Raw genomic sequence first — 72089 nt, forward strand, 5'->3', positions numbered from 1 at the left:
TAAATGTATGAACTAGTCTTTCAGCATCACTCTGAGACAGGAAACCATATCTGTGAAAAATTTAACTCAATCTCGATTTCTTCTGTTTTCCTGAATATATAAGCAGTTCATCTCTCTGCCAAGACATCCCTGCTTTTATTTTGGTAACACCTTTCTTTGTGCAATGTGAACAGATTAGTTTCATCTCTTTCTTGCCTGCTTATTACACTTTTTCTAAATTGCTAAAACACTAAACTCCATTCTCTAAACTAATTTGTTAGTGGCCTAAACTTAGTTGTCAAATTTAACACTCTTTTGGCTTAAACCTTAAACAATGTTCAGGTACTTAGACATAAAGTTCAAAACTCATCCATTCTTTTTTCAAAACCTTAAACACATTCTCAGTCACTAAACACACTTCAAACATGTATTTCAAAACTGCAAACACTGGCAGCAAAATGTGAACACAACTCCAGAACAGCTGTCATCTTTTACACACAGCAACTCACAACTGAACACAGGTTCACAGGTGATCAAACCCTTTGAGTGAAACTCTTCAAGAGTTAAAGATCTACGATATCAGTATGTGCAAGTGTAACCTACACACACTTTCAGCAGCGACTCTTCGAGTACAATGTCCCATAGGCCCATATGACTCCTGTTAATGTAGGCTAGGTTGTTGCAGATGGTACTCTTGCAGTACCGTAGACTGTATTGTAATGTACATAAATCTGGAGTGTATATACTATAAATACACTATTTCATAAGTCCTTCTTTCTTTGTCACTTACAATACACTACTTATCTATTTTTATAGAATGTTTGAACTGGATTTCATGAAAAGGCCCCATGAAAATATTGTTTTCAAAGATGAAGCAGGCTTCAATCTGGCAAAAAGGAGGTGGACAGGCAGAAACATAATTGGTCAATGTGCCGTTGTTGAAGTTCCTGGCCAGCGTGGTGGGAACATCTCAACTTGTGCAGCAATTACCAACCATGGTGTCATCCATCACCATATTACCCTTGGCCCCTACAGCACTGCCCATCTGATCACATACCTGGAAATCCTACACAACAGACTCATTTCACCAGATCAGATGAGATAAATGGCCCAGAGCAGCTCAGGTATGTTGTCATTTGGGACAATGTAAGTTTCCCCTGGGCTGCTCTGGTTCATAACTGGTTCGCAGCCTAACCACACTTTTTAGTTGTTTATCTCCCTCCATATTCTCCATTCCTCAATCCTATTGAGCAATTTTTTTCTGCCTGGAGATGGAAAGTGTATGACCAAAATCGACGCACACATATACCGCGTCTCCAAGCTATGGAAGATGCATGTGGAGATGTAGCAGTTTATGCTTTTCATGGCTGGATTCGCCATTCTAGGTGATATTTCCCCCAATGCTTGGCCAGGGAAAACATAGCTTGTGATGTGGATGAGGTGCTGTGGCCAGACCGAAACAGAAGAGAGGATGCAGCATAGTTGTTGTTGTTGTTGTTGTTGTTGTTTTAAACTGTAACTGTATTCAGTAAATTCTTCTGTTGGTTCTATGTGTTTATGGGAAAATTTCAGTAAAATATATTTTCCACCATGTGTTTGTTTTTTTTATTGTGTTGTATACAAACAATATTCTAAAATCTTTTACAATGCACTTATGTAGGCCTGTACTGTCTGTAGTAAGTGTAACACTGAACAAAAAAGGCTTACAGTCATTATGATGACTGGAGAAGAAGTGGTCATAGTGTTTTACATTAAGCACATCAGTGTTCAACTGGTTCTTATAAATGTCTATTCATGTGATGGTTTGTGTGTCATTTGAAAACAAAATGCCATTTTGACAAGAAATTACATGAATGTAAGGTTTGAATGTAGAATTTCATTTTCAGGAGAATTGAAGGGTTTTGCCTGTTGTGTGTGTGTTTTTTAATTTGTATGTAGAGTTCTGACAATATGAGGCATGCTTTCAGGAAATGTGTGTAAACAATTGGGAAAAACAGTAGTTCTTCTAGTAGTTATGGTCCTGCCTGTTGCCTTGTCAGTTGTAAGTCTGTGTTCCCTGCTTTAACTTTACTCCGGTGATCTCTTTAGTTTTTGCTTAGGACCCCACCCCACATCCCACATATCAGTTAAATCTTCATTGTTTCAGCTGGTATTTCCACTGATCTGCATTTCTTTGCATCTGGATCTTCTCAGACATCAAAGCATCTCTTAAAGTTTTTCTGAATTGCTAAAACACATTTCCTAAAATCTCATCTCTTTGTCTCAAAACACTAAACACAAACTGTAAAATTCAAGCTACACTCACAAAACCATTGACTTGTCTTGCAAAACCAAACATTTGACCCCAAACTATTTTAACTTTACTCAAAATAAAGCACTACTATCAAAAACCACACAAAACCAGCTAATGTGCAAACACAATTTAGCAACGATTGCACACTACAGAAATAAATACAATATAATTACTTTTTATACCATCTAAAATTATTAGATATTTCTATATAACATATATTTTACAGCATATTCAGATAATTTATTCTGCCTCAGCATCACGGCTCTGTGCTGGGTCAGGCCACAGGACTTCATCCACATCACATGCTATGGTCTCCCATGCAAGGCAACGAGGAAAGAATCCTTTAGCATGTGGCAAGATTCCACTCCTATCTCACCACATGCTCCATTCATTGCTTGAAGCAGATTTTCCTGTGTGTAAGGATTTGGTCGTATACTTTCCATCTCCATGCCAAAAAAAACTCAATAGGGTTCAAAAAGGGAGAGTATGGTGGAAGAAATACATTCATAAAATGCTGCTCATTGTGAAACCAATCTCATGTTCTTGGACCTCGGTGAAAGCTCAAATTGTCCCAAATGACAACATACATGGGATGTTCTGCCTGCTTGCGATCTCTCTGCTCAAGCAAAGCATCCCATAGACGATCCAGGAATGTTACTAGAAATTGAGTGTTGTTTGGCCCGACTGTGGAGACTGTGGACTGTGGAACACCATTGCTGCTGATGGCAGCACAGATAGTTACATTTCCACCACACTGGTCAGGTAGTTCAATTATGTATCTGTATATATGTGCAAGTAAGTAAACTTTTACAGTAAACTCAGTACTAGAACATATACTGTATTGTCTGGGATGCGGCAAATGTATACATCATATTGTGTCATTTACAGAACTAAATGTAGTTTGTTGTCACTGTGTACAGAGAATCTTTGAGCTTGGCTCAATGGTTAGGGCTCATGAATACATCTTCGTGGATGAAGCTGGATTCAGTCTAGTAAAAAGGAGAAACAGAGGTTGAAACATGGTTTTTCAATTTTGTGTGGTAGTGTGTAAATGGTGAAAACAGTGTGTTAGTTGTGTTTGACTTCTGTAGCCTGTGTGCACCATTCTCGGTACAAATGCACCACACTGCTAAATGTGTTTTGTGTTTGAGAATGTGTTTAGAGTTTTGGTAAATGGGCAATTCAGATTTGCAAATTGTGTTCTAAAAAGATGAATAGTGTTTATCAAATCAAATCACTTTTATTGTCACGTCACATGTGCAGGTACACTGGTACAGTACATGTGAGTGAAATTCTTGTGTGCGAGCTTCACAAGCAACAGAGGTGTGCAAAGTACAATACTATGAGAACAAGCAAAATATAAGAATGGCTAAATCTGAGACTTATATGAATAAATATATGTACAGTATAAGAGTGTATGCATATTACTGAATGTGTATACTAAATATGTATATCTACGTGTGTGTGTATATATATGTGTGTGTGTGTGTATACATATTTTACAAATTAAATAGAGTAAACAATAAAATAGATATATAAAATATACAGAGGTTGGTAGTTGGATATTGTGCAAAACAAGTGGCATTTATATACAGTGTGGAGTGCATAATGTTGTTGAATGTGGGTGAGGTGTCTATGAAGTGTTCAGCAGTCTGATGGCCTGATGGAAAAAGCTGTCTCTCAGTCTGCTGGTACGGGACCGGATACTGCAGAACCTCCTTCCTGATGGAAGTAGTCTGAACAGTTTATGGCTGGGGTGACTGGGGTCCTTGATGGGGTCCCCCCCGCTTTCCTCAGGCACCGCTTCCTGTAGATGTCCTGGAGGGAGGGAAGCTCACCTCCAATTACCCGTTCAGAACACCGCACCACTCTCTGGAGAGCTTTGCAGTTGTAGGCGGTGCTGATTTTGACAACTGTGCGATTGATTTGATGAAAGAGTTCTGGTAGTTGACAGTTTAGTTTTTACAATGGGATTTAGAGTTTTAGCAATTCAGAAAAACTGTAATTTTTCCAGGCACATGTAGTTGGTTAAAACCCAGCCCTTTCTAATGCTCAGGGATTACACAAAGGTATGTGTAGGATAGTAGAAACTTGCCCGAAGCATTCCTCAAAGGGCACTGCAGTGACTCAGCCAGGATATTTTGAAAGACACAAGTAAACTATGCACGCCACTCTCACGTCAGTGCCACAGTGCTTATGATGAGGATGTCAGATATTTTCATTGTTTAAAGTCTGACCTGATTGGAGACCTGTGGAATGTGTGGTCCTAACCTCCACACACTCCCACCCTGCCACTAAGGCTACAGCTCCCATTTCAAGCCTAAACTTGATAAATAGTCAAGAAAATGAATGGAGGAATCTGATGAATTTACCAAAGATGAAATACTTTTCTTGCTTATATTTTCTGTATACCTGGTTAAGAGTTCACGACATTACTGATTTATATATTGATATTACCCCTTTTAAAATTTAAGTGTTTGAAAATTGAGTGTTTATTGTACCTTTAAAAGCCATAAAAAGCACATTTGCATATGTAAGTTTTCATTTGTTTAACCATAATAACTGAGTCTCACATTCCCAAAAACCCTGAAACCGAGACTTAACCCTCAAATAGACCTTTAAGGGAATGGAAAATCACTCGAATGATGTCAAGTTAGTTCTCACAGGGATAGGGATTTTTTTCATAGGTTCTTTCTGAATTTCTATTTATTTTCTTCATTTCCAGTAAAATCCTTGTAATCACTTCCTTGTGTTGTTTGACTGCACTGTTCTGGAAAAAGCAACCGTCAACACACACACACACACACACACCATCTGTTTATCACTGTCCTGATGTCTTCCGGGGAAACCTGTAAATTACAAAAATAAAACCTTACCAGAATGATTGATGATTTAGATGGAAAGTGAGGAGTAGAACTCTTTGTATTCATTCTGTTTTCTCTGGGATTCACTCAGCTCTTTCATAGGTTTCCCTCAGAAGTCAAGACTGAAGGACAGGTGTACGAACCTCTTTACAGGACAAACTCATCTGTACGCCTGTGCTTAATACTAGTAAAACAGAACAAAAAAGAATTCATAAGACTGTTACTAATCATGAATGTAGTTGTATATCATTGTTTCTCAGATGGTGTAGTGTTCAATGCCAATTACAATTTTTCCCAATTGTCTATACACATTTCCTGAAAGCATGCCTCATTTTGTTAGAACTACATTCAAACCAATGCAGTTTCTTGTCACAATGGTATTTCGTTTTCAAATGATACACACAAACCATGACATGAATAGACATTTATAAGAACCAGTTGAACACTGATGTGCTTAATGTAAAACACTATGACCACTTCTTCTCCAGTAATCAGAATGACTGTAAGCCTTTTTTTCTTTAGTGTTACACTTACTAAAGACAGTACATAGGCCCACAGGGCCCTTTTCTGGGCCCTGTCTTATTCTCCCTATACATGCTCCCATTAGACTCTATTTTTCAGAAACACTGGATTTCCTATTACTCTTATGCAGATGATACACAGTTCTATCTCTCTCTAAAACCAGGTGCTGATAGTACGCTGCAGAAAGTTTCAGATTGTCTTAGTGACATACATTGCTGGATCTCTCTGAACTTTCTCAAATTAAATCATGACAAAACCGACATTGTAATTTTCGATAAGCAAGACTCTGTTAGACTTGGGCTCACTATCAGCTAATTTACACCCCTGTGTAAAAAGCCTTGGTTTCATTTATTTATTCTACCCTCAAGCTGGACAAACAAATAAATTCAGTAGTTTGTGGCAGTTTTTTCCAACTCAGGAGCATTTCTAAACTCAAAAATATCCTGTCATCTAAAGATTTGCAAATCATTATCCATGCCTTCATATCCTCATGACTTGACTACTGTAACTCTCTCTATTTAGGCGTCTGTCACTCAAGGCTGTCCCGCCTGCAACTTGTTCAAAATGCAGCCGCAAGGCTCCTGATGGGTACCAGAAAGAGAGAGATTATTACTCCGATGCTTGTATCTTTACATTGGCTGCCAGTTAAATATAGAATTGATTTCAAGGTTTTATTATTTGTTTTTAAAGCTCTCCATGGCTTGGCTCCAGGTTATATTTCAGATCTCCTTAGCCTGCACCTACCCACTCAAACTCTGCGCTCCTCCAGTCAGATGCTTTTACTGGTTCCATGCTCCCAGTTAAAATCTAGAGGTGACAGGGCTCTCTCCATTGCCGCCCCAAGACTCTGGAACAGTCTTCCCTCTTTTATAAAATCCTTTTCCTCCTTGGAAATCTTCAAATCAAATTTGAAAACCTGCCTATTTTCCAATTCTTTCGGATCTCTTTGACACCGCTTTTATTCTGTTTTAGCTATTTGGTCTTTTAACTCATTGGATGATGTATGCATTTGTATACATATACACGTATTTTATGTGTGGATGTTGGTCATACACTTTCCATCTCCAGGCAGAAAAAAATCCCTTATAATGGGATTGAGGAATGGAGAATATGGTGGGAGATAAACAACTAAAAAGCGTGGGTGGACAGTGAACCAGTTACAGACTCTGAAACACACATGATACACAATACGGACTTGGAGAGGTCACTATTGTGAAGCATAATCAGAGTATGATTACTGCACGGTGCTGTAATTTATACAGTGTTGAGAGTATGCATCAATTGTGGGATTGTATGGGACTTACTTGCACATAGTTGTATTCCAATTCTTTGACTCTTTCTGAATTGCATTGAAATGGCAATAGAGCTGGTTATATCATATATATTATATAACCATATTATGACTATCTTCTTCTGGGAAACGACACGGTTGGTCCTGCCGTCTCCCGACTGGATCTTCTCCTTCACTCCATCCACGTCTGACCAAGTCTCGCTTGTGCTCCTTTTCCTAGAGAAAAACAGAAAGAAAAAAACCTCCCTAGTCTAACCTTGTTGTATTAGTATTAGCTAGCAGTTTTTAGCCTATTGATTCTATTTAATTTCCAAGTCTGGGACATTCTCTTCAGACTCTCTGGACCCAGAGAAATGTCCCCCTTACTTTAATTAGTTATGTGTTAGCATGTTTGATCCTCTGCAGCTCAACATGTCAGTCTCAATAATTCAATTCAGTCATAGTGCTGTACTGATGCTTTTTTATTATTTTGATTTTTTTTTCTGAATTTTGCTTTTTTTGAATACTAAAATCCACCAAATCGTCCACACGTCATCACAGCACCACTCTGAAAAAAAAAAAAAACCCTCATCCGGCCCCACTCCTCGCAGCAGGATTGGCAACTGAACAATATAATATATATTATGTAGAAATAATCTGGTTCATCCCCAGATTATTTGTGTGCAAGGCACAGTCCAGTGTTCATACACTGACCCTATTTCGAAATATGTTGTTGTCTTCTATTATTTTTCTTTGTATTTCCCGTACTGTGATGGCATTATTTTCTAGACCCATCTTTATCAGTTCATTCTCCTTTTCAGGAGACAAAAGACATCCTTCCTCATTGTTAGACCATGGTTGACCACATGGTCAGCCAAAGTGGCTCTGATCTCATCAGAGATTACATTCCTTCACCTTCGTCCTCTGTGTCCTCCTCCTCTTACTCTCACTCCTCTGCCCCGGTTTACAATGTTGGCATCCATTGCTCCAAAACAGAAGAACTCACCTGTTGCCCTTTTATAAAGCTTTGATTTCTTAATTGCAGTTATGCGTGATAGGTGTTTGCCCACGTGATGAGTTAGTATGCAAAGTAGGGCAACTGAGTTTACAATTTTGAAAGACAGTGTGTTTCTTGTGCAAACAAGAGATTTTCTTCATGAAGATCGTGCCAAATGCAGAGAAGTGTGTTTTGAAAAAAAGTGTGTTTTAAAACTGAAATTTGAGTGTAAAGCAGGAATTGTGCCTGTAGTTTTACAGAATTGGTTCAGGGGTGTGGTGCATTCAATTCAATTCAATTCAATTTTATTTATATAGCGCCAAATCACAACAAAAGTCGCCTCAAGGCGCTTTATATTGTACAGTAGATAGCACAATAATAAATACAGAGAAAAACCCAACAATCATATGACCCCCTATGAGCATCAGTAACATGTTGTAGTCATTGTGTCTGAAGTACAACTAATTGTGTGTAAACAGTTGGGAAAAACTGTTAAATGTTTAACTGATTATATAAATATGTATTTACAGTAAATTATATTAAACCCACAGATTAACTACTTAACGTTATGTGGAAGATGTTTACTATACCGAATAAACGCTAATATTAATGTGAGATGAAAAAACAAACAAACTAGGAGACAGTGTAGCTACTCCAGTTTAATGGTTTACTATCGCATTTACTACTACTATAGTTTCAGACGGGTAAGGGCTAATCCTAACATAAACATTACTGTACAAACATTAACATAAACATAGTATCCATGGGACACACTAACTGAACTCCCTAAAATTGACCCATTCAGAGCTGACATCACAGCACCAGGGTGTAGGTATTTTAAATGCTCGTGCACTGCGGTCATACTTTCGTAGAAGGAAAGCAAGTCTGCATTAAAGTTCATTTTCTGTGGAGTGCCTTACATTTTTTAAAATCTCCACTTGCATTTTCTTCCACCCTCCAACAAATCGTTACAGCCCTGGTAGGCAGCTGTGAACCATCCTCATCTCTTTCAAGAGCACGTATTCTTTTTCTTCATTGCACTTTCTGCTGCCACAAGTCGATGTTGCTGACTTGTTTCTGGCCACCTGACTGAGAGGACCGGGAACACTTTGCCCATTGCTGCTTTGGTAGTTAGATTAGATTAGATTAGATAAAACTTTATTAATCCCTCGGGTGGGTTCCTCCGGGAAATTCGGTTTCCAATAGCACAGCACCGACAGAAGTTACAGAATGTGAGCAGAAATATACCATATATACACATATATAGTTCTCACATATAAATATATATATATATGTAGTTCTATACACATATATATAGTTCTCCATGTATGTAGCAACACTGAGTTCTGAGGTCATCCTGCTGAAAGATCAAGAGAGTGTAAGATGGGGTATAAGCTGAGGTCTCTTTGTTTGGCAGCTTTTTCAGGTGGCATTCTTTCCAGTCTGCTGGGATCTTTTCTTCTTCCCTTCTTCTGAGCCGTCCGTGTTCCCAGGTGACTTTAAAGGGGGCAGTGTAGCTCCCATTTTGTGCTGGATTTGCTCCTTTATGTCAGCACAACATGAGCTTGCTGTAATGTCACCACAGTTCACCCAGTTCACCCCTAGAAAAACATGCTGCCCACGCCACCCCTCAGCACTGAAACACTGTAGTTTTACTGTGATTAGCTTTCAATCGCTTGAAAACCATACTGCTTCTCTCCCCACTCACTCTAGGGAACAGTCACACAGGACTATGAAGTGGTTCTGGTCACTAGGTGAAATCAGTCACAGAGAAAAACCTTGCATCATCAGCACAAGCCGCTGCCTGCTCTTGGAGAGTGTAATTCATAATTTTTTATAGCTACAATTTGCAGGTGTCTTCTAAATGCAGGCAATCAGTTCCCGAACATGGCAGCTACGAGAATACACTTACTGAGTGTGTGTGTGATTCCACCCCTTTAAAGTGTTTCTTTGCATAACAAGGAAATTGTGTTTTAGCTTTCATGCAAACTGCTCATTTAAGTATGAGTGAGTCATTTGTCAGGAAACACAAAAAGTAAACAAAATTAACTTCTTGACATCCTCTTGGTCATCAGCTACCCATCTGCTATTAGGTTTTTAGTAAAAGCTAAAATCTCCTAGAAGAGATGCAGGGTTTACAACAGTAAATGTGATGTCTAATTCGAACCAGTGCCAGTAATCTGGTGGATGTCGGGAGTTAAATAAGCATTCATGTCTGTTGCCGTGAGAACCAGTTTCCCTTTTACACCATCAAAATGATGACAATTTGTAAAAGGGACAAAACTATGTCCAGCCCAAATGTTTTACATTTTACATAATTCAAAAGCCTGCTCAAGATTAAAAGTGGCGTTTAGGTTTGTGATAGCTAAATTTAAAGACTTAGGAAATTACAGGAAAATGATTATGACGTAAATTAAGCACCACTCTCTAACATTAAAGCTATATAATACTCTTTTTGTTAAGCTGAAAGAATGCACCTCTTCCTCTTTGTCCTTCTAATCTGTTTTTTTCTCAGGCCTTGTTGTGGCTCCTCTGCTGTCTGTTATCCAAAATCATAGTTAGAATCATGCACTTGTATATCATGGAGCTAGCATACATATCTGTTCCCCGGATAATGTTGAAAGAAGTGTATAAATGAAACTTGCAGGATTGTCCCGGTGAGCGCTTGCATAAACTTTCACTGTATATGCTTTTGCTTCCTTGCAAGTAAAATAAATGTTTTGGAACTCGCAACTCTGTGTCTCACTACATTAGGGAATTATTTTAACAGCTTTGTCTTCTGAGGTGGATTTACACATCTCTTCATCTGTTCATTTCTCTCAACAATGACCGATAACATGTAAGGGGGAGTCTGGAACTCCTGATAAGGCCTGTGCCGGAAACACGAGGCTGGCAGCTGGAGAGGAAGTCCATAGTTTGTTCATGGGGACACAGGAAAGCGAGAGAAACAGTCTGGGACTGACGCAAAATCCTATGCTATACAGGTAGGTTAAAATCTCAGTTTACGGGTCAAGGACCCATAGGAGTAATGGGCAGAAGCCATTAAAAAACTGCGATCTGGGATTGCTGAGATGTGCATATTAAAATAGCATAATAAAAATATTCGAATAAAAGCTAGAGCAGGTTGCAGGTTGATTGTCATTGTCTGCAGTGTCGCTGTTCTGTCAAACCTGGCGGTGCTAACTGAGTTGACATTTTGTCATATCAACTGGTTGGCTGACTGAATTCTAAAAACTTGAATAAATAATACATAAATAAATAAATAAATAAAATAAGTAAATGAGTAAAATAAATATAATACACAGAAGCCGAAATAGAGAGTCGATTCTAAAATTTAAACAGTATATATATATATATATATACAGCACATATGTAATTGGTAGGCTTGTGATGACCATTGCCAATGACCTGATTAGGTGGTAAGAGATTCCTAGGACTTCTAAGGAATCTGAAGAAAGCGGAAGAGTAACATCGACTCAAGTGAGTGTGCTATGAAGTAGTGACTGTATTCCTGCGTAAAAATGTAGTGGGATGAAAGATATGAAGGTTGCCAGGTCCTCAGCCACTCATCCCTCCTTTGCTAAAGTCCTCACAACCTCGACAGCAGGTTGCCGATTCGAGTCAGCTCCTTTCTACAACACTTCAGCCAACATTCCTGCAACCAGGGATCCAACTATACATCCCTCTAACCCAGCAGTTTCTCCTCCTCCCATCAGTGAAGCTTTAAGCAGCAAATGACCAAGCTTTGTAGCCCAGGCCCCTTTACTTCAAACTGACACTGCTCAGTGTTCGCTGGCCTCAGCAATTCCTCCTCCCAACCCACTGGCCCCCAAACCTCCTCCTGTATCCGTTAACATTCGCCAACAAATCATTGCTGGCAAATACACAGCAAATCTCTGGAGTTGAATGTTCTGGAGTTAGGCATAAAAGTATGCAACAGTTACATTATTTTTCACCTTATACTACAGTCAGTGTTGGGGAGTACTCTAAAGCAGTGTAATATTTAAGTGTTCATTTACTGGGTGCTGAGGAGTCTAATTCAACACGTTGCTGGTGTTGGTAGCCGTTAACGCGCCTACCTGTGTTTCTCTCTTGGACTCCGACGTGTAGGAGGGTAAAACACTTTATTTACTTTGGGATTTTCTGTGAGTGTAGTAGGTTATTTGTATATATTTGGTTACACGGATGCGTGAGTAAAATATAAAGTTAACTGACTAGTGCTACATGTGTTTCTGCATGTTACGCTGATTCTGTGATAACAGCTAGGCTAACATTAGTCAAAACATAGCTAACTTACTTATCTTACTATATTTTAAAAAACACATTTCACATTGTCAATGAAAATGTTTATTTTTATTTCTTTTTTTTAACAGTAACGTTTCATTACATGTTAGCTAACTACTGTAATATTCTGTTTAGACTCATGGTAATGGCTATATTTGACCAAAGAGAGGCGTAGCCTGCATTGAAAGAGGCGTTGACAAGGTACCATTAACATCACATTAGTTAGTCCTGCTTCACACTGAGATATGCATGAAACCCTGTCTCCAGAACTGAAAAGACAATTTTACAAGAACACGACAAACACATGGTCACATTGTCTGCTAAATCTAGCCTAGCTAAATGGATTTTAAGCAATGTCTAGTGTGGACAGGCTAACTCAATATATGAAAGTGTTTATGGATTAAGTTATAAACAGTTTACATAAAGTTACCATAAACAGCTTCTTCTCCCACATGTTGTTTCATATTAGTAAACATGTTTTTTTTTCTGTAGGTGGCCAAGATGTTGATAAAAGTAAAACACAGAGAGACAAAGAAATATGTAAAATTGGAAGAGGTCTGTTTCACAGACGAGTGCAGGTAAGTTATGCATGGTTTGTACTATGTCATTAAAGAGGAAATGATAATGTTGTTATTAACTGAGTCATGATTTTTCTTCAGTGCAGCAGAAGTTTCTCATACCAGAAAATGCAGCACTGAAAGTGAGCAGGATATAGAGGTGGATGAGGATGTCTTTCCTGAACTTGCAACAGTCAAATAAGTTTGTTTTGTCATCTATACAGCTGAAGGTAAGTAAATATATGCTCTGATAGATTTTGTAGGATTTGATTTGTACAGTTACTCTTAAATAAAAATTTTTAATTTGTCTAATATCCTGTGGTAGCAATCACAAAATGCTGTATTCATGGCTCAACAGTAAGTTGGATATATCACATGCATTTCAGACATCCTGGAAATGGTAAATGGCCTGTATTTGTATAGCGCTTTACTAATCCCTAAGGACCCCAAAGCGCTTCACACATTCAGTCGTGAAAACTGCCCAGCACATCGCCGGAGCAGCACTTCCTGCCATAAAAGACATCTACAGGAAGCGGTGTCTGAAAAGGGCTGGGAAAATCATCAGAGACCCCAGTCTCCCATCACATGGACTCTTCACCCTCCTGCCCTCTGGGAGGCGCTACAGGAGCCTCCGGACTAAGACCACCAGGTACCGGAACAGCTTCTTCCCCACAGCTGTCAGACTCCTGAACTCTGCCTCCTGACATCTGACAGCCTCTGTAGAAATTATCCACACCCTCACTTATCTTAACTGCACTACTGTATAGCTCTGTGTAAATAATCATTCTGTACATACAATAATTTTTAACCTTACAACTGTTTACAACTTGCATAGTTCCCATTTCTGTATAACTGTATATCTCATATTTCTGTAAAGTTATTTATTTCATACTCTGTATAGTTTTTCATATTTATATCCTGTTCATATTCAATTCAATTCAATTCAATTCAATTTTATTTATATAGCGCCAAATCACAACAAAAGTCGCCTCAAGGCGCTTTATATTGTACAGTAGATAGCACAATAATAAATACAGAGAAAAACCCAACAATCATATGACCCCCTATGAGCAAGCACTTTGGCGACAGTGGGAAGGAAAAACTCCCTTTTAACAGGAAGAAACCTCCGGCAGAACCAGGCTCAGGGAGGGGCAGCCATCTGCTGAGACCGGTTGGGGTGAAAGAAGAAAAACAGGATGAAAGACATGCTGTGGAAGAGAGACAGAGATTAATAACAGATATGATTCGATGCAGAGAGGTCTATTAACACATAGTGAGTGAGAAAGGTGACTGGAAGGGAAAAACTCAATGTATCCATATCCTGTACATAGCTTGTACTCACTACAGCCTGTACATACCTATAGTTATAGAATATTCACAACATACTTCATACCGTGTACATTATAACATACCACAATAGACCCATTTCTGTAATATACTTGCATATCTATATTATTGCTAATATATATTGTAATATATCTATATCACTAAAGCACTTCTGGATGGATGCAAACTGCATTTCGTTGCCCTGTACCTGTGCATGTGCAATGACAATAAAGTTGAATTCTATTCTATTCTATTCTATTCTATTCTGTCCACCCATTCACACACACATTCACACACTGGAAACTACGTAACTGGTCAGATCTAACAGACTATGTAACACTCACACCTTGTAGTATGTAAATTGTATATTTCCAAAATGAAATACAAAATAACCATCTCTTCTCCTGGGAGAAAGTATAATCTAATCAAAGCATGCAGTTTACTGGCCCTATGTGCGTAAATGGTAGTGTTGTTGTGGTTGATTTTTGATTGTATATGCCTTATATTTTTATTTGTCACCCTCAGATTTTACTGTCCTGAAGCAACATGTGGAAGAGCCCTCATCTCCAAGTCTAACAGATACATCCCATGCGGTAAAAAAATACATTTTAAAATATATTTTGAAATATATTTCAAAATAAATATATATGTGCTAAAATACATTTCAAAATATATAAATATATTTTAAAATGTATTTTAGCGCATATATTTTTTGGCCATTTTTTGTATATTTTGAAATGTGTTTTAACGCATATATTTTTTGGCCATTTTTTGATATTTTGAAATATATTTCAAAATACAATTTAAACTTATTTAAAATCATCCAAAAATATATCAATTTAACCCTTCATATATTTCTAAGAAAACACATTCACATGTAACAGCTGAAAGAAATCTTTATTTGATGTCTAAAACATACATATAGCATATCAATCAAGCAAGGAATATTCATTTTACAATTTTATTGTCATTACATACTTAAACACTCTAAAAGAAACACACACACACACACACACATATACATACATATATATACATATATATGTATATATATACAGTGGAACCCCGACTTACGAAATTAATTCGTTCCCGAGGGTCTTTCGTAAGTCGAAAATTTTCATAGGTCGAAGCACCCATCGCGCCTGTTGAGTGAGGCGATGCTGAACGATAGGCTATAGGCTAATTGCTAACTAGAACAACAATACGTTGTTCAAGTGGAACAGCGAAGCGCAATCACGAAAGCCAAGGGGTTGTCACATGATTCGGAAGGCATTGTGGGCATTGTAGGCTCAGGCAATCAGAGCCAGCGGATTTCGTTACACGGGCACTTTGCCATAACAAGGGCAGAAATATTGCCGTTCAGTGCCTTTGTAACTTGAATTTTTCGTTAAACGGGGTATTCGTAAGTCGGGGTTCCACTGTATATATATATGTATGTGTATATGTGTGTGTGATTGTATGAACATAAGTCAACATACTTAAAATGTAATTTCTTTTCCTTTTCCAGCAGTCTCAGTTCCCCCAGCTTTCACTGCAATCTTCAAAGCCCTTCTGGACACATTGGGAAACCTCTTCCTTACTGCCACTGTAACAAACAACAGTCACAGTTCTATTACTTTTATCAGATTTAAAATAAAAATATGTTTTATGTTAGCTGGCTTCATTTAGCAAACAGATAATTCTGTTTATATAGATACAGATATTAATACAGATATATTTTACGCATAATTTTACCTCTTTTTTTTCCTAGATGGAAAGTCTATCCAGTTCACATTACAGTAATGCTAACACCCCTTTTGGTCATCTCTCCTTACCCTCCAGCATTCATAAATCTGTTGACCTTCTTTGTCTGAGACCACCCACTACAATGCATCATCACCTACTTGTGCAATTTTTTTAGTGGTTGCAAAGTAAGTTACTTGTGCTGTATGCAATTTTAGATACACAGAAAGTCTTCACTTACTATATATGGCTGTCATAGTGTCCTAGGGCAGTTCTTCACTCTGCGCCAATGTCCGTTTTGTTCTGTCCTCCTATAAAAAGCATGAACATTTGAGTGTCTGACTAGTTTTAGATTTCCAAAAATCTGATATTTGTACAACTAAACATTTAAACTACAATGATATGCTATTGAGAGATACTTTTATGGGTACTTTTTGGTAAAGAAACTGGTGACAGAGAAGTAAGCTTTTTAAAATACTATTAGCATTTGAACTGACTTTCAAAGCTGTTTACCTTTTAAATTGCTGTGGATCAAAACCTCCAGTGGGAAGGCGGCCATTAGAAGAACACGCACCACTGAACCTGAAAACAACAAAAACAAACAAAAAACAGAACAATATATAAGAATCCGGTAGGGTAATAAATCTCTTCTGAAGCAATATAGTTCATTTTGGGTGAAAAACAAAACATTCCTCTAAAATATATATACTGACATCAGCAATCAACATCATGATTGCAATTATTTCCCTTCTAGTCCATCTACTGCTCTGTGCATGTGTCAAGCACTACGACTGTATCTATGCATATAAATTCACCATAAATATCCTGCAAAAATGTCTTGTTATGGTCAAAAAAGGCCAACAAAAAAGGCATTCAAAATAAATAAATAATAATAAAAATAACATGATGTAATTAAAATGCACAACTTACATTAAGGACATCTGTATTTGTATCCACAGGCTAAAAGTAAAACAGTAAATGTGTTAGTAATAGTCCAGGTATTTGTAAAAAACAAACAAACAAAAAAAAAACGAGGCAGTAACTGTGACTCTTCTAGTGGGATGCTAAATGCAGAGATTTATATTTACAGTATAATACTGCATGTACAGGTAACTGTGTTGTGAACTGTAACTGAATATCAGAGAATCTCAAAGAAATTAAATGTATTTAGTTTTTTAATTTATCAATCATAAAACCGTCTGTTTTGTAGGCCTGTTACGATAACAACTTTTTGTTGGTCTGTATATTGCCCCATAAACAATTGCGACAAATTATGTCATTGTCATTTTAAGACCATTTTGTCTTTGAATGTATAATCATAATATAACACCATAATAATGCAAGATCTACACACTTTCAATTGACAAACCAACATCTAATTCTTAAAGTATTTAGATCATTGAAATTAGGTATCAAAATATTAGATACCTTAAAAACTTGTATAAATAGTAAATTTTCTAACAAATTGAAAACAATGTTAATTAATGTTATTGTTTTGTTATTATTATATTTTATTTTTGTAATTTTTTATGTAAATATAATGGCAGATATATTGCATCATCAACAATTATTGAGGTCATGTACATATATTGTGCATTAAGTCGATATATCGATTATTGTGACGGGCCTACTGTTTTGGTATCATAACAAGCTTGCCAAATATGCATGACCACTAAGCAATGTCTAAGCAGTAGTACTGGTCTGAATGACAACAAACATAGCTAGTGTTTGGGAAAATCTGTTAGAAAACAGTTATTATTTCAATAATTATGCTTAGTATGTGACACAGACACTGCATAAAAAACTACAACAACAAATACTTACTTTAGGAGAATGGGAGAGGGCAGCATGAGGTTGAGACTGTTCCCTGCTCAGATGCAGTGTACAAGGACAATCAGGGCTGTCACAACAATGGGGTGGGGCCAAGTGGCTGCAACCCTAGGTACAATGTACAAGTATATATAATTACATATAATATGTGATAATATAATATAATATGTGAATAAAGCAAGAATCTGTTTAGGTTAGTTACTGTGCTGACTGATGCTTGCTAGGTTTATATGATTGTAAACTGCACAAAAACAACAACAGCAACAACATTAATGATAACGACAAACAAAATTACTTAGATTCATGTAAATCTCACATCAGGAAGATCTGCATTCGATTTCATGGGCTGAAATAAATAGGCAGAAATATTACTGCTAAACAACCAAATAAAACCCTAAAAAAGCAAGGAAATGTGGAACATTGTAATTAGTGAATACTAATAAAGCATAACTGTGCTTTGTTTCTCACCTTGGTAAGTAAGTGCTCTGTAGCCAGAAGGAGAGGTGGGATTTCTGTAAAAGTCAAATTAAATGTCAATATTGTATATAACAAGTGTAAAAAGTTGTATTTGTAAATGGTAAATGGCCTGTATTTGTATAGCGCTTTACTAGTCCCTAAGGACCCCAAAGCGCTTTACACATCCAGTCATCCACCCATTCACACACACATTCACACACTGGTGATGGCAAGCTACGTTGTAGCCACAGCCACCCTGGGGCGCACTGACAGAGGCGAGGCTGCCGGACACTGGTGCCACCGGGCCCTCTGACCACCACCAGTAGGCAACGGGTGAAGTGTCTTGCCCAAGGACACAACGACCGAGACTGTCCAAGCCAGGGCTCAAACCGGCAATCTTCCGATTGCAAGGCGAGCTCCCAACTCTTGAGCCACGATCGCCCCATTTGTAATTTCTTTTCCCTTTCTGAGAAGGCAGAATAATAAGAAAAGGCAAAAGTACGTCACAATATAATGAATTAAGTTACATATTTTGATTACCAAATTATGGAAGCGTGGAGCTGCCACCCAGGCAAAAGAAAAATAGAGCTATATCACGTTATAACGTGAAAAGTTTATTGTTCTAACGTTATGCTTTTCATGTTTGTATAATATAATATCACGTTATTATAATACACATAATTATCACGTTCGCACAATATTGTACGAACGTGAAAATTATGTATATTGAAACAGGTTTACCTTTTAGGTGACATGAATGAGTTGAAGGGAAGTTATGAACTGTTTCTGAGAGACAAATAACACCAGCATCCTTTTCTAAGTAGCGGGCAGCTGGTAACTGTGCAGGGGCGGATCTAGCAAAGTGCTGCCAGGTGTCCAGGTAAGGCATTAACAGAGAAACACTCAAAAAAATGAAACGTTGACTTTAATTAAAATTATTTTGTCAACAGGTTCCACGAAATTGCATTGTGTTAGTTTAAAGCAAAAATCTTTAGTTCATCTAATTTTAAAAAACTACTTAAGATTAACAAGAGATATTTAAGACTACCTAAATCAAATTATGTTGTATGAACATAAATGATATATTTACAGGTTAGATAGTTTAGGTTAGTTACTTCAACACATTTCTTATTTGTGGCAGTAAAATGTTAAATTTAAGTTAGATTAATTCAAATATTATATTTTCAGCCACCTTGTGCTTTACTAATTAGTTTTACATAAATCTATTTTGTCAACAGGTTCCACACAAATGAATTAAGTACATCCAACTTATTTTTTTAAATTTCCTTTATTGCCAACACATTCAGTGAGCATTTGTGTAAACCCAGTCCAAAATAAAACACAACAGCTCATTAGGGTTAGTAACTAACAGTATGTAGACAGATGCAACATCAAGACTTTAAATTAAATGTCTGTATCTGCCAGAAATAGAAGAAAAAAACATTGAAGACCATATAACATGTTGATAAGATGACACTTGAGTTACGCACATGTGATGCTAGTAAGGTCTGTGGAGTGTTTTTTCTTTTAGTGTCTAAAATGGATAGCAAAGTTGCTATTTGCAATGATTGCTTAGGGTCAGTCCAGTAACACAACACCAATGAAGTGCTTTCCTTTAACAATGCAAAGTGAAGTGTCCACCTCAACAGCCACAATTAAAAAAAATTAATGTTGTAATAATAATAATAATAATAATAATAATAATAAATAGTCCACTGATATTAGCAATCAAAGAAAATTATATCACCATCCCAAATAAAACTTAAATAAAGCATGCCAGCATTATGGTCTAACAATAAAACAGCTTGTCAGCTTTCAGTTTTTTTGCAACAGCACAGCAGTAACCATTTAACACTTGCCACCCTCAACGTTTATTTTACCAGTGTTTGGGCAAAAAACTTGGGTTGTAAACATTTTAACATGGAAACAATTGTTCGTCTTTAAAAGTCCGCAAAATATACATTCATCCTGCATTCCTAACTTATCCTTATTCTCAGTATGTATTGCAATTACCTTTACAATGCACACAATGTAACACAAACAGAATATGAACATATTTCCACCTCATAACAATATACCTTGAACGCTAATATACACACCACCCTTCACCATTTCTGGTGCAGTATCATCTCTCAATTAAATCCTTTAAATCTCAATACTTTTGATTGTCTCTTACTAGCCCCCCCCTCCACCCACAAGAGTAAAATCTCTCAAATTGTAGTAGTTTACAAACTTTTCAAAATTTCTCTTAAATGTAATTTTCCCTTTATCTGTCATTTTCAACAAATTACCGTTTTATTCCCATTCAGCCTCTGAAAAACTGTCCATCTGACAGAACATTCATCATCCAAATTAAGGGTTGGCATATTCATTCAGTTTATTCTTGAGTATCTGTACCTTGGTCAAGAGTCTGCTGACATACAGATGAAGGAAGAGCTTCTGAAGTACTTCAAAGAAAGCTTTCAGTCTCGAGGTTAACTGAGATTCAGTGCATATATCCCACCCATTAAGAGTGCACATGCAGAGGCCATGTCTTCCAGGTCATGCAGAACACCCTAGATGGTTATACCCACATCGGCTGGAGGAGTGCTGACATCAGCTTTTTCGATGGTGAAGATAGCAAGGGTAATTTGTTCCAGCTCCCTCTGAACAGCTGTAGCTGTAGCTTAGACACAAAAACAAAGAAAAATGGTGTCCAGTTAAATTAAAAAAAAGAAAAGAAAAAAAAAAGGGCCAAAGCTACCCTTTAATGAAGTACACACAATATTAGGAACATGCAGCCCAGTGCGCTACTATTTTAGACTACAGATTCAACAATAAATATAAATAGTTTGAGTATACAAGAAGATTCCCCAAAACATTTAAACAGGTTCCATGCAAATTACAACAACAACAACACTACAACATGCAACAACATTAGTTATTCAAAATTTGGTTTAATACAGATAAAAAACTAAACTAAAATTACCAACCAATTATTCTTTGAAGAGGATGCTTGGGTCTTCATTCAGGTAAAAAGGTAGTGCCCTGAGGACACACTCCCTCCCCTTTTCAATAGTTTGCTTCTGTAGAGAGTGGCAGAGATACAGGAAGAGAAAACAGAAATACTTTAGGATGACACAAACTCACATTATACGCAAAATGAATGACAAATCCACTGCACAGATAGACATGTACACAAGACCAACTAATCATCACATGGACATGAATAGTTAACCTGTTGGGCAGGGTTTCCACCACATTATATATGTCCATAATGGAGGTATAGACAAACTAATACATCATCTTTTTTTGCATTCAAAAACTGATCTTTAACATAAAAACATTCACTTTTAACCCCCTCAATTTTTAACCCGAAATTGAGGGATCAGATTTTACTTATGTTTAGGTAATTTTCATTTTCCAAAGTTTTGAGTACCAAACTTTGTCTTGCTTAATATAAATGTAAGTACACTGTGCAGCTACCATACACTAGCTGTTTAAATTTGAAAGTGATCTTATTAGCCATAATATTTTGCTACCAACAGAATAACGCACCTGTGTGGCTATAATTTTAACACAAACATTTACACAAAATGCTAATGGAGCCATTACAGCTTTTATTGTTATTTATCAAGTTCCAAATAATATTGATCACAGCTGATCTGAAGAGAATTTCATACCTCAGGCCCTTGAACTGCAACCTTTACAATGGTTCAGATCTGGAGAAGAAATAACAGGGGCATGGGATGGGTCAGTAAAGAAAACTTAACTTATAAAACAGTTTTGTTTTTAAAAGTATAACAGTTCACATACCACATACAAGCTCAGCAGTACCACATACACCACATCAGTATAGGAGGGAGCAGGTAAAGGCAGGATCTGAAATTTATACAGTAAAACAAGAAATTCATTACTTAATTACAAGAAGCAAATTATTGATTGTATTACAACAAAATAAAATACTACTCAGAAGAAAAGCAAGAGATTGACACTGCTGTGCTAACTTTCTATAGAAGCAATTATCACCAGGTCTGTCGGCCTCCATTGTCTGTCCACTCATATGTCGTGAATAATTTTATTTAAAAAATTAAGTGTGTGATTTAACAAACTGTAATTTATAACTATGCTGATCTGTATAACTCCGCTAGGAAACATGTTGTATTTACAGACCAGTTTTACATAATACAGATTACTGATAGAGCATAACAATGGTGTCACAGTGGCTTTCGACCTCGACTTTTTGGATTTTAAATGTCACTTCATGCTATCCTTGCTATCCTATTCGATATTTATGACTCTCGGATTACAGTAAAGGAATCCCAAGAAAGCAAATGAAAAAATAACCCCATGAACCCCTGTAGCTAATCCCTTAATAAAACCAAAAACAATAAAAATGTTTCTTACACAGTCCACAAAATAAGCATGTCCAGAACCCAGTAAAACTAATGTAGAACAAGCGCACATAAACGATATAACATGTCTTATAAGACAAACGCATAAAATATAACCATGCTCGACATGTAGATACTACACAACATAGTCAAAGAAAAAAGTGGTCTTACCTCTCAAAGAAACAGCAGCTTGGCGCCAAAACAACGTTTTTAAGTTAAATTTGAAGTCTTGCGCATGAGCAGGCCCAAGCCGTGAAACCTTGTTGTTCTTCGCGGTTTCATTACAACTGTTTTTGCATTACTGCCACCTTGTGGATATACAAAGTATATCGATCCTAATTGACTTAACTTAAATGTTATGCCATCAAGTAACACATTAGTATTATGTACAGTGAATAATAGACACAATTACGTAGACTTGATTAGAAAAACATATGTTAACTTAACAAAAACATATATTTTAAGTAAAATGAAAATAAATAATTAATATACACTGAACAATCCACCTCATTCATTTTTTTGAGTGAAGGGGGGGACAAGGAAATACTTTTCTTTCTTATTCTCATTTAAAATGTCTCGCTTTTAAAAAAAATAATTATCTGAGTCTTACAACAAACAATTGATAGATTGATACATATATACCATCAGAACAGTGTACATCACTGTCACAACAGTGTTTATTTTCATTCAAAGGCTTTATGATTTTTCCTATAATGGTGGGCCGGTCTCTAGTCAAAATGCCCGGGACAATTGTTTTGTCCCAGTCCAGCTCTGTATGCAGCTCATCTGCAGTCTGGTGTTACCTACATCTTCCTATTCAGAAGGCAGAATTTCCGAGTTCTGAGTACAATCGAAAGCACCACGACTGCAGTTTTTGTGTTGGATGTAAAAAGCAGGCTAGAATCATGCGGCGGTCAACGACGGTCCAGGCGTGGGATTTCTCTCGTGGAAATGTGCACATTATTTTTTCCTTTCTATTGGTAGGTGGCACAGTGCACTTGTGGCAAGTAAGCAAGCTAGAAGACTGGCAATCTTGCTGGGTATCCAGTTACGGAAGCAACACATTAACAAGAGAATTCTGAGTAAAACCAAAGTTACTTTCCCTAGTAACTAGTTACTCTGAAAGTAACGAGTAACTTGAAGTAACTGAGTTACTTTTGATAGAAGTAACTAGTAATGTAACTAAGTTACTAATTTAAAGTAACTTACCCAACACTGGTGACAGGTAAAAGAAGCCGTCCTCAAAACAGAAAAATTCCACCTGGTACTGTGGAGGAGTTGGATCAACTGATGGGAAAATATTTTTCCAAGCATAGTTCTGTTGTGAATAACTCATAATGTTTTAATTTAGGGGGGCATGTAAATAATTTGCATTTACTGAATATGTACTTACTAAGTACCACTGTTCAAAAGTTGAATAAAGAAACAAACAAATGTTTGCCTATTTTTAATTAAAAACACTTTGTAGAATATCACATCAGTTACAATGTAGAATCAATGTCATGTATAGTTTACAAATGACAAAATGTTTACATAAAATCATGACAGCATTTATATAATATCACCCACTACTAGCATTCTGTAATTTACTGTCTCTTTTGAAAATGTATCACTACATATACAGCACAAGACTTTTAAGAGTATTTAACAAGAGCATTTTCCCCTGGTTTTACTACCACACTGGGGCACATGTTCACCAAAATGCAGCAAACCTTTGCCATCTTATCCAGGAGGGTCAGCTTTTTACCCACACATGGAAGAAGTAATCTGATTGGCATGGTGGTATGTAGTTTGAAACCAAGATTTCGTAGTGCCCCACGTGTAGTGTTGGAACCCAGTCAGGATTTGTTTCATTCATTTCATAGGCTGGTTTGCCTGCAATAATGCCAAATAACTAGCAAGTCTAGGTAGTTCTGCATGTTTGTTCTAATTTGCTATGACCTCAGAGCGCATTGAAAATAAAAAAGAGTAATACGAACTTATTTAGAACTTACCAGAATGAAAATACTGGAGCACACCAACAGATATCTGTGGATGGTAGATAACTGAATATCAGCTCGTCTCACAACTGCTATCCAGACTAGACACCTTCTTTTGGTAACATCCAACACATAAGCTCCCTGATGATGCTTCCAGGTGAGGAAACAATGAAAAGAGAGCCTGTTTTCAAGCTTATTCCTTTGCCAGTAGTGCAATCTAACATTATAACTGACCACACACACGCCTGCTAATATGGCGCCTCAACCAAAAATCCTGGCTACGCCCCATCCCGTAAGATCACGCTCCAGAGTCCTATTAACGTACGGATCTAGAAAGAAGACGCTGCATTTTTAACTCTGAGGGAGATGGAGAATGAGCCTATTTCCAAAAAAAGTGGTGTTTGTTCCTTTAAGTACTATATTGTATATATTGTAAAAAACTAAAGTGTACATAGCAGTTGTTGTATCTTGTTTACTGTATCACTGACAGATAATTTCAAAGTCAATGAATGCTACATTATAGTGAGATATTGTGTAATGTGAAATACTGTAAGCAAATGAATAAACAACCTAATTCTTGCTAAACCTTTGACTCTGTTTTGTTTGAATCCAACTATTTTTTGCAAATGTAAATAAAACATGTTGTTACTTTTAGTATTATTATTATCATCATTATTGCACTAAATACATTTTAAATAAAGGATACTTTGATATACATTCTACTGTAAGGTTGGAAATGTATTTTCTTCACCCTGAAATATCTTTTGAAATGTGTTTTGGTTTGAAAAAAATATATTTTCAATTTTAAAAATATATTTTTTGAGCATCTCAAATACAACATATATTTACCATATATTTGAAATATATTTTGGCCAGGAAAAATATATTTTTTACTGTATGGGATTGTCCGTCTCAACCACCAGCAGTCAGAGCAGTGACACAAGTGAGGCTGAATGTCAAATGGTTCAGCCTCTATTGGACAGCATACATGCATGAAATGTAGATACATTACTTAACAGACTTGTACTTGGCTCTTTAATTGCCATTACTTAAAAAAAGCTTGAACATGAAGATAAAAGAGATTAGAGAAAAAATAATTAGATAGTAGTATTTCATGTAGTTCATATGTATAATCCACAGATTATAGTTGTTTGGTTCAAAATTGTCTAATTTTTTTGTCAATTTTTTTGTGCTTTGTATCAAATGTAGACAGTGGAGCAGATTCTGACTCATAACTCATGAACGAATAAAGTTACGTTGAAACCAAGCACACCATTGTTTTTCTTGTGACATTACCAATAAGTCTGATGTGTCACATGGCCCTCTTCCTATTGGAAAAACAAAAGTTGTATCCAAGATGGCCGACTTCTAAATGGCCACCATGGTCACCACCCATCTTGAGGAGTTTGCCCCCTCACATATACTAATGTGCCACAAACAGGACTTTAATATCACCAACCATTCCCATGTTATTACGGTGTATCCATATAAATGGCCCACCCTGTAGAGTGGAAGAGGTAGAGCCCCTGTAACAGAAAAACTGTTACACAAAACATGAGAAATGCTCACTCAAATTGAGCTCTGCACTTACTCACATCCCCAGCACCACAATTACGAGTGACGGAGATCAGATAAATGTTTGCTGCAATAAGAAAGGAAGAGATGCACATAGCTGTTGTCTTGGTTCTCGGATAACAAACCAAATGTACAAGGTTACAAAATAGTTATTAGTTTAAATCAGCTCATTTTTGGATCTGTGTAGTGTGAGTCCAGCTGTTTGCTCCCAGAAGAGTTATGATGTTCTCCAGTGTGTGCCTCCCTCGTATTTTTGCTTATTTTTCTTTCGTTTTGTTTATATCCCTCTTGATTGTATCCCTCAGTTTGCTATTTACAGTGGGATGCAAAAGTTTGGGCAGCCCTGTTAATAGTCATTATTTTCCTAAATCTTTGGTTGTTAAAATAAACAATGTCAATTAAATAAATCATATAGGAGACACACAGTGATATTTGAGAAGTGAAATTAAGTTTATTGGATTTACAGAAAGTGTGCAATAATTGTTTAAGCAAAATCAGGCAGGTGCATAAATTTGGGCACCACAAAAAAAGAAATGAAATCAATATTTAGTAGATCTGCCTTTTGCAGAAATTACAGCCTCTAAACGCTTCCTGTAGGTTCCAATGAGAGTCTGGATTGTGGTTGAAGGTATTTTGGACCATTCCTCTTTACAAAACATCTCTAGTTCATTCAAGTTTGATGGCTTTTGAGCATGGACAGCTCTCTTTACCTCACACCACAGATTTTCAATAATATTCAGGTCTGGGGATTGAGATGGCCATTCCAGAACGTTGTACTTGTTCCTCTGCATGAATGCCTTAGTGGATTTTGAGCAGTGTTTCGGGTGGTTGACTCGTTGAAAGATCCAGCCCCGGCGCAGCTTCAGGGTTAGGGCCTAACACCACAAGGTGTTAGGGTTGGGGGAATTTATGCAAATTCTGCGCAGGGCTAGTAAATCTAGTAGTAGGGACTTGCACCAGGGAAAAAAAGGCTCAGTAATTCTAGTGTTAAATACTCTTTCTCATTATTGAATTCACCTGTGTATGTAGGGTCAGGGGTCACTGAGCTTACCAAGCCAATTTGAGTTCCAATAATTAGTTCTAAAGGTTTTGGAATCAATAAAATGACAACAGTGCCCAAATTTATGCACCTGCCTGATTTTGTTTAAACAATTATTGCACACTTTCTGCAAATCCAATAAACTTCATTTCACTTCTCGAATATCACTGTGTGTGTCTCCTATATGATATATTTAACTGACATTTTTTATTGTAACAACCAACGATTTATACAGGAAAATAATGACTATTAACAAAATAATGACTATTAACAAAATAATGACTATTAACAAGGTTGCCCAAACTTTTGCATCCCACTGTATTCTGACTGTCTACTGCTTATTTTTTATTCCAGCACGGTTGGTGTGGAGGACCTGCAATTTTGTTGTACATGTATAATGAATGTAAGGCGCTATTCTCTTCTATGAAAAAACGTTCAAGTCCTTTTACCAATTTTCCACAGTGAAAGAAAGCATGCAGTTCTGTTTCCACTTAAGAGAGGGGGAGTGGCTAACTCTTAACGCTTCATTTTTCTCACTTGTACACGAAGCTTTTGCTCAGTGCAGTCCCGAGGACAATTTTCAGGGTTTTACAGTATGGTGGAGTTTCCTCCTTAGTCTTGATACAACAATTAATACCAACATCCTGCCTACATCTCTGTTTCATGTTTCTAATGAACTAGAACAACAGAAATTGGAAATTTCACTACATAGGATCTATTTCTAGTTCCTCAACATACAGTATGAGCTGTCTGAGCACACTCAAAAAAAGCCTGCAAAGAAACTCAAGTAGGGGTCGACAAGAGGCGCTACGCTTCCTCTTTGTTAAATGAGTTGTACAGAAGCTACTTCACAAACGCACAATAAATACATATGAATTTGACAAATAAATCCAAATAAGAAAAGCTTTTGTACCTGAGTGCATATAAAACGAATCACTGTGCAAGGGAGAGCTGAAAAATGTGCACCAGACAGTGAATTTTAATCTTTTCTGTTTGAATTTATCAAGTTAAAAAACCACAACATTGAACAAATGTGAATTTTAGCAAATAGGAAAGAGAAACTTTTTGAGGCAGACAAAACCAAAGCTGCATCAGGTGAGCTACAGGTGCAGAAGTTTGCGTGATTAGAATATGTAGTGGGAATTGGTTTTTAGAGCCAGTAAATTTCATACATCATTTCATCATAAAATTCAGTTTGGTATTTGTTATATGATTCATACTAATGCTGTACTGATGTTCTCTCTCGGTTTCTTCCCACTCACATTTTTATGTGGTGGCTTGCAGGGAGGAAAACCACAGTGCTTATCATTTAGTAAAATCATTCTGTTAAAAAGATCCACACACACATCAAACGCACACTTTACTGGTGAAAGTAACATTTTAAAAAACACCTTATAAGTTTAATAATTATGTTTAATATCTCTCATGCATCTTATGAGTCTGTAGCTTCCTCCCTCTTTTAAGCTGTCACCTTTTCTACATGTTTTTTGCAACTTTGTTGTCTTTACCACATCACAGCACTGTTTTTGTAATAGTTTGGTGCGTTGCTGCTTCCTCCCACTATACACAAATAAAGCTAAAGTGGTGCAGCTGTCTTGCACTGTTCAGAGTAAGTTACTGAAAGAGAGTGTGAAGAGGAAGATTTTGTAGACTTCTTCAGCATTTTGAGTCCACTTGAAAAAAACCTTAGACACCTGACAGTTTTACTTTGATTCTCTCAGCTGCTGCTATTTAAGGGTCTGAGAATCTAATCTAACTCATCTAAATGTGTTTTAGGTTCACAGCACAAGTTACCGTGGTGATTTACCCTGATAAAAAAATAAAAAATCGACAAACACCTTAGCATAGAAAACCCAGGGTTAACCCTAAAGTTGCTTGGAAAAGCCAAAATCCTGCTTTACAGCTCTGGTACAGCTCTGCGGTGTTGCTGAATTTTCTGAAAAATCAAAATGTTTCCTTCACACACCTGCAGGGAAAAAAGAAAGGCAAACTTAACCAAGCTCTTAAACAGCACACATCTTTTCAACACTTTTATTCAGTGTGTGTGTGTGTGTGTGTGTGTGTGAATTCTACACTCTGGCCTTGATGAAAAATTCAAAGCAACAGCTACAGCGGCCTGTCTCTACAAGCTCAAAAAATTAAACAATCTTCTTTCAATAAATCTTTAATTTAGCGACTATAGGAAAATTATTCACTATACAGGCCGCTTCAGTTATCACAGGGAAAATGTGAAATGTGTTTTTATAACCTATTCCTGCTTTAAACTTCTCCACAACCTTATTCCTGACCTTTTTGGTGTTTTCTTAAGCTTCATGATGCTGTTTCTTCACTAACATTCGCCAACAAACCTCTGAGACCTTTAAAGAGATTATACTGAGATTATAGTACACACAGTACACACAGGGTGTTGTTCCAGAGGTCTTGTGTTTTCTAACGACTGCATTTTTGGGAACATAACCTGTTCTAACATGTTCTTTATAGGGAGATGACCTTTTCTACGGCAACAGTTCTGAACAAGCCATACCAATCCTGTATTTTCTGAAAAAAAAAGCTGCACCCTTTTTGGAAACAAAGGTGAGAAAGTAGTCTGGCTGTATCCACTGGATGGGTTTTAATAGTTTTTTGTCTAGTTGTTCTAACTTGTCTGATGTATTTTCCTGGAAGGCTTAAATCCCTGGCATTTATAGGAATTCTTTACAAATTTGCATTTAGTTTCAACTGCCTGAGGGAAAGGCGTTGTACAAAATTTGACTACGCACCAAATGTTTCATTTCACAGAAAGTAGGAAGCAGATGATGTTGTGGTTTTGTTGGCTTAGACAAATGTTTATCATCGTAACTGCCATGCAGTGAGAGCTGTGGTTGGATGAGCATAAAGAGAAGTGAAGAAAGACACACATCACCGCTTTATGACTCAGTTTTATTTTAGGTTCTCTGCTGAAACTGTTTAATAAAAATCCAATTGATCAGCATGGGCCTCTGAAAGCATACATTTACAAGCACCCACGGAAGTACAGATGTATGGAGTCCACAACACTCACAACTTCTTATTTACCTGTGTTAAAAATCTTTTAGACCAGTCTTTCATTACATTCAAGTCACATACCTACTTTATGCTTTATTACTTTAAAGCAGGGGTCGGCAACCTGCATGCGGCTCTTTAGTCCTTATAGTGCGGCTCTGCGTGGTTTGGGAAAATAAATTAGAAGTATTTAGCTGAAGTGTATTTTATTTATGTTAGTTCTTTTTTAACTTGTAGTTCTAAATTGGAAGATTATTTTGATATTGAAATATAAAAATAAAATTATATTCTATTGTTTTTTCATCGCTCAAAATAAGTGTCACACTCGCGGAACCCGTATACCCGCCAAAACGCCGTGCATTTATCGAGACTTTCAACCCCAGATAGGCCAATTATGGATCTTTGGATCCACATTATGTCAGCAGCTATTCTCCACCGTGAACTATGTTAAAAACAAACACCGTCGCGCCTCACAGATGACAGCTGTAAAGCTGCCTGCGTAAAGATGAAAGTGACTTCGTACAGCCCCAATTTGCAGGTGCTGTGCGAGAGGTTAAATAATACATATTCTAAATACATATTTAGGCAGAATTTTGCAAATATCTATTTTTCATTTTTCAGCAGCATAGTACTTTTTTTTCCAGTTATTTTTTAAAAGTCAGGTCAAGGCTCCAAAAGCCCAAAGGCGATATAAGGGTGGCGGCTCACAACAGTTTTTATTTGCTACATGGATCATTTTAGTTCAGCTGGGTGTCTTTCCTTTTGTTATATTTCTTTAAGAGTTCAAAATGTGTTGATTACATGAATAAAATGTAATTTTCTTAGCACTTCATGGATTTCATAAACAGCACACTTTAGTTGTCCACACAAAGCATAAAGGTAAAAAAAAAAACAGTATATACAGTGTTATCTTCATTTTAGATGTCAAAAAGTATTTGCGGCTCCCAGTGTTTTCTTTTACGTGGAAACCGGGTCCAAATGGCTCTTTGGGTCTTAAAGGTTGCAGACCCCTGCTTTAAAGTATTAAAAGCATAAATTTTAAAAATTCTACAAATATGATCATTTCTTCTAGAGGACCCAGATCATTCATATTACCACTAATTAGTTTCACGAAGTGAACTTCACTAGCTGGCACCACATTTTCATTTTAGATTTGACAGCATTCCTAGTAGTTAATGGCTTGAACATGAATTGAGGCTGCGGTTTGGGGAAGGCCTCCGATATATATAGACAGAGAACCAGAAAGGGTGTGTATGGAGTTTTGGTCCAGCTACTGTTAAAAATCACTGGTAACATCAAAATACCACTAACCTCACCCACTTTTAATCCCTCCCCCCTCTTTGTCTACACCTGTCATATCTGTGCTTTCACGCTCTGACATTTCTTACAATCTGCCTGACAATCTGAGTTTTGACTCTGCTTTGGTTTCTTTTTCTTATTTCTGGAAGGTTTCTGGATGGTTTGAGTCCCGTTACATCTGACATAAAACGAACACAGTATTACATAAAAAGAAGAGCATGGGGTGCTGGGCCCCAGGTCGACATGAATTATAATACACTGGAGAGCAGTGGAAAATCTTGTAAATTATAATGCAGCAGGAAAACAATGGGAATCCAAATCCTCTTAAATTTATAATCTAATATGGCAAAAATGAGCAGAGAAAAAGCAAAATATATATGAAGTTCACAGTTTAAGCAGTGGTTGATCCCTTTAGCGTCACTGCTGGAATTTTCAGCTATGAACTTCTTGGATCCGAACTTCTTAACTGCTCAACTCACAGAAAACAAAGGACAAACATCTCTTCTGCACAAAAGTTTTATACCTGGTCATCTTGTCTCCCCCCTCTCTTCCTGGATGTCTCATCTTCTGAGATGACATCTGGCCATCTGATGTCCAGCCGCACCTTATCTGTGTGTGTGTTTGTGACCTTTAACAGGACTTAACAGAAAATTCTATCTTTTAAAACACTTCTTTACATTTTCTTGTTTTCTACGTGTATCATTAATTCAATTACATGAATACTTTTTTCTCACTTTCTCTCTTCAAAACTGTGTTTATTAATAAGATAGGATAAAATAATATAAACCTTTATTAGTCCCACACGTGGGAAATGTTTTGGTCACGGCAGAAAGTGGACAGTAAAAAGTTAAGAGCAGCAAAAATTAGGAAAAACAATAAAATAGAATAAGATGAAATAGAATAACATGTTACACAAAATAGAATAAAATACTATGTTGTATCAGAAAAATTGCACATCAGGAAGACTGGGCAAAGGCTACTATTGTGTATTAGGTGTGCTTTATTTAATCTTCTATAAATTTAGGGTTGGAGAGTCAACTGATTACCAGACATTGTGTGTGTTACAAAACTTTGAAAATTCAATTAGAAGTCTGTCATCTGTAATGTATAGATAAATTCTGTACATTACTAAAGCCTGTTTGATTTAATAAATATCAGTCACATAGTATTAATTCTGCAAATGTTCACAGAGCAAAATCTGGCTACTAAAATAAAAATGATGTGCCAGTGTGTAAACTATTCAGATGTTGGATGCCAAACCTTGCAGGAGCCATGGTTGCTTTCTTTTTCCAATGCCAGAGCAAGCCCTGATAAATTATAAATTTCTTTCTATTGTTGTTTTTAGTTCTTCTTTTTTCTTTGTGTTTTAGAATAAGTCATCCCTTTCCTGTTGCTTCTCCTATCCTCTCCATTTTTTCTGTGTTAATCATTGTGCTTCTTTCAGTTTATTTACTTACTCCGTTTATTAGTTACTCAGTTTACTTTCTGCATTTTGACTACAGACAAAGGTAAATACATATATGTTACCACCATTATTATGAATAGGCTGAATATTATCTGAAATGATGTCTCAGACTTTCGTGTAGTACATTTTGTGTACAGCAGGGGTGTCCAACTCCAGGCCTCGAGTGCCGGTGTCCTGCAGATTTTAGATGTGTCCTTGATCCAACGCAGCCAATTTAAATGGCTAAATGACCTCCTCAACATGTCTTGAAGTTTTCCAGAGCCCTGGTAATAAACTAACAAACTAATCATTAGAAACCTAGTTTCCTAGCCAACATCTGGAGGGTTCTTAAACCAGCGCTGCCTGCCAATTTCTGCCAGTTGATCTTGCTACTCTTGGTGGTAACTCGGCCTTCCTTGTGTTCGGTATTCATGCTCTCCTGTTTTGGGGTTAACCTGTTTTGCATCTCCAGTTCTCTCCAGATCCATCTCCTGCCATGCTTATCAGCAGCGCTGGTTCCGTTTCCACCCTAGTTCTCTTGTCTTCCTGCAAATTAAGGATTCCACACCCACCTGCTCTTTGGCCGGCCTGCCCTCTGTGTCAACGGTGGATCTCTTCCCCCTCTGGACCCCTAGGTACCTGGATCGATCTCACTCACATACTCCACCATCCCCTGAACACTCTCACGGCTACCCCTCTTGTGCCAGCCGGTCTGCATCAACAAATAAGCACATGCCCTCCACAAGTACTACTTACCTCAACCCTTTCTCTCATTTCCCTGTCCAGTGATACTTCTCTCAGATGTGAAGAATTGTGGCAGTAATTAAGAAAATAAATTCAGTCTTTAGCCAACAAATACACTTGGTAATTTAAATGAAAAAAGCTTAGAAATGTTCAGCTTTTCTAAACTGTAGAAGACAGTTTACAGGAAGCTGGCTTCTCAGCATACTGCATATCTATGATATGTCATATATTTTTATTCCTTGGGAAACAACATCCGTTTCCACATAAACACAATGAGAGTGGCAGCAGCTTTTCTATTTATGTTACCATAAACATGGAAAATAGTATAGCTTGTCTCTGTCACTCTTGCTATTGTCTCTATGACATTTCAAGGTCAGATCTAGATGACTGAGACTCCTGTTATCCAGGCAACCAAACACGTTTAAGAACACTTATCTCTGGTAGGAAAAGATGCTCTAAATACCTACCAGTGACAGAGTCCCAGCTCACTATCAGGCAAATTCATAATCTGAAAAGCACTTTCTTATCTGTCTTTAGTGAAGCATGACGTTCAGAAGGTTATCAGTCTGTGCATTAAACCAAATGAGTGTTTGCAGTGAGACAGTAAAAACTACACTGTGGTGGATCTCTAGTGGGCTCCACTCACACCCAGTGTACGGGTTGCTGAGTTGTGGGGCACGAAGTGTTCAGTTGTGTTGTGATGAAGAGTAAACCAGGAGTGAGAATCGAGAGCTCTCGTGTTGTCTTTGCTTGCCTCCACAACACACTGAATCAGTTCTATGTCCTTTTGGTTCAGTGTCAGTTATACTAGTGTATCAATAATTAATTGCTTTGTGTAATTGTTTCAAATTTATCATTAATTAATTTAATGACATTTTAATAATCTCCGTTACGTGGTGTGCAGGACATTGCTCCATGCCTTTAATTAAATTTTGTGTAAAAAATCTGAATGTGTATCAGTCAAATATTCAAACAGAAGTCAAACAGTAGTGAATCTCATCTGTCCCAGAGGCCCTGCCACCAAGGAGTAGTTTAGTTGTTTTAGTAGCCTCATCCCCAGGGAGTGGGTGAATTGTCCCCCTCGTCTCAGACTCTGCTGACTCTACAGAAGATGTGTCCGAAGGATTAAGGAGGTCCTCAAAGTATTGCTTCCACCAACCAAGTACGTCTTCAGTTTGCGTCAGCAGCACCCCACCTGCACTATACATCATGTGAGCACCACTTTCTCGACCCAAGTCACCTAATGGCAAGAATCTCTTAGGGGCAAACTGAAGCTCTTCTATTACTGAACCTCACTGAATTCCTCCCACACACAAGTTTATACTTCAGCTTGATCACCCCCAGAGACTCCAAGAAGGCTAAGTACTCTGAACTGTCATTTGGCGCATAAGCTCAAATGTTCAGACCCGTTAGCTAACCAAAGGTTTGGGGAAGCAAAGCTCCTATTGACTGGTAAAAACCCCAATGCACAGGAAACAAACTGGGGGAGATACAAGAATACCCAGCCTTGCCTGCCCTCTCACACCGAGAGAAATTCTAGACTGGAACAGAGAATCTTTTCAGCTACTAATCAGCTGCTCAGTTGTATTGGTGATCTAAATTAGATTACAGAAGTCAAATAAAGTCATCATCATAGCTTTTCACAACAAAGGGCAATAGTCACTGAAATTGCTACTATCCCTGATTACCTGTTTTGAGCTAAATTAAATTTAGTTTCATATTTTGATAATATATCTATAACCCTGAGAAATACTACAATCCATTTCTTTGGCTTCCTGAAGCACTAAAACTGCTTGACTGCCACCTTTGATTCCACATTCCTGTAGAAGGACTTTTTTTCTCTTTACTACTGCAGAGCAGCTGTTACACTTCTCATGCAGATTGCTGAGAGTGTGAAAATCACATAAAAAAGAAAAAGTCCAGCACACAACCGTCAAACACTTGCACCAATCTAGAAACAATCTGTAGCCTGAGCCTTGAGTTTTATTTATGCGGTACCTTCTGTGTGGGTGTTGTTGGTCTTCCTGCTGGCACTTGGCCAAGGCCAAACATACAAAACACTTCCTGCAAGTTTTTTTTTTCCTTTAAGCGTCCATTTCCTGCACCAGCGAGTTCTTTGATTTCCTGAATGAGTCATGTGCAAAACATTGCTCCTCAAAGCAACTAACGAGATTTTAGAAGCATTTAAAACTTAAAACAGTCTCACTGACATAAAAGTAAGACAATTATATTCCGTCCTGTTCAGTTTTATTTGTACAGCAACAAAGCACAACAACAGTTGTGCTCAAGGTGGGTTAAAGTGGTTATTGTGGGTTAAAGACACTACAATAATAATTTGTTTTTACATGCTGTTTTTTTAAATCCATAAGTCATTTTAAACAATTTTACATGTTTACAGGGTAAACAAAGTCTAGGCTTTATCAAGAAAGACAAGATTCCTGCAGAACAAGGAATGTGTTTATCTAAAGCTGCCCAGTTTGCTAATTACTTATTGTAATTAATGCATAAAAAACAGGGTGAGGGGAGAGGTGGGGGGTTTGCCCCCCACACCCCCATTGCCGAGCTTAAAAACTGGCACTTTTTGCATGTACGAGCACACGCACATGCACTCTCATGCACGCGCGTTCACTCATCCGAAAAAGGGGCACTTCCGGGCCATGCGGTCCCACTGCGCACGCTCTGTCTTCTCCTAGCGGGTGCGTTTTAATTAGGTTCATCAGCCATTGTGCGCATTTTGGCTTTTCATGGTAAATTTATACAAACAGGAATTACTTTGTCTTTTTACACTGACACTATAGAAAGACTTTTGTTGTGAGACAATCGAGCTGAAACGGCAAATTGTGTGTGTGTGTGTGTGTGTGTGTGTTGCACTGTGACATTGTTTCAAACAACTGTGCTTTGTTGACTGTTTCAGACTTTAAGACGCCGTTTATCTCAAGAAATGGTGAATAAGGAGGTGGAGTGCTTAGAGACCAAACTTTATCCCTTTCATCAAATATTTGCATCCCCAAAAACCTTTCACCTAAGAACAGCGCCATCAGTTCGCATAAATTTTCAGTTAAAATTTAAAATAATTAAAACAAAAGTATGCAAGGGCTTTCCCAGACCTTTAAAACACAGATGTGCAACGCATTATTTAATTTGTGTTTATCAACCGCGGTGCGCGTTTTAGTTTTTTCAGTGTGAATATATACAAACAGGAGTTACTTTTGTAATAGTGCTTTTTACACACTCGAGCTGAAACGGCAAATTGTGTGTGTTTTTAACAACTGCGCTTTGGGGAGGGGGATAGTTAAGTCGAATTTGAGGTCTTCCCAAACAAATAAATAAACAAATGCCACCAGGATTGTGTTGCATTGTAGGGTTGTTTTAACAACTGCGTTTTGGGGTGGGGGAAGAGGCATAAAGGTTGATAAAAGCCAGCGAACTCTTTCCTTGAGCCTGACACCCGCACGTTAGTTTGTGTATTCGACCGTTTAAATGTCAAATTTTTAGAGAAAATACGCATTGAATTTTGATGCCATTTTTAAAACATAGATGTGCAATACATTATTTTAATGTTGTTTATCAAACGCTGTGTGCGTTTTGGTTTTCACTGTGAATATATACAAGCAGGAGTTACTTTTGTAAATGCAGGATCACATTTTTTAATGGTGCTTTTTAGACACTGATCTGAAAGATGTTTTTGGTAGAAGCAGCTTTGCTGGATTTGTTTTTAACTTGGTGAAACATAGTGCGAAACTCTTAATTCAGTATTTTTACAGGTTTTAACTGTGTGATCTTTCTGGAAAATGTAGGTCAACTTGTGAAATGAGAGCATGCACCGTGCTGTTCAGAACTGTCAGCTTTGCTCGTTTCATGGGTCCTCTGTTGATAAAACTGATTGGGTTTTTTTAATGGATCTTAATGTTTAGAGACAATAGCGAAGGCACTGACCTGTGTGTCTCTTTATACTGTAAATGTTAAATTCTAAGGCTACACATTATTTATCTCGCACTAAGTCTGCTTGGCATATGCTATGTGGCTCTGGACCTTTCCAAAAAGGCGTAGAGGCGACTTTAGCGTGATTAATTTATTACAATGTCAGTTTCTGGGAGGTTTTCCGTTTTTTCCTCCTGTGTCTATGGCTGGTGCAAGCTTTTTGTTTATTTGTGAAACTGAGCGTGGTTGTGGACAATTCCGACTGTGCTGTTTGATTTGAGTTTCGTGTTGGATCACTTTCTTTAATTGTTAATTCTCTGCGAGCAGTGAAGAACCAAACTAGAACTTCAAAGTTTTGAATCCGTTTTGCCCCAGTGGCCAGTGCGAAGTTGTGCTGCAGATCCCAGCATGAAAGCTGAGGGTCCAGCCAGCCGGCAGAAAGGCCAGTTGATGCCTCGACGTGCTTTGGAACCGACTTTGCCCACACAGAGCGTTTCTGACAGGCTGGTGTTTCTTATGCATAAGAGAAAAGCAACAATATAGCGTGCTTCTCTGCTCCAAGACATCCGCGGTCCTTTCACATGGTAAGTATGTCTGTCTGTCAGCGCTGATTATTCAAACCCTGTTTAAAAGGTGACTCATTTGTTGTCCAAAAACATTTCCTCTAAAAGTTACTGATTTAAAAATATATATTTTTAGCTGGATGTCACACATATGATAGACTCTTGAGCATATTTATATAGCAAAATTCACAATGGTATAACCATGTTAAATAAAAGATGCCCAAGTGTCCACCAATGCACTCTAATGCAAGCCTTTAAACTGTATGTTGATAAGTGCATGAAGCGTACATTTACCTCTATAGCTGAAAAGAGTCTGTATCCATAATTTGTGGATCTGCTGATTTGTTTTTAATGTGGCACTTTTTTTTTTTCACGAACTACAGATGATGAAATCCTCTTTATTTGAGAAAGTGTCCCTAAGCTATTGTTGTTCATACTTACTGAGTTCCCTAGCTACTTCTTACTATGTCAGCAAACTTTCTGAACAGGAAAGGTATCATAGATTTAAAGACACATCTTCATTGAAGCAAAGGCAAAAAGTTGGAATGAATTTTATGTTCATATTAAAAAGTGAAAATCCAAAAGCTGCTGCAATCTTTTGTATTAATGATCTCTCTCTCTCTCTGTGTGTGCATGTGTGTGTGAGTGAGTGTGTGTAATGCTGCATGTGTGTGTGTGTGTGTGTATGTGTGTGTGTGTGTGTGTACAGGAGAAAGGTGATGGCAGGAGTTTTTTTTATTAATGTATTTCGAATCAACTTCTTTTGTTTTACAAGAAGTGTATTTCATACAGGGGCGATTTTAGTCCATTTTGGGGGTGTCTCCATTTTGGGGGTGCTGAAGCACACGTGTCTTTTAATCTTGTCAACAAATCCTTAATCATCTAAATGTGCCATCTTGTAAAATGTTCCCTCTGCTTCTGTTGCACATCTCCCCCGACACTCTCTTCTTCACCTGTCATGTGCAGCTGGTCTAACCCTTGCTTGCCTCCTTAAACTGGTGTGTTTAAATCTCTTTACCTCTGTTGTGAACTTTACACAAAGTTTGTGGTAACAAAATCAAACTGATGAAGATCTCGTTTGAAAAACACAGACTCATGAGACAAAATAAAAACAGACTGCTCAAAGTAAAAGCAGAGCCCTCACAGTTGGTAGTACAAAACACAGTGACAACATGTGTATTAGATACCCTCACTCCAAAAGCATAAATATATATATATAAAGAATCTCCAAGAATATCATCCTAAAAATGGCACTGAGGGGGTGTTACAGTGAAAAAAGCAGCCAAATTTTCGTCTGAAAATGCTGAATTTTAGTAAAAACAATGCTCTGCAGTTTGATACTGTCGTTACAGACGAAGCGGATGTTTAAAGCATTTGGACGCGCATTTGAAATGCCGTAAGTCTTCTTATCAGCTGGAAATATTAAAGCCATAAAATGACTTTTGAGAGCGGATACAAACTATTGAACAACAGCAATGTTGAGCCTGTTCCAAAATTTGAATGTACATGTGTTGAAGGTGTGGGTCTTGTTGAATTATTCAACATATTTTTCTTCAATCTTTCGAGCCATAAAAAACAAAACAACTTTTAATTTTCTTCCACTTGAATATCGGCCTAGGGTAGCTCTACTTATCATTGCTGAGTCAGTTGTCTGTTTGTGCTACTTTTTTCAAGGAACAGTCGATTATTGGTAAGGGTGACTTTATGTGTTTAGTTACTTACTTAGGTGGAAGTACTTTGGAATGTTTTACGTTACATAGATCTGACAGTACAGGATCTGAGGAGGTTCAGCAGGTTCTGAGGTAACTGTTTACAAGATGTTGTATCCTATCCAAAAGTTCTTTGCAGTTTTACATTGAGAAACATCATCCTTAACATATTTGACCCACATAAAGTGCTATGGCCATCACACTGTCATTTATAATTGTTTTAATAACTCGTGTCTTAAGTCATCCCATCATACAGAAAATAAAAAAGCTGCATGGTTCACTTTTACATCACAAAATGTTAGAAATATAAGCCGTTCATAACAACCTGAAAGGTTGGGAGTTTAAAATGCAAACCAATGGAAGCAGAAGTAGAAGATTATAATGTCACAGAGCACACGGTGTCTATTACTGTGTAGACATTTATAGATAAGAGCTTAATAAAGACGCTTCATTTCTTAAGAAATAAACAGGTGGAGTGATCTTTATCAAAAGTAGAAGTCACATCTGTGGCTAAACCATTGTACACCGCAACTTTAAAAATCTATAGTGTGTGAGGCTGTGCAAATAAAGGGGGCCTTGCCCTTCTTGAACCTGCTGTTGTGTTGGTTTTTGAGTGTTTGAACCCAGCGTGTGACAAACCATCTGTTGGGGGTTGTGGATTTGACACCTTAGCATTGTGAAAGTGGGGAAACACGCTTCTGGCTGAGCATAAAATTTCTGCTTACAACTTAGAATCTCAGTTCTAAATGAAATTCAAAATGCTTTTTGTAAGTGTGGCTAATGTATACTTTGACTTCTAAAGCATACACACACACACACACACACACAAGAACAGCAACACAGAGAAGAAGAAGAGGGGGTAGTTTACTATGCATCATAAAAATGCAATTATTCATCTTCCAACTGTATCTTTCTGTTCTGACTTTAGAGTCCTTGTTTGTTTACTGAGCCGTACTTTGGGAGTCATACTGTTGTGATACTGGGAGAAAAGGGTAAGGTGTGAGAGGCTAAACCGTTACACACAAAACTTCAAAAATCTAAAGAGTGTGTGAGACTGCTAACTGTGTTGTCCAGCAATAAACTTATCTACAATGTAAAGAGTGGCTTGTACTTCTGTCCCATTAAGCAATGGTTTAACAAATTTCCCTGCAAACTATAAAAGGAATCTGGATTTAAACAGAACATAGTAGTGTTGGATTAAGTGTAGGAAACACTAGTATAAGGTGTCTATGGAACAAATCTCCTTCAACATTCACAATGACCAAAGTGGATGACTACAGGCATTTCTCTCAGTCAACTGATTGTGTTTAGGGAAAAAGCAGCTAAGTACACTGAGATTGCTCCACATTGTTAGTGAGCTGTGGGTTTTGTCAAACTTGGAGTGAACAAAAGCAGAAAAACAGTAAAAGATTCGGACATTGAAATTCTGGTTTATTTCATGAATACAATGAAACATTTTAGTCCACAGAGCAAAGTAGCATACATGATAAATGGATACACATAACACGGAAAGTGAGAAGTAAAACTCATTGTCATACCAGATGTTATATTCTGTAAACTTAAAATAAACCCCTGAAATTAGAGTTTAGTATTTTAAGTCTTCTATTAAAAAACATGAGTCAACACTTCTTTCTCCTGGCAGCATTGCTGAAGTAACACTTTAACGATGCTTAAATTCGCAGTCGTTATGATGATAAAACATGTTCTCTCATTAGCAGATGTCTGCACTGTCACTTGTCATGAAAATCTCCATAGCCTGAGTTCAAGCTTCCTCTTCAATCACCACTGATCATTATTAGAGCCCACAAAAGATTTTTCACATTATCCCCATAAACAACATGCTTTTATAGAAATCATTGTGACAGAAGGATTTAGATTCTTGTTTCACAATGTGCATGAACTTAAAATCTTTAGAGTTTCATACTCATTAAGTATAGAAAAGAATACATTTATTCCAATGTATGAAATCAGGGGCGATTCTAGGATCAGAGCTTTGGGGGTGCTGAGCACCCAGAGAGCTGCCCAGCCAGCCAAGATAAACTTTACTCGTCACAATGAGACTTCTTCCCCGTCTCTGTCAGTCCAGGCATCCTTAAATGTCTCCAGTTGTCCCGAGTTCCCTCTGACTGTCTCTTTGGTGCATTTAAACCCCTGTTCCTCCCTGTCCTCATCATCTGTTGTCTTCATCTCCGTTATCAGTCATCATAATTTTACCATCTCTGTGCAAGTCTGCAAATTTCTTTATTAAATCATAAGATTCTTAAATTCATCAAGTCTCTCTGCCTGGGTCCTCGTCACAAAACATGACATCATTGTTTTGTATATTTTAACACAATTTAATCCCCACATTTGTGAAAGAAAATCAAAACAGTTTGTAAAAAACTGTAACAAAGCCATCAAATCTGATAAAGGTTATTTAGATGCTGCAAAAAAAGAATGGATTGGAATAAAAAAAGAAAATACATATCCTAACCTTAATTACTGCGGGAGAATAATGAATGATGATCATAGTGAGTAAGAAGTAAACTGAGTGCATTTTTTGGACAGAGATTAACTTTTAATGTGTATGTATAATACAATACAGATACATAAAAATACACTCCAAAAATAGAAGAGTCCTTTAAATGTACAAAATATTGATAAAAAAATTATAAAACTGGAAGCAACTTTGCCTCTGGTACAATGTATACAATGTATGAAAAGATCTTTACTGCAGATACTACTATGGCTCTGCAGAATTTTTCTTTTATTTTCACCTATGTCGCCTCACCTTGAGGTTGACAAATCACTATTGTTGGTGAACTCTCTCAAGCAGTTTAACAGTTTCTGTTTTGCCTGTCACTGTTCCCTGTCTGTTTCCTTACCTGGTTCTTCCTGACGTTGTACTTTCTCCTCATGTTCTCCTCTTTCCTCTCTCCCTCTTTGGACTGACAATCATACACAAATAGATTGTATTCAATTATATTAAAAAATTACATTAATATGAAAAAATACTATTAAGATCACTAATAAAAACTGTCCTCTCTCAGTGTACTTTCAAACAAAAGGCAACTAACAAAACCACATGTACATCTAATAAAAGATATAAATATTGAAACACGGATCCAACATTATCCTTTATTGATTTGTTCTTACACTTTTACCTGAATGTTGCTCCTGTTTAATATCGGCACATACACATATGACAAAATAACCAGCTTCTCTCATTTCATTTCAAACAGGACAGTGGTAACAACAGTAGGCTACGGACAATTTTAAGTTTTAGATTTTAAATAGGCTATATAAATTTCAATGGGAGCAACAGGACGGTCAAATGTCGCTGATTTTACTACATGACGGATTGTAGGTAGGGTAGCAAACATCGTCGGAAAACACGTTTTCAACACTGCAGGGTACCTGAGTGTAATGCATTTCAGCTAAAAAGAAACATGGTCTGACTCCTATCTAACTATATAAAGAGTAACTGAAGGTTAAATGCAGCTAATATGTCCTGTTTTAAGCCAGGCACTTACACCTCCGCTCCGCTGCGTCTCAGCCACCATCGCACTGGCAGAAAGGGCGCTAGAGCCAGAGCAGGGGAGAGCAGAGCTGGAACAAACCATTTTGGGAGGATGGGGGGTATCTATACTTTTGTCGTTAAAATGTTACTTCTCAAATAAGTACTGTATGCTTTTTATATTTTTAGTAGTGTGTCACACAAACAGCAAATATTGTCAAAAAAGTAAGAAATCTTTGCTTCAGCACCCCCGAAATGGAGACACCCCCAAAATGGACTAAAATCGCCCCTGTATGAAATACACTTCTTGTAAAACAAAAAAAGTTGATTCGAAATGCATAAAAAAAAAAAAAACTCCTGCCATCACCTTTCTCCTGTACACACACACACACACACACACGCAGCATTACACACACTCCCTCACTCACACACACATGCACACACAGAGAGAGAGAGAGAGATCGAGATCATTACAGTTTTTCTCGATTGCTAAAACACATTTCTTGAAACTACGCCTCATATCCGCACAACAGTAAACACAAATCCATAACATCTCACTCAATTCCCCAAACATCCTATTTCCAGGTCAAAATGAAGCTCTACACCCAAAACTATTCACTCCTGCTGAAAAACCGAACTTTGCCCTCAGACATCAAACACAAGCCCTCAAAAACACACACACTACAACAGAGTTTTGCACACTGGTACAATTAATTCAAAACAATAGTTCCAAAACAATTAGGTTGCTTATGGTTCTCCCCTTCAAAACCCTTGTCACATGATAAACACAAAAGACGCAACCAATGTATGTACAGTGGCACATTGTCATTCATGTACTATACAGTACAACACACACCAGAAACATTATCCCACCACAGCATCTTGTCTTTGGTCTGGGTCAGGCCAGAGAATCTCATCCACATCACAGGCTATATTGGCCCCAGCCAGGCAGCGGGGTAAAATCCTCTTGCATGCCTGATCCACCCCTGGCATGCATCTACTGATATGTCTAGGCAGGCCTCTTCCATGGCCTGAAGGAGGTGAACACGGACATAAGGTTCTCGGTCATACACTTTCCACCGCCATGCCGAAAATAACTCCTCTGTCGGGTTTAGAAAGGGGGAGTATGCAGGCAGAAAGATATTAGAAAACCTTGGGTTATTGGTAAACCAGTCACGAACCAGAGCAGCGCGATGGAAACTGACGTTATCCCACACAACAACGTAGTGAGGCTGCTCTGGCTGTGCTGGTTCCCTGTAGTCCAGCTGGAACATATGTTGTCTTAAACCATCAAGAAAAGCAAGGAGAAGCATAGTGTTATAGGGTCCTAGTACGGCATGGCGGTGGAGTACCCTCGTTGGCTGATGGCTGCGCACATAGTGACATTCCCCCACGCTGACCAGGGACATTTACAATAGCCCGATGGCCAATTATGTTCCTCCCCTTTTCCTTCTTTTGGTCAGGTTAAAACCTGCCTCATCCACAAAGATCATTTCATGGGGAACAGGCCGTCCTTCAATCTCAAAGATTCTCTGCAAAACACATAACACAGTAGAGTCAATCGGTACCCTGAACCAAAGTTCAAGAGTGCTGAAATGGCAGCATAAACTGCCATGCTGTGATGGTACACAATACCTTATACAGTATCAAAACTCATACCTGAACATATTCCACACGTTGGTTTTTCACTCTGTCAGAGTTTCGTTCGAAAGGGACTCGGTATGCCTGTTTCATCCGAATTGATTCTTTCGGAGGATGCGGTCAATTGTGGAGAGGCTGATGGCATTTATGCCTCGAAAAAGATGATCATCCTCAATCACTTTCCTTTGAATCTCTTGCAGGCGGATTACATTATTTGCAATTACCATGTTTACAAGTTCCTCTCTTGCTCCTCCGACAAAAGCCTTAACCTGCCTCCACCAGGTGGTCGTCTCTGTGTCCTACAAAAATAGAAGCACTCATTACTGTAACTGTCACACATTCATTTTACAGGAAAATAATGGAAACATACTGAAACTCAAGACACATAAATTCAGTAACTTAAACGTTACTGTACAAAGCAGTCTTACTGCAAGTACACCTACCTGTTTTCCTCCCTGAAGGTTCTGATGATGGAGGCAACAGTGAAGCGACTCAAATTTGGTTGTACTCGTTGCCCAGCCTCCCTCATAGTCATCCCATGGACAAGGACATGGTCAACTAAAGTGGCTCGAATTTCATCCGAGACTGACTGTCTTCGTGCCCTTGCTCTTCCCCTTCCTTGTCGCCGTCGTTCTCCACCTCCACCTCCTTCACCACCTCCTCCTCCTCTTCCACCACGTCCTCCTCTTTCACCATGTCCTCTTTCTCCACCACGTCCTCCTCCTTCACCACGTCCTCTTTCTCCACCACGTCCTCCTCTTTCACCATGTCCTCTTTCTCCACCACGTCCTCCTCCTTCACCACGTCCTCTTTCTCCACCACGTCCTCCTCTTTCATCACGTCCTCTTTCTCCACCACGTCCTCCTCTTTCACCATGTCCTCTTTCTCCACCACGTCCTCCTCCTTCACCACGTCCTCTTTCTCCACCACGTCCTCTTCCTTTGCATCTCTTTGGATCCATTGTTTCAAACCTGAATGAGCTGACTTTGGCCCTTTTATCTATCCATCGCAGGTTCTGATTGGTGTGTGCTAAATTTTGACTCCTAGTGTTTCCACCTGGTTAATTGTGTGCTAATTGGGCTCAAGCTATGCTGACTTAAGTTAACATTATTGCATGCTAGTGCTTTCTACATGACTACATGGTGTAAGCACTGTAAAATGTAGGGATTTGTGTGTAGAGTTTTGCAGTACCAGTTCACCAAATTTGAGTCATGTGTCAAAGCAGGGAATAGTGTTTATAGTTCAGGGAAATGGGTGAGCTTTTTGACCAATAGCGTTTATGGTTTTGAAATTTTAGTTTAGAGGCCTGGTTATAGTGTTTAAGCAATCGAGAAAAACTGTAATACAAAAGATTGCAGCAGCTTTTGGATTTTCACTTTTTAATATGAACATAAAATTCATTCCAACTTTTTGCCTTTGCTTCAATGAAGATGTGTCTTTAAATCTATGATACCTTTCCTGTTCAGAAAGTTTGCTGACATAGTAAAGAAGTAGCTAGGGAACTCAGTAAGTATGAACAACAATAGCTTAGGGACACTTTCTCAAATAAAGAGGATTTCATCATCTGCAGTTCGTGAAAAAAAAAAGTGCCACATTAAAAACAAATCAGCAGATCCACAAATTATGGATACAGACTCTTTTCAGCTATAGAGGTAAATGTACGCTTCATGCACTTATCAACATACAGTTTAAAGGCTTGCATTAGAGTGCATTGGTGGACACTTGGGCATCTTTTATTTAACATGGTTATACCATTGTGAATTTTGCTATATAAATATGCTCAAGAGTCTATCATATGTGTGACATCCAGCTTCTCAATGGAAAATTGTACTTAGTAGTCAGTATAATCTTTTAATGATATAAGTTTCCACATATGCTTAGAGGTGTATAATCGATTGTGTAGTGATAGGATGTGTGATCTTTAGTAGGCTTTGTGTGCATTCCAGAGTGCTCTGGCTTTCACACCCACATTTTGGGAGCATGGGAGAGGTCGTACCTTGTCTTATTGTTTTATGATAGGATAAACGTATCTATATCTGTTTTAGGCTAAGTGCCTTTTGTTTAGATGAACTGTTGGACTTCCAGACCAGCAGGTTTAGGGAAGTCATTTATGGGGTCACACTCTGACCCCACACACACACACACACTCACCCAATGATGTATAAATATAGACCAGGGCAGTGGCACGGCGCGAGTCTCAGAGCCCTCACTTCTGTGCGAGTACTGTGACTGCCCTTGCTTGCAAGTAACTAACTGCAGTGTGTGTTTCTCCTCTCTGATTCGAAGCTGAAGAAGTGTCTTAGAATACATCTCTTGACATTTGTTTTGGTCCTTCGTAGCTGGAGCAGAAACATCAGAACTGTTATCTGTGACTCTGCTCTAGGATCTGGTGGACTGATTCCTGACGCCGTGGGAAGCCAGCAACGAAGTCTGTGCACAGCCCTCTTAGATGAGGCCGAAAAGACCCGGACCGTGAATTCGGATTCGGGCCGGCGTTCTTAGTCTGGTCCATGGCGGTGGGATTCAGTCTGAAGATCCGAACCACCAGTGAGACGTCTGAGGGTGAGAAACACTATTTTGGTATATAAAACGGCCGCAAAGGTTTAAAGAAACATGATAAATTAGGTTTAAGTTCGCCAAAAAGAACTAAGTTTAGACTGGTTTTAGAGGTAGCCGAAATTACTTCATGCCAAATTAAAATACGTTTAGGCAAATTAAAACACAAATTAAAATACCTTTAGGTAAATTAAAACACGTTGAAACAAAGAAATTAAAATAGGTTTAAGTTCGCCAAAAGGAACTGTGTTTAGACTGGTTTTAGAGGTAGCCGAATACTTCGTGACAAATTAGCGCGCAAATGTCTGTGTGTGTGTGTGTGTGTGTGTGTGTCTGGAAGTAAGTTGATTTTACAGCACAATACGCTGCTAAACTACATGATGGAGAAGCTATATTGAATATGAAAGTGCAAGTCTTTGCCACTGTGGGCAAAGCACGCAACCACTGTGTGAGGTTGCGTTGCGGTCTCTTCTGAGCTGATGAGCAAGCTACACATTATCAGATCGGGAGCTGGCTGAGAACTCATCAAAGAGAGGGAAACAGAACTATGATAACTCGAGTATGTAGCGTATCCGTGAGTTCAGCTTCTTCAGGCAGTTTTCCTGTATCTTGACTCGTATGTAGAGTGTTCATAGCATCAGCATCATGTTTTTGTTTATTTGTTTTGTTGGGTTGAAAAATAACTATATAAACTTGTGATCATACTTATGGATCACCATGGCACATATCATCAGCCATATGATTATTTATGCAGATGAAAAAAGTGAGTGTGAATGTGTCTGACGTCACAGTGTGTGTGTGCGTTGTGTAAAAGTAATTGCCTCCAATTGTGAGAGCGGTGATTCTGCAGGTCACCATGTAAAAAAAAAAAAAAAAGAGGAAAAAAGAGGAAAAAATTTACATTGTAGATGAAAAATAATCATACAAAAAAGGTTTTGTGTTTATCAGCCAAGAACAACTACAATCTCATTTTCTGCTTTTAAGAAAGGAGAGTTAAAAAAAAACAGAGAGAGAGAGAGATGTGTGTTTGTTAAGCAGTAATAATAATAATGAAAATGTCTTAGTTTGTCACTTTCAGATGAAAAGCAGACCCATCATCCTGATTGATTGGATGAATGGCACTGTGTTTCCAACAAGCTGCAAATTCACTGTGCTTGTGAAAAGAACGTTTGAGGAGACTGTTGGAGTTTGACATTTGCCACCTTTGGAGAAAATGGCAAGAAGAGACAGTGGAACACAGGACAAAGCTGAAGGACAACTGCCGGCTATTGGACTGTTGAAGTGGGAGAGGACAACAGAGTGAGAGTAAGTGAGAATGCTGCGGTTTAATGTGGGAAATCAAAATTGGGTTAGCAAACCTGGGAAAAAGAAAACTGACTGCTTAAGTGAGAAATTGTGAAGGAATCTGAAACACTGCAAAAAGATACATATACAAAATCACACACACAAGCAGAACATCCATTAACCCTACTAACACAAACACAAGAGAGCTTATGAAGATTAGACAACATCTTGAGCATGTGAGTCTGTTTATCATCTTGTCCAAGTCACCTCGTGTGATGCAAAGATCAGTGGACTCATAGCACATTAGTTAAGAAAGGATCAAATAATAGCAGAGAAGTGTGTAGGAAAGGCAGCTTTAAGAACATGCCCTGCTGGAGATTTACCTTTTAAATGCCACTTTCTGTGTCTGTGAATCTACCAGGGGGTGTTATTCACTACCTTGTGTTGCTCACACTGTGACAAAGTGTGTATACACCTGCGCAGCGCTAACATTTGCATTTTCTTTTCTCCAGCGTTACAGTTCTTCATGTGTTTGATTATGTGAGTTACAGCAGGACACACTAATGGTTAATGTTCTTTCTACTACAGGATTTCTGGGTTTATGTGTGAAGAAAACTGTGTTTACAGGTTATGAGTTGGTGATGCTGTTACACTGTGTTTTGGGGAAAATGTTGAAGGTTACTTTGACATTGTGAATAACTTGTGAGAAATTTCCTGTGTTGAAACTAGTGTCACTTCTTTCCACAGCTATGAATGGCTAACTTTATGGTCTTTTTATAGCACCTCTGGAACCTGTCAACTTGTGACTGACCTCCAGGATTGTCCATGTGTGTTGCAAATGTTTGTTTTTTCTAAGAGTGCATGTAGAGGATTCAGCAGAGATGGGCAAGTAACATGAGAAAGCACATGAGAGATACAGTGTTTATGGAATAGTTTAATATGGGGCTCATTAGCTGGCCACTATTGAGCTCCTAGTGATAGATGAGAGGAGTGACTTTGCTTAAGGGAAGTCACCGATTACATTAATGTTAACTGAGTACATGGGATGATCCATGTTTGGGGTGAATTATGGCAATAATTGTAGTTTACTGATTTGAGAAAACCTGCTCATGATACTTGTCCTGCTGGTGCTGAATGCTTTATTACTCTTATTATACAATTGTTTACCAGTGTGATGTTTGATTTCACTTCCAGATCTTGTTTTCCAGGCCATGATGGTGTGTATGCAGGCTCCAGACAGAGCCAGGTTTTAAGCAAACTTAATATGAAAAACACACTAACATCTTTTATTGCAGGGATTATAGGTCCGGGGGTGGTGCTGCTCCAGAGGAGGAGACGCCCTGATGTTGCCTGGGACGTGATCTAGCTAACCTTTTTCTTTAAGACAGGAATCTGGTTTTGATGAGTTGACTCATGGGAGTGTCCATGCGTCAAGAGGAGGGGTCCAGGATTAACATGAAACATCCAGGATTAACATGAAACAATGTTTTCTATGATTTTTGCAGTGATTTGTGTGATTAACAGTTCATTTACGGGTATTGAACCTATGCAAGTGGTGCATCCATGTTCGGATGAGGCTTTGATGGTCCATAAATGAAGCTCACTGAACTAAAGAATGTGGTTTGATGATGGTTGACATGTTTTCCAAATAGAAGTTTTTCCTCCTAGCAAAGAAATACAGGTGCAGCAGTCAGAGTATGGCTGAAAGGCATCTCCTGAGAAATCTTCAGAGGCCCAGTGAGAAGTAAGAACCATTCCAGGCATAGCTGACAGCCCAGGCAGTGGTTGAGGTCAAAGGTCGAGCTGTTTGGGGCCCATCATGAGATTAGACTTTGGAGCCACAGCAAGGACCATGAAGCTGCGTTGGAATGAGAGCTTGTGGATAACAGACGGGCACCTGAAGGATGAGGGGAGCGTGCCAAGCTCCATCGAAAGCGCAGAGAGAGCTCGAGGATGACATCATGATTCTGTGAAAAGCACAGGAACCAGAAGCTATGGTGGTGATGACAGCAATTTCCTATGAACAACACCTAATGCTGTGTCACTGTACTATGCAGACGATGACACTCTGAAGACTGCTGGGATCATAACAGCAGTAAGATAACTGGACCCAGCACCCTTCCCACAGAGGGTTTTCCTGCAGAGGATGGACAATGGAGGAGTCATATGTATCCCCCACAGGACAAGAAGGCCTGAAGTGAGGTGATGGGGGTTGGTAGAAGCCATAAAACTTGAGTGCTGACGAGGCCTGCAGTTTTCAAGATAACTGAGACCCACGTTGACAAACAACAAAACCACCTGGTATGTTTGAATTTCTATTCTACATACATTTGGACTCTGGTCCTATGGACAGTGATGGAAACAACTGGAAGAGACATTTATGACGCCCTGCAGAACTTAAACCACTCTGCAGAGCGACGTGTGATTTACATGTCTTGCGGAGGAACACCACCAAGCTGGAGTGATCTTGAAAATGTTAATTTTTTACTTTGATCATTGACAATTCATTTGTTTGCTTGTAGGATGCAGTTTACCATTGAATGAGATCAATGAGAAATAGGATAGCTGCTAATACATTTGTCAAACTGTGTGCGTTTACATGTGCTGAGTATAAAAATGGTTGCATTAACACTGTCAGACATGAGGTATTCATAACTAGGGACTTTTCTAGCATAACTGCCGAAAGGGGAGAATGTTGGATTTGTATTGTTGATTGTCATTTACAGTGTTGGGACTAACGCGTTATTAAGTAACGCGTTACAGTAACTACGTTATTATTGTGGTAACGAGCACGGTAACTAGTTATTATGCCAAAACCAGGGCAGCGTTACTCGTTACTGGGATTTAGATAGGCTCGTTACTCGTTACTTCGTGTGGTGGATATCGCGGAGCTTCCACAGATTCAATAACATTAGCAAGTGGTGGAAGCCAGCAGGTGGATGAAAGAAAAGGGAGGCAAGAGGAGAGACCCGAAGTGTCCGCCGGTCCGCGTGTCAGGTGAACTGAACTTCAGGTAAGAAGTTATGACCTGCAGTCTATCGGAGTCAGATATAAACCAAGTTTAGGTGGAGTTTATTTTCGGTATGCTGACATTTTCGTACTGCGTGCTAGCTAGCATGGCGGAGTGTCTATACAGCTGGGTGGGTGCTATGTTACTGATGTTGAACTTTATTTTGTTCATACGGTTAATTATTAGAGTTGCCAACCGTCCCGTAAAAAACAGGATCGTCTGGTATTCAGAGAAAATATTACGCGTTTCGTACTGAGGTGAAAAGGAACACAGTTTGTCCTGGACTTCAGCTACAATGAAAAAGACACAAAGCTGAAGCTGCACAGCTGCCTCTTCTTCTCTCATTCTCTCCTCTCCTGTTTCTACTTCAATCACGAAACTGATCAATGATCAGCTGATCGGCTTTTCTCTCTTGTTTGTTTATCGCCCACTTTGCGCCAGAAAGAGGAAACCAGCGGATGTCGCGTTAAACAACAGCAGCACATTTAAGCTTGATCAGCTGTTGTTAGAATTTATTTAATATTAATTTCTAGTATCAGCTGATGTTTGTTGGAGCCACAGCTGTAAAGCTGCTGGTCATGATATCGGTTTGGATATGTGGTGAGAGGGAAACATGCAGATGAAACCAGGAGATGTCCTTACTGAATCATCAGACCTGAACAGGTGATGGAGAAACAGGTTTACCTTTTAGGTGACATGAATGAGTTGAAGGGAAGTTATGAACTGTTTCTGAGAGACAAATAACACCAGGATCCTTTTCTAAGTAGCTGACAGCTGGTAACTGTGCAGGGGCGGGTCTAGCAAAGTTTTGCCAGGGGGCCAGGTAGGGCATTAACAGGGAAAGGGGGGGACAAGGAAATACTTTTCTTTATTATTCTTATTTAAAATGTCTAGCTTTTAAAAAAATAATTATCCGAGTCTTACAACAAACAATTGATAGACTGATACATATATACCATCAGAACAGTGTACATCACTGTCACAACAGTGTTTGTTTTCATTCAAAGGCTTTATGATTTTTCCTATAATGGTGGGCCAGTCTCTAGTCAAAATGCCCGGGACAATTGTTTTGTCCCAGTCCAGCTCTGTATGCAGCTCATCTGCAGTCTGGTGTTACCTACATCTTCCTATTCAGAAGGCAGAATTTCCGAGTTCTGAGTACAATCAAAAGCACCACGACTGCAGTTTTTGTGTTGGATGTAAAAAGCAGGCTAGAATCATGGCGGCAGTCAACGACGGTCCAGGCGTGGGATTTCTCTCATGGAAATGTGCGCATTATTCTTTCCTTTCTATTGGTAGGTGGCACAGTGCACTTGTGGCAAGTAAGCAAGCTAGAAGACTGGCAGTGTGGCTGGGTATCCAGTTACGGAAGCAACACATTAACAAGAGAATTCTGAGTAAAACCAAAGTTACTTTCCCTAGTAACTAGTTACTTTGAAAGTAACGAGTAACTTGAAGTAACTGAGTTACTTTTTTAGAGAAGTAACTAGTAATGTAACTAAGTTACTAATTTAAAGTCACTTACCCAACACTGGTCATTTATGTTTACAAATATCTACTCATATATGCTCAGAGTTTTATAATTAGTTGTAGATAGATAGAAGTTTCATCCCTAGTAGTCTGTGGAGACTCTGACATTCACATACACACATACTTACATACCAGAAAATGTACAACAAGATGTTACATACTGATATCTCACTTAAAAGTTATACTGACAACAGGAGGGAATGTCAATGGAAAATTGTACATAGTAGTCAGTATAATCTTTTAATGATATAAGTTTCCATATATGCTTAGAGGTGTATAATCGATTGTGTAGTGATAGAATGTGTGATCTTTAGAAGGCTTTGTGTGCATTCCAGAGTGCTCTGGCTTTCACACCCACATTTTGGGAGCATGGGAGAGGTCGTACCTTGTCTTATTGTTTTATGATAGGATAAACGTATCTATGTATGTTTTAGGCTAAGTGCCTTTTGTTTAGATGAACTGTTGGACTTTCAGACCAGCAGGTTTAGGGAAGTCATTTATGGGGTCACACTCTGACCCCCCCCCCCCCACACACACACACACACACACACACACACACACACACCCAATGATGTATAAATAAAGACCAGGGCAGTGGCACGGCGCGAGTCTCAGAGCCCTCACTTCTGTGCGAGTACTGTGACTGCCCTTGCTTGCAAGTAACTAACTGCAGTGTGTGTTTCTCCTCTCTGATTCGAAGCTGAAGAAGTGTCTTAGAATACATCTCTTGACACAGCTAAAAATCGAAAATATATATTTTTAAATTAGTAACTTGTTCAAATTTAGAGGAAATGTTTTTGGACAACAAATGAGTCACCTTTTAAACAGGGTATGAATCATCAGCGCTGACAGACAGACATACTTACCATGTGAAAGGGCCGCGGATGTCTTGGAGCAGAGAAGCACGCTATATTGTTGCTTTTCCTATATGCATAAGAAACGCCAGCCTGTCAGAAACGCTCTGTGCGGGCAAAGTCGGTTCCAAAGCACGTCGAGGCATCAACTGGCCTTTCTGCCGACTGGCTGGACCCTCAGCTTTCATGCTGGGATCTGCAGCACAACCGCGACTGGCCACTGGGGCAAAACGGATTCAAAACTTTGAAGTTCTAGTTTGGTTCTTCACTGCTCGCAGAGAATTAACAATTAAAGAAAGTGATCCAACACGAAACTCAAATCAAACAGCACAGTCGGAATTGTCCACAACCACGCTCAGTTTCACAAATAAACAAAAAGCTTGCACCAGCCATAGACACAGGAGGAAAAAACGGAAAACCTCCCAGAAACTGACATTGTAATAAATTAATCACGCTAAAAGTCGCCTCACGCCTTTTGGAAAGGTCCAGAGCCACATAGCATATGCCAAGCAGACTTAGTGCGAGATAAATAATGTGTAGCCTTAGAATTTAACATTTACAGTATAAAGAGACACACAGGTCAGTGCCTTCGCTATTGTCTCTAAACATTAAGATCCATTAAAAAAACCCAATCAGTTTTATCAACAGAGGACCCATGAAACGAGCAAAGCTGACAGTTCTGAACAGCACGGTGCATGCTCTCATTTCACAAGTTGACCTACATTTTCCAGAAAGATCACACAGTTAAAACCTGTAAAAATACTGAATTAAGAGTTTCGCACTATGTTTCACCAAGTTAAAAACAAATCCAGCAAAGCTGCTTCTACCAAAAACATCTTTCAGATCAGTGTCTAAAAAGCACCATTAAAAAATGTGATCCTGCATTTACAAAAGTAACTCCTGCTTGTATATATTCACAGTGAAAACCAAAACGCACACAGCGTTTGATGAACAACATTAAAATAATGTATTGCACACCTATGTTTTAAAAATGGCATCAAAATTCAATGCGTATTTTCTCTAAAAATTTGACATTTAAACGGTCGAATACACAAACTAACGTCCGGGTGTCAGGCTCAAGGAAAGAGTTCGCTGGCTTTTATCAACCTTTATGCCTCTTCCCCCACCCCAAAGCGCAGTTGTTAAAACAACCCTACAATGCAACACAATCCTGGTGGCATTTGTTTATTTATTTGTTTGGGAAGACCTCAAATTCGACTTAACTATCCCCCACCCCAAAGTGCAGTTGTTAAAAACACACACAATTTGCCGTTTCAGCTCGAGTGTGTAAAAAGCACTATTACAAAAGTAACTCCTGTTTGTATATATTCACACTGAAAAAACTAAAAAAGCGCACCATGATTGATAAACACAAATTAAATAATGCGTTGCACATCTGTGTTTTAAAGAAGGTCTGGGAAAGCCCTTGCATACTTTTGTTTTAATTATTTTAAATTTTAACTGAAAATTTATGCGAACTGATGGCGCTGTTCTTAGGTGAAAGGTTTTTGGGGATGCAAATATTTGATGAAAGGGATAAAGTTTGGTCTCTAAGCAGCTGCCGTACAGTACAAAAAACAAACAAAACAAACAAACAAAGAAAAAAACTTCATTGATATTTATAACAGTCATTTACTGTCATTGAAAACCAGACAGAGACCCGAGGCAGAGCTAGCCAAATCCAACTCCACCTGAGAATATTAAAAGGAAAAAAAGAAAGAGAAACACAAACAAAACCCCAAACCCACTCTCAGGGGGCTGAATGGCGGTTTGAGGTGTGAACCCAAAAGCAGACTCAGTAGATGAAAGACTATTAAGCTCACAAATCTTAATCAAACAAGATGGGGAGCAAGCATCACGGCAGTGGAGTCCACTTGTTCACAACGTTGAGTCTTTTCTTAAGACAGAATCTGAGCAGTGCTTACTTGTGAAGTGTAGAGTAGTCAGCTCCGAGGGGGAGGCAGCCAGGTGAGTGTCAGGGCATGCGGTGAAGCAAGTGAACCAAGATGTCTGACCTTTTCTCTCTTTTTCAGTGATCTGGAGGGAAATGGCGAGCAGGAGGGCAGCCAGGTGACATGTCTGAGCTATTGTTATTTTCAGAATACAGAAGAGAGGCGTCGGGCAGAGAATGCAGGAGGGTAAGTGTTCAGCTATTGCGTTATTGGGGGAGCAGACCAGCGTCAGTGAAACCAAAAGAACAACAGGTTAGTTTGAATGCTGATCCCAAACAACAGAAACTGGAGACACAAGGAAACGTGAGGTTAACAGAAGGAGTAACAACGTAAGAGCTAAACATGAAGCCAGCATGGGGTAGCAGACGATGGCAGCGGGTGGAAATCTGAGCTGGTCTTAAATAGAGATCCGTTAATTACTACTGATGGATCACAGTTGAGAGGAGACAGAAGTAGAAGCAGAACTCTGCTCTGGAAGGGCAGAACCTAGACACAGGAACTGCAGTGGAAAAATCACCCCAAACATGTGACACTCAATCTACACACTCTATGTCTATGCACAGATTTGACAGAAGAACCCAAAATGCAGAATAACACCTGCTAGGGCTGTTTTTTGTGGTATTTTGGTTGTTCCTGTTTGAATTTGTTTAAGGACCATCCTGTGGCTTTATGACGCACACATGAAAATCACACATAGTCACAGCTGGTGGGAACTTAAAAGTAACAGAACTGTTCAGGTTGCAAATTTTAAAGAAGAAAGAGAAAAAAAACAGTACAGCACACTTCTGCACTGGCTTCAGTTTTGGACCTTAGGGGCGATCGTGGCTCAAGAGTTTGGAGTTCGCCTTGTAATCAGAAGGTTACCGGTTCGAGCCCTGGCTTGGACAGTCTCGGTCGTTGTGTCCTTGGGCAAGACACTTCACCCGTTGCCTACTGGTGGTGGTCAGAGGGCCCGGTGGCGCCAGTGTCCGGCAGCCTCGCCTCTGTCAGTGCGCCCCAGGGTGGCTGTGGCTACAACGTAGCTTGCCATCACCAGTGTGTGAATGTGTGCGTGAATGGGTGAATGACTGGTGAAAGCGCCTTGGGGTCCTTAGGGACCATAAAGGCGCTATATAAATACAGGCCATTTACCATTTACCTAAAGGCCGTTTTATGGTTTCTGCCGGCGTATTCAAAACCTACTACTGTTAGGTAAATTATTTTACACACATAAAAACAACTTTAAAATAAAGTTTTAAAAAATGAACGAGACTAAATGATCCAACTGGATTATGATTAATGTTATACCTGTATCCTTAGTTCATGTACAGTTCTACACTTAATACAACTGACTGTTCAGTGCAGGCATCTGTAATCCTGAGTCAGTTCTCCCATTAGTAAAACTAAACTACTTTTTCTCACAGGAGTGAGAAACAAATCTTCTCTGCCACTCTCTCTGTCTCACTCTTTCCTCCTCATGTATGCAGAGCTGCACTAGTGCAATCCTAATGACCTGTCTGTGCAACCACACAATTAACAGTGAGGATTATGCCGTGTGGACAGGGAAACATGATTCATGTGCAAAATGAAATTACAGTAATCCCCACCCTCATTAAAGACAGCAGTTGCCGGTTCCGAACAGCTTTACAGTTTGTTCTTGTTGTATAAGTTGCTCTCTCTGCATTTTACACATAGAGATATTCAGTTGCAAAGATTTAAGTGAGATAAGATTCTTATATACTTGCTTTACTTTATTCTACTTTATTCTACTTTCAATGTGTTCATTAAAGTGTAAAATTAACATTTTTCACTTTCATTATCCACACTGTGGTCTGCTCCACGCTGTCTCTTTGTCACTGGAATATAATGGTTCCTGCTGTAAGTGGTCGAGAACAAATAATCTTAAAACCTTATGCTCTTCATGCACAGACCTGCATACTTCTGGAAAACAGGTTAAAGCTTCCAGTCAGCACAAGAGAATCATGGATCCCAACGGTTCTCAGTTGTGTGACGCATGTACAGAAAGAGTTCAGAGTGTTATTATAGTCATGTCATATGCAATCTCTTTAAGTTTTCTGATGTGCAGCACTGTCAGAATTCAACTCTGTGTCCTCATGGCATTAGACATCTAGCTTGCAACATTATATAATTTTTAAAAGGAAATATAAGCCATGAGAAACGTTTTCTCTTAGTGTCACAGGATATGTGGGCAGGTAAAATCCTAGCTATCTAACTTGGCAACGTGTGGTCACTGCAGCTTTGTGTAAGACATTATATTTCGTCATTGGATAGTTGTGGTTTCTCCGTATTATTGTAGGTATATAAAGCACCTTGAGGTGACTGTTGTTGCAATTTGTCACTTTATAAATAAAATTGAATTGAATTAAAAGTTATGCTGCTATTGGTTGCTGATGAAGTTATACAGTTACAACTACTGCAAAATTCACTTACCTCTAGCGCCGAGATTACTTACTTTCCTTTGGGTTAAAGCTGCTATGCAGAAGTTTTGAAAGGCACTTCTTCTGTAAGAGAATGTTACACAAGAATGTTTTTCCAGAACTGTGCTGGCTTTGTTACATGTTTTTTTTTTTTTTTTTTTTAGCAAAGTCCAATCTAGCCTTTCTGTCTTTGAGGCTTATGAATGACTTGTCTGTTGCAGTGAATCCTCTGTATTTAATTTCATGCAGTCTTGTTTTTATGGTAGACTTGGATATAGATACGCCTTCCTTCTGGAGAGTGTTGTTCACTTGGTTGGCTGTTGTCTTCCATGGACGTCCAGGTGTTTTTGGGTTGCTGAGTTCACCAGTGCTTTCTTTCTTTCTCAAGATGTATCAAATGTAGATTTTGCCACTCTTGATATTGTAACAATTTCTTGGATGGGTTTTTTCTGTTTTTGTTTTTTCTGCTTTTCTGTTTTTTGTGCTAAAAAGCAACCAAACCTTGTTTAATGATTGTGGCGCATGTCATGAGGCTAAAAGCCACTAAGTCCATAAATGAACCAGGCCAGCGTTTCCTGAGAACATGTTATTTTTTTATCATATACTTGTTTTTGAAACCATATACTTGTTTCTGGAAGCAGATTCAGAGGTATAAGGCACATCTCTATCAGTTTTCAGACTACAAACCAACACATATTTTTGTAAATGTAGCCAATAGATCTCATGACTAAGACTTCTTGTGTGCTACTCAATGTTTCTGTTTGACAAAAGGTAACGAAAATCTAAATTATTTCAGATGACAGCTATTGAGATTGAGATTGGCTCTCATAACATCTGGTTTCCATCTGGTTTCCTTAATTATAACCACAACTTTTTTCAACTTTTACTATTTTTTTAACCAAATCTAACAAACTTTATTGGAAAGAAAAGGATAACAAACAAACAAACAAACAAACAAAAAGATTCATTCACTATTTTCAGACATCTGCTGACCATAGTCAACCAAGAAATGCAATATTTCCTTCATATATTCGCAAGAAACAACACTGACCATATATTTAATAAAATTGCTGTGTTCTTAAAAAAATTAAACTGTGCGAGCAGATTTGCTTCTTCTGCAGGAACATTGCTGTGCTTATCAGTAGTGTTATATTTTGATAAAATTCCTGTTCATATCTGCCAGGGTGTCTCCAAACATCGTCATGTTAGATGATCTGGGCAGAACTTGAGTTTGCACAGACAAGAAAAATGTAATCAGGATATTCACTTTTCGCTGTAGACAGTTTTTCTCTTTGTATTTTCAATTGTGTGTATCCTGGTAAATTAATCTTTTAACTATTTAACTTTTATTCAAATGAGAAGTTAATTAAGTTGATTTTTCATGTCATTGTAAAAACAAAAAGCACTAGTAACCTTTCAGCATGTTGTCCTTACAGGTGCACCACACATGAGAGAGGCGATGGGCTAAGCTTGGAGCTGCTGATTAAAGTTCTGTTATTTGGTTTTAATCTTTTGCTTTATGCTCACTGCAGTTTTATAATCAGCCCTTTTTTCTGTTTTGTTTCCAGTTTTCAAGCTCCAGTTTAAAGTTTCGTTTTTTCAGTTAGTGCATGTCTGATGAGGCCGTCCTGTACACACGAGGGGTTGGCTACAGAGCAGCTCTTTGTGTGTTCCTTCCCCTTATATTCACTGTCTGGAGAGTTTGTCAGAGCACGCAAAGCTGTACATCATTACACTCTGAGCTACAACCTCACTGCTTCACCTCCTGTGAGTCACCGTCTAAAAAGTGAAAATGGGGAAAATTAATGGATGCCTCAAGTGCATTTTTATTTTCTTCAATGTGCTGTACATGGTAAGTGGAAGCTTTCTTTCTGATTTAATTTTAATGTTTATAAAATATTTTTGTGTTTTGTTTCGTTTTCCAGGTTGATTTTAGGTAAGTGAGGTTATAGTGGAGAACAGAATAGTTTATTTGAAATATGTAAATTTAACTAAAATAACAAGAAAAAACTTTGTAAAAACAAAAACAAACAAAGTAAAGACATCAAGTGGCTGTGAATAGCTCCTACACGATTTTTATGCTAAAAAAAAAGGATGAACTAGAAAAAACCCTTCAACTTTAACTCAAATTGTTGTAGTATGCTAAAACAAAACAAAATATGATCAACAAATTTGATCATATTAATGAAGACATGCTTAAATGTTGAAAATAATTTTTCCAAAACAACAATCAAGTCCAGATGTGGTTAACTGCTCAGCTCAGGCATTTCCAGTAAAAAGGGGACCCCCCCCCCACACACACACACACACACACACAGCAGAAGAAAACAGGGTCATATTTCAGTCCACCCGCCAACCACCAAGCAGCTTCTCTTCTCTTTTGTTAATTTTTTTTTTTTTTTTAGCTTACCCTATGAGAGCTAATGGAAAAAAAGGAGGGGTGGGGGAAAAGAGGGTGGAGCTTGAAGAAGCTGTTTTCGCTTTGATTAACCTTTTAACGTTTTTGTAGCAAGAGAACTAAAAATGATTTTAAAAATACAAAAAACAATGATCTTGTGCAGTCAAACAGAATAAAATAAGAAATGTGGTTTAAAAGAGAATCATTTTTCAATTTTTAACACAGATTTTTTTTTATTCATGCTTATTGATTTTATTTCCCTCCATTTCCACAAAACATGCAAACAAACAAACATTTACTGTTTTTTTTAATCAAATTACATAAAACAAAAATCTTATATTAAATAATTTTTATAATAATAATAATAGTCCAGATCTGGATCACTTTCAAATATTGATTGTGTATGTGGGTGTTTTCACCAGCCTAGGACTGAGGAAGTCTCTGACCAGGTTTTTAGCTCTTTGTCTCCCTCAGGTTGTGAAGTGTAGAAATGACAAAAGCTCTTAACGCTTGCATGTTTACACATCTAAGGCCCGGATAGGAAGAGAGGTTGTGTAACCTAAAATGGCTGAAGTGCTTTATAAGCAATATGAAAATATTATGAAATGTGTTAATTTCACACTTTATGGTTTTTGTACATAAATATATTAATCTCTTTTTTGATCTTGAGCTTCTTTAAGTAAGCTTAATCCAAAAAGCAGTTGTGTTTGTGTCTTTGTGTGTCTTTTTTTCCTATTCTATACAAATATGTTTAAAATAAATATAAAATATTTATTTTTTCATTATATTATTTTTTTTAATTATTTATTTAAAAGTGTTTTCCCAGTAATGTGGCAGGCTGAACCACGCAAGTTTCAGTTTTAAAATAAATATAATCATTTTTTATTATTACTGTTAATTATGTCTTAGTGCACTGTTTACAGAGCCTTTATTGTAAATGTTTTGTTAGCACACTTAGGCCATCATACTTGGAGTTTTTTTTGTTAAACACAAACTAAACACTGTGATTCGGTTTCCACAGATCTTGGGATGTGCGCTGATTTACGGCGCAGTAAGGGCGACTGCCGTGTCTGTGCAGGTAAACAACAACTACATTACTGTTGACACAGAATAAAACAAAGGCAAATCATATCGCTGACATCCACAATTAGTTTTATATTAAGTGATATATCATACCCACTTTTCTGATATGGTTTTACAAAACCTAAATTGAGAACATTTAATGAAAACTGGGCCCAAAAACCCAGAATTATGTTTTAACTTGAAAGAGATTTCACATGCATCTTTACCTAGCATAAGCTCTGGGATAGCTTCTTAGCCAAAAATACCTTCAGTGGAATTGGGATTTCCACAGTGATGCTTTGCTTATTCAACATCAGCTATACATGTTGATTTTATTAGGCTCATATATACGGAGCTTAGAAAGAAAGCCAAGCGGAAATATAGTGATAATATGTCACCCTCCAACACAAAACTAAAATCACAAGGAGCACATTATTTACATTTCTTTAGTCTGCCTACAGACACTTTTGGACTTAATCAGTGTCAGAAGTCTGTTTCACTGATATTAGTTTATGTGTCCAGCTTTGATACCACTCTCAACTCCCTGCCGTTAATATGACTGTCATAACGTAGCATAGGTATAAGAGAACAACTAGTCTTCCTGTGGTTAACCTACGAAAGCCCAACAACTATAAAAACAACTGTCTTGGCTTCCCACTCCAGATGTTTTTTTTATGTTCTTACATAAACCATGTGGCCGTCTTCCTGTCAAAGTCTGGAATAATAAATCAGGTCTGGCAGTAAGCCAGAATAATTCCCTCCTTGCTTAGTATCTATTTTGGGTAAACACTCACTGCAAGTTGTGCTTTTAGTTTGCCTTCATCAGGTGTTGCAATAATCAAGTGTTATTCTGAGGAAAAAGGGATGTTACATGTTTCATGCACAGAGTTTATCTATGTTAACTTAATCATTACCCACTCTTAAAGTCATGACGGGTTATGGTTGGATCATTGTTCTGTACTGATCAATATAAAAACAGAGTTCAGTAATGCTTTGAAACAAACATTCTGAAGACAAAAGCAGCTGGTTTGCATTGAGCCCCAAACCAGATTTAGTCAGGACATGATGTGTATACGATAATTCTCTAAAGGCACGCACGTGAAATGGAAACACTCATTTAGAAACGTTTAGATTAAGCCGAGGTGAAGAACTCGCCATGTTTATATAGAATCAGGCAGCCATCCAGATGTAGTGGAGGCTCTCATTTCTGCTCTTAACACAGAACAGATGCTGCCTGGGGGAGGTTAACGCTCTCACAGCTGACTTTCTCGGCAACAGGAATTTTTTTTTCTCCAGTTCATTTCCAGGCACTGTAATCGGGTTTTACAGTCATATCCTGTGGCCTGTGAGTCTGGTAGTCATCTGGGGGATAAGAATCTCCAGTATTTTCATTGTTAATGAGTTGAAATTTGATATCCATATATATGCTCCTTGAGTATGGACCAGTTTCTGTTTTTGCCCTACACAATGTATTTCAACTTTCTGTTATTGTGTTTATAACAAAAAGCAGTATCTAGTTTTAATATCAATAACCACTATTAAATTATACATTTTATATAAACAGTTTTCTGTAAGCCATCATGTACAGAATAAAATCACATTGCTGCTGGAGTGACTGGAGCAGCAGAGAAGTGCTGAGTGCATCATGGGAAGCAGCATAACTGAGAGATGGCTCAGAGTCACCTCATGCACTCTAACTATAAGCCTAATTAGAAAGGAAAGTTTGAGGCTTTAATGTCATTTTAAAGATGACTGTAATCCACACAATGCTGTCTCTGCTTCACAGAAAAAAGACTGTGACTAAAACTTTACAGTTTTATAAATGTCCGTTAACACTGTCTGATTCGACCTGTTCTTTACTAAAACTTCTGTAAATTTGATGTTGTGCTAGTTAAGCATAACAATGGCAAATTTATTCTAACCGGAGAAGGAACTACAGTGGGTGGCCTCTTCACTGAATGTGACTTGCTGGATGGTCCTGGTATGGCCTGGTTCAGGTTTTGAAATTCTTGACTTATGATCTATGGTAGCGTGGCCAGATGGCACAGATATTAGTGGGGAGACTCAATCTGATGTGGACCAGAGATTCATGTCTAGCATGTTACTGATAACTGTGTTTGATTTTGCTTATTCCAAGAAGTAAGGATCAATGCAGTGTTTGTGTTGTTTCCTGTTCTTTCTGGAGCAGATGTCATCATTTGGTATGCCAGGCTTGGGCTGGGCATGGGTTTTTGCCATTGGTGTCCTCGGTGTCTCCTCCTTTGGAATCTACGCTGCCTGCTCTGAGAAAGCCCTCGCCCTCAAAATAGTAAGTACAGGACCCCTGCATCAAACAAGATAACGATGTGATACCTGTTTATTTTTTGTTGCTTTTAATTTCACAATGAACAAAACAAGAACAAAGTGATGATTCTTTTAATGTTCTTAACATTCCTTCATGTACAGTTTGCAGGATTTATGGGCGTTGGAATGATCATCATGATGATTTTTGGCATCATTGTAGCAGTCCAAAGAAACCAGGTGATCTCTTCTCCTCTCTGCCTGTCCAATAATTTTTCTTGATGCTAGTTTTCTTAATCACATTTTTCTCTCTTTCTCTGTATTACTTTACATCAGTTTGATTCTCAGTTACAGTTACTAGTTTTATCTAGTGGCCTTCCTTTTCTGTCTGTGTCTGAAATAAAAAAAAAAAAAACCTTGCCTTTCTCTCAGCAACATAGTTTTAATTATTTATTCATTTTTGCTTTCTACCTTAATAACACACATTAACAATTGATTTTATTAATGAATTGTTCTACTTGTACATGACCATAGGGCCTAAGGGATAGTATGGAAAATATTAGTAATGTTTCTTGTGGGAAATCCATCAGTGAATTAAAAGAAGCCAGTAAATAGTTTTAGAACTAGAATTTGCTTTCTTTTCTACTTTAATTATCCTTGTTTTTGGTTATTTTCATTGCACATTTGAGATTTTTGTCCTTCTCTTTCTGACTTGTTGATGATATAGCTTCTCATCTGTTTACCGCGATATTAAATATATTCTTTTTTCCTTTGCAGTTAAAGACTATCTTCTACAGTGCCTCCAGTGAACTAGTGGAGCCTTACATGAAAGAACAATCCTTGAGAGATATGCTTGAAGCCATACAGCAAACTGTAATGTTCTTTGTACTATTAACCTCATGACAGTAGAATTGAATAGAACAGAATAGCCAGGATACAGAGGGTCATGTCCGATGTCTGCTCAAGTGTGTGGTGAAATCCCAAATTTACTTGTACAAGCAGTCAATACAGGACTTGCAGGCAGTGATCTGAACAACAGTGGCACTGGAGGGGCTCAGGGTGATCAAGGACCAACCCTGAAGGGGAGATCAACCACATTTGTTTAATTTAAGACTAAAAGAAAACTAAATGAATGAGATGTAAAATTTGTGGGGGTAGGGCCAAATAAGTGTATACTTCTGTCTATTCCTTTTCAAACAAAAGAATGGAATGATATCACAAAATGATGGTAAATATACATGTTTGAAATAAAAATGAACTGAACTGAACTGAAATTTCAGTCAAATATTTTTTTCTTTTTATGCTTGGGGTCACGTAACTTTTTGACTCCACCTTACACAGAAAACCTTTTATTATTTATTTTTCAAATGAATTTTTTTAAATAATTTCATTATAGTAATTACATTATATTGTTACATTTACATTAGTGCAGAACTTCATTGAGTATTTTCAATTATTTGAAGTCATTCTCTCATGTGTTAACAGGGGCAATGCTGTGGAATAGTGAGCGCTAACGACTGGGGTGAGGAAATTCCCAATTCCTGTGAATGCAGGCCTTCAGATATGGGATTTGGAGGATATGGCTCATGCAAAAGCAGACCTCAGGTTAGTTTTATAAAATAAAACTGGATTTTAAGAAAAAAACAAAGAATATTAGGAAATGACTAATTCTGCTATATACTCTAATTGTGAAACAACTAGTAGCTTAGTTTTCTAACATTTAGAAGAAGAAACTACTATCACAACTAGAGATTGACAAGGTACACTGCAAATGCTATGGCAAAGGGAAGCCAGAAAATCAGGTCAGGGGGGAGATATCATCATCTCCACCCTCTGGATTGGGTACCAAGCATGAAGAACAACTGCTGCACTGAAGGCGAGAGCAGCTCACCTGGTCGATTACCAAGGCTATGTGAAATACCCTCTGAAAGCCAATAGAAGATGTGAATACGGCACTGCGGGCAATCCCTACGATGACCATAACCAAAACCAATCAGCTAATCTTCTCTCTGGCAGCAGTGATCACTGAGCTCCTTGGCCACATGGAGGGTACAGCCACAAGGAGCAGTACCCTCCATCGAGAAGGAGACAAGAGGCCAAGATCAAGGTAGCATAGAAGGGAGTTAGCAAAGTATCTTGGCTGTAGAACGCTGTGATGAAGAAGGTGCCTAACAAGTACAACAAGCTGTCCATACCTGATGCCTAGAAAACTGACAAGCAAAGATTCACAGCCTTGGCCAGCCACTTGAAGAGGTATACAAGAGAGATACAAGGCAGGAGAATTAACCAGCTGTTCTCCACAGAACCATCTAAGATGTGTTGCAGGGGAACAATGTGAGAACAGCACCACCAAGGCTAGAAACAGAACAATACTGGAAGAGCATATGGAAGAAAGAGACAACACATTACAACACTTCCTGGCTAAAGAAGCTTTTTTTAAAAAAAAAGAATTAGTGTCAGAATGTCACTTTGAAATTACAATTTGAGTAATTTTGCAGCCATCCATTCCGCACTGACAAATGTAATTGTCTTTTGCCCTACAGTAATTTATATTTTATAATATGTAGCTGCAAATTAATAAGGAACTGTTTCTATTTGAATACACAATATTCTCTTGTTTTCTTACAGGGAATCAGAGGCCCATCTAAAATCTTTGCACAGGTATTTAATCCCCCAACCCCTATCAGCTAATCCAAACACTACAGCCTGCCATTCTGATAGATTTCCATGTAATAACTATCTTCACTTCTCTTCTGCAGTCCTGCGGTGACCTCATCTTTTCGTATGTAGACATTTTCTTCAAGATCCTTTTGGGCTTCTTCTTTGGATTTGCTGTGACAGCAGTAAGCTTCACTGTTGTTTTCCTTTATTGTCACTGGTTATCATTGTATATCACTGTGACTCCATTGTTCTTTAAGATCTTATTTTATAAAAAAAAAAAATTGGAAATACAAACTCTTAGTTGTATTTCTAAGATGCTTTTTCAGACATTTGCTAGAATCTTAGCTTATTTGCATACATGATTACATTTTTGTGGCTTAATACTGTTTATTGTTATTAGCGTTCACTCCTTAGTAATGTTGTTACTGTACCTTCAAGGCTTAACTTCACTCTGTCAAATAAATGTGAAAAAATAAAAATAAAAACTGAAGTGGCAAAGACCAAGAAAAACAGAGTGTGCCACTGCTAAAACCTTTGGTCATGACTGTATTTCCAGTGGATATTTGCCGGTAATAATTCTTTATGAATAATACAAGTATGGGTGCAATAGTATATGTTGAGTTATTTGTGTGACCCACAAAACTACATTCCAAGTTCCCAAGTTAATATGCTTTTTAAATTTGATTTTCAGATCTGATAAACCCATGTTTTATTTACAATAGAAAACAAAACACATTTAAAATATTTAAAATGAGAAAATTGTGACAGCAATGATATTTTCTTTATCCTTTTGCTTTTAAAAGTCTGTTTTTTTTTTGTGGGGCGACACCACTGTCGAGCACTGAGACATGAATCCTACTGAAGTGTATCGACTATACATCAGTGTGTAGCACGTTGACCGCTTTACTAGCAACAAAGCTGGTAATTCCCCTTCAGCTTCTGAGTAAAAGCTAGTAATTGCCGTGTTGGAGCAGCAGCATTTACATCATTGTCATCCTCAGCGGGCTTCACCACCAGTGCTGTTGAACTGTAGCTTTTTAATATTATCACCTACCTGTTTTGTGAACTAACCCCCTGTTCATCTACCTGTCTTTATAGCTACTGGGCCTGCTTATTACCATCTTCATGATCCATCAGGTGAAACGTAATGACACTGGAGGAGGCATTGCCATGAAGGGCTACTGAAGAGAACCACCATGCAGCTATGTCCTCTGATCATCAACCATTGCATTAGGTTACCACAAGAGAACTCTGTGGTCAGGACATCACCTCTTTTTTTTACTTTGATTTATGAAAAAACTAATGTTTGCCTTGAGAGAGAGGAAGCAGATGGCAATGTGGCATGCTGCAGGATTTTATTCAGGACAGAAACTGCTGCCTTTCTGTCCAGCTTTCCAATGTACAAAACATAGCTTAGAAAGCAAAACTTTTTTTAAAAAAGCTTTATGTCTCTTATGTGTTATGTGATGTTACGCAGTATTCTACTCATCTTATGTAGAGACCTTTTAATGAAAAGAAGTTAAACCTTTAAATCTGACTTTGTTAAACCGAGGAGGCTGAAGTTGTTGAGAATAGTAATTTTTTTTCTGGTTGCATTAAAAAAAGTGAAAACTCCAACTAAACTTCGCTAGATAAAAACAAACAAACAAACAAACAAACATCCAACTGCGTAGTTGAAATTGTCTGGATTGTTTGACTGTTTTGTCTTTAAGTATGACATTCACTGAATAGGTTAAAGAATTGTTTAGCTTGAATTGATTTTTTGGGATTACATTTAAACATGCACTGATTTGTCCCCTGGTTAAGAAAAAATAAGTAAATAAATGAAAGACTGATTCCTTCTGTTTCTGAGATAAGGTCAGTAATCTAAATTATTATTACGTTCAAATTGAAGTCAAAACCTCCTCGGGTTAAAATGACCAAGTCAGAATGGCACTTAAGCTGTCACCTGCCTGTGTTTGTAAAGAAATATAAAACAATGAATTCATATAATTTTTAAAACTATGTTTTTTTTTTTTTTATGTGAGAAGCACCTGAGTCATAGTTTAAGATGAAAACAGTCTTTCTGTGGTTGTTCTATGGTTAAATTGTAAAATCAGATTTGTCCATTTAAGGTACACTTGTGTAAATGGAGCGTATGTGTACTAGAAAATGACTAAAAAAATACTTATCATAATGTCATCTATGGTGATAAAAGCTAAGTGACAAACAGAAAAATAGATCATCCACTGACAGAAAACTCATCTGTCATTAAAATGGAAAAAAAAGAAAATGTATTGGCAGCACTTTCTAACAGATAGTTTTGCATTTTGCAGCTCTGTTTCCTGCTCATTACACAGAAACTGCCCCAGAGGTAATTGAGTGGTAATAACTTATAAATTGCCACATTATCACAGTTTTGTTTTGTCTTTGTTATCCTACTATTACCATTTTATTACAGAGCTGTATTTCCATATTATTACCCCCAGTTTTTGGACTCTTATTATTGTATTACATACATTTCAAGGTAATATTACTCAACTGTAGCTACTGTTGCTGCCATGATATTACTTGTATAAAACTTCTATTACTTTGGTAATTGCATGGTAACAACTAAGAAATTACCACATTATTACGCTCTTGTTTCTCTCTTGTTGTCCTTCTGTCACCACTTTATTACAGAGCTGTAATAGAAAGTGCTACCAACGTATTAAAGTTAAGGATATATTGTTACAGGATTGCTATATGATCTGCATTAATATCATTAATAAATAAGCTCTAGAGACTGAAAACACATACTGCCTCACTCTCTTCTTTTATAATGTATTTCCTCACCTCTGGCAGTAATCACATCACCCTGGAAATGTTTCAGAAAGAAAGTAAATAATACTGAGCAATATACCATCTCTCTCTGGCTTATGGTTTACTATTGTATGCTTGTTGTTTTGATGAGTTTGTAGCCTAAGGAAATACAAGGTTGGCTCTGTAAAGTGAATATGGTGTTTGGTTAACATGGATAAACAGTGCAAGCCTAAGAATTTCAGTGAGCATTAGGTTTAGGCACTGCTGGTGACTCGTCAATAGAGGGCACTAGGACACTGCCTCCATAAAACTTAAAAAAAAAAAAAAAAAATCCATCACAAGCAATCAATAGCAAAAATATGACATAAATTACAAATAAGTATAGCTTGTGCATACAGTGTGTGTAGAATCCATGTAGAATCAATTTTCTGGTCAAGCTTTATTATCCTATGTGTTAGTTTCTTGCAAAAATATAATTATGTATCAACTTCCTTGTACAGATTCTGGCCAAACAGGAGTCAGAGGACAGACTGAAGGTTTTTAAGTCACAAGTGTGAAAAATTGATTTGTTTTCAGTGAGAAAAATGTTTTGTCACTCATCCACGCATCTTCTTCAGTCACAGCTGACTGCAGGTTTTCCCAACCCTATAGAGAGTACATTTGCATGATGACTGAAACTAGGTACAACGATGAACAATAGGCTGTGAGGTTAGTTTTTTTCATCACTAATGTGCAAATTGTCATGACCACTGATCAACAACCACTAATCAAAGACCACTGATTAATGGCCATGAGTACCATTCACAGAGAGTTGCAGAATGGCTGCAATCACAGCATACCCTTAGGCTCCCTTCTTGTTTCAGAGATGGTCTTTCCCTTTTCACGTAAATGACCTCCTTGACTCCGCGCTCAAACCAGCTTCCCTCCCAGTCCAGGCTGTGTACATCCTCATCATTGAAAGAGTGTCCATTGAGCGGCCTGTAGGTGTAAATAGACTGCAGAGTCCTGGCCTGACGAGGTAGCTCTTCTGTGTTGTGCCATCCGCTTCGCTAGAGGTTGTTTGGTTTCCCCAATGTATAAATCCTGGCAATCCTCCTGGCACTTAACAGCGTACACTAAGTTACTCTGTTTGTGTCTGGGGACACGATCCTTGGGGTGGACCAATTTTTGGCGCAGCGTGTTTTGGGGTTTAAAAGCCAGAGACCCGGTGTTTAGAAAAAATGCGTCTCAACTGCTCCGATACTCCTGACACATATGAGATCACTACAGGTTTTCGCTTAGGCGGCGGTTGTCCTTCTCTCCTGGATCGGCTGGAGCTTTCTTTTGACGCTTTCCCAGCTTTGACAAAAGTCCAGCTGGGATAACCACATTTACTCAGGGCCTTCTTGATGTGCTGTTCTTCTGCTTCCCTGGCCGCTGTGTCAGTGGGGATCGTGTTCGCTCTGTATTGTAACAGTTTGTGCTCCAGTGGATGATGAGAGTCAAACCTTAAATACTGATCCGTATGTGTAGGTTTCCGGTACACATCAGCTTTCAGATGTCCCCCATTACTGATGGAAATCTCACAGTCTAAGAAGGCTAACCTGCCACTTTTCATATCCTCCCTGGTGAATTTGATGTGTTGGTCCACCGAGTTAATGTGATCCGTGATTGCAGCCATTCCCCAACTCTCTGTGAATGGTACTCATGGCCATTGATCAGTGGGCTTTGATCAGGGGGTTTTGGTCAGTGGTTGTTGATCAATGGTCATGAGAATTTGCATAATTAAGATTAAGGAACTGACCTCCCAGCCCATTGTTCCTTCACTGGGCTGGTTTCAGTCATTATGCAAATGTACTGTTTATGAGATTGGGGAAACCTGCAGTCAGCTGAGACTGAAGATGTCATGGTCCTGGGTCATTTTGACCCAGTGTTCTTAGTTTTCCTGTGGTTTTATATTTTGTTCTTTGTGTTCATAGGATTGTTTGGTTTGGTATTTGGATTCCCCCCATGTCCGTGCTTGTATTGTGGTGTTTGTTCTGGTACCGTGTTCCATCCTTTGTGTTCTGTATTCTCCTCATCCCCTCGTGTATTCCTTCTTGTTCTCTGCCTCTCTCTGTGCTCCTCTCTGTGTACTCTGTGTTGTGTTTAAGGTCCACATCTTAGTGTCAGTATTTTCAGTTTCGTGTCCTCCCCGCTCTGTCATAGGTGATTGTCCTCAGCTGTGTTCCCCGTGTGTTCCCACTTCCCTCATTACCTTCTGTGTATTTATGTCAGAGTATCCCCTTGTTCCGTGTTGCGTCGCCCCTCTAGGTTGTGTGCATTCCCTCGTGTCTTCCCAGTGCCTCAGCTCTAGTTTCCCCAGTATAGTTTTGTATGACTTATGTTCCTATTAATAAAGACCTGCCTTTTGAGTTATCC

At 38.2% G+C, this 72089-nt stretch overlaps 1 protein-coding gene and 5 long non-coding RNA genes across 6 annotated transcripts; 3 read left to right on the plus strand and 3 right to left on the minus strand.

Moving 5' to 3' along the window:
- Window positions 1-10822: 10822 nt before the first annotated feature.
- LOC120433876 lies at window positions 10823-13212 on the plus strand. The gene is made up of 5 exons (XR_005608811.1): window positions 10823-10909; window positions 12345-12410; window positions 12702-12787; window positions 12869-12996; window positions 13153-13212. It is a non-coding gene; the product is annotated as an uncharacterized LOC120433876 (long non-coding RNA).
- A 1983-nt stretch (window positions 13213-15195) lies between these two features.
- LOC120434083 lies at window positions 15196-16807 on the minus strand. Its single transcript, XR_005608940.1, has 4 exons — window positions 16745-16807; window positions 16328-16396; window positions 16056-16125; window positions 15196-15677 (listed from the first exon to the last, which is right to left on the minus strand). It is a non-coding gene; the product is annotated as an uncharacterized LOC120434083 (long non-coding RNA).
- Window positions 16808-17638: 831 nt separating this feature from the next.
- On the minus strand, window positions 17639-18159 carry LOC120434085. Its single transcript, XR_005608941.1, has 3 exons — window positions 18113-18159; window positions 17940-17990; window positions 17639-17752 (listed from the first exon to the last, which is right to left on the minus strand). It is a non-coding gene; the product is annotated as an uncharacterized LOC120434085 (long non-coding RNA).
- Window positions 18160-21760: 3601 nt separating this feature from the next.
- On the minus strand, window positions 21761-22956 carry LOC120433871. The gene is made up of 3 exons (XR_005608807.1): window positions 22645-22956; window positions 21896-21961; window positions 21761-21801 (listed from the first exon to the last, which is right to left on the minus strand). It is a non-coding gene; the product is annotated as an uncharacterized LOC120433871 (long non-coding RNA).
- Window positions 22957-37168: 14212 nt separating this feature from the next.
- LOC120433878 lies at window positions 37169-48675 on the plus strand. The gene is made up of 3 exons (XR_005608813.1): window positions 37169-38079; window positions 47288-47466; window positions 48525-48675. It is a non-coding gene; the product is annotated as an uncharacterized LOC120433878 (long non-coding RNA).
- An 11501-nt stretch (window positions 48676-60176) lies between these two features.
- On the plus strand, window positions 60177-69683 carry LOC116316908 (tetraspanin-5-like). The gene is made up of 9 exons (XM_031735554.2): window positions 60177-60359; window positions 61927-61983; window positions 64156-64275; window positions 64413-64487; window positions 65025-65120; window positions 65733-65852; window positions 66876-66908; window positions 67007-67090; window positions 68007-69683. Exons 1-9 carry the CDS (start codon window positions 60300-60302, stop codon window positions 68091-68093), a joined length of 732 nt encoding a protein of 243 aa, XP_031591414.1. The 5' UTR covers window positions 60177-60299; the 3' UTR covers window positions 68094-69683.
- The last annotated feature ends 2406 nt before the right edge of the window (window positions 69684-72089 follow it).

This window comes from Oreochromis aureus, linkage group 17 (genome assembly GCF_013358895.1).
Source record: "Oreochromis aureus strain Israel breed Guangdong linkage group 17, ZZ_aureus, whole genome shotgun sequence".
In the NCBI taxonomy this organism is placed as follows: Eukaryota; Metazoa; Chordata; class Actinopteri; order Cichliformes; family Cichlidae; genus Oreochromis; species Oreochromis aureus.

Bases quoted from the DNA above. Each gene is read 5' to 3' on its own strand.
- LOC116316908 (XM_031735554.2), top strand. From the start codon at position 60,300: ATGGGGAAAATTAATGGATGCCTCAAGTGCATTTTTATTTTCTTCAAT. The intron at 64,276-64,412 runs GTAAGTACAGGA...CTTCATGTACAG, and splicing joins AAGCCCTCGCCCTCAAAATA to TTTGCAGGATTTATGGGCGT. The intron at 65,853-66,875 runs GTTAGTTTTATA...GTTTTCTTACAG, and splicing joins CATGCAAAAGCAGACCTCAG to GGAATCAGAGGCCCATCTAA.